At 32.7% G+C, this 72,089-nt stretch overlaps 3 protein-coding genes and 1 pseudogene across 4 annotated transcripts; all 4 read right to left on the reverse strand.

Annotated features, from left to right (window-relative positions):
- Positions 1 to 15,683: 15,683 nt before the first annotated feature.
- On the reverse strand, positions 15,684 to 22,110 carry LOC100796939 (probable hexokinase-like 2 protein). The gene is given in 10 exon segments (XM_041015415.1): positions 15,684 to 16,039; positions 16,173 to 16,214; positions 16,307 to 16,388; positions 17,106 to 17,236; positions 17,337 to 17,470; positions 18,252 to 18,411; positions 18,516 to 18,590; positions 20,688 to 20,861; positions 21,485 to 21,635; positions 21,839 to 22,110. Coding segments are annotated over 10 exon segments (1,509 nt in total). The 3' UTR covers positions 15,684 to 15,751.
- A 9,519-nt stretch (positions 22,111 to 31,629) lies between these two features.
- LOC102670247 (uncharacterized) lies at positions 31,630 to 32,478 on the reverse strand. Its single transcript, XM_006580744.1, has one exon. It carries the CDS (start codon positions 32,476 to 32,478, stop codon positions 31,630 to 31,632), a length of 849 nt encoding a protein of 282 aa, XP_006580807.1.
- Positions 32,479 to 48,126: 15,648 nt separating this feature from the next.
- LOC121174860 (uncharacterized) lies at positions 48,127 to 52,402 on the reverse strand (annotated as a pseudogene).
- Positions 52,403 to 62,164: 9,762 nt separating this feature from the next.
- On the reverse strand, positions 62,165 to 65,881 carry LOC100798011 (transcription factor bHLH18). Of its 2 annotated transcripts, XM_003525836.5 has the most exons (5): positions 65,525 to 65,881; positions 65,032 to 65,086; positions 64,336 to 64,950; positions 63,417 to 63,776; positions 62,165 to 62,795 (listed from the first exon to the last, which is right to left on the reverse strand). In XM_003525836.5, exons 2-5 carry the CDS (start codon positions 65,068 to 65,070, stop codon positions 62,724 to 62,726), a joined length of 1,086 nt encoding a protein of 361 aa, XP_003525884.2. In that variant the 5' UTR covers positions 65,071 to 65,086; positions 65,525 to 65,881; the 3' UTR covers positions 62,165 to 62,723. The 2 variants fall into 2 exon arrangements, with proteins under 2 accessions (XP_003525884.2, XP_040871350.1); XM_041015416.1 differs by lacking the exon at positions 65,525 to 65,881 and having other exon boundaries at positions 65,032 to 65,089.
- Between the last annotated feature and the right edge of the window lie 6,208 nt (positions 65,882 to 72,089).

Below are 72,089 nucleotides of genomic sequence, written 5' to 3' on the forward strand. Positions count from 1 at the left end.
TTAATAAACTAAGTGAGCTAAAAATTAAAGTATTTTGTATTTATTAATTAATTTATATATAATGATAAATTTAATTATATAGTATGAGTTGGATCAAGTTAAAAAAAAATAGAACCTATTACCCAACCCGTTTATGATAGGGTCTTAATTGGATTGATTTAGGTTCAACCTGAACACTTAAAAACCCAACCCAATATAAATTGGGTTGGATTGGATCACAAGTAGACACGAACTCGTGAGCACCCCTAGTCGTGGTGGTGGAGAGAAAAGCGATTTCAAGAGTTTCAGGAGCAAAGAATGAGGTGACAACGAGAAGGGAGTTATAGAACTAGTAAAGATAGAAAACAATTCAACATTGGTTCTAATTTGAATCAATGTTGAATTTTTTCTTCAACATTGATTATAATTTAAATCAACGTTAAAATATGTTTTCAACATTAGTTCATTCTAGAACCGCCATTAAAAATTGAAATAAGTTTACAAAATGATTCTTGTTGAACCGATGTTGGAAAGTTACACTAAATTTAAAAAATGTCAGTGTATCTCTTTCAACATTAACTTTTCAAAAATTAATGTAGAATTAACAACATAAAATATATTTCATGTACATAATAATAATAATAATAATAATAATAATAATAATAATAATAATAATAATAATGGATACGATAATTATTTTATTTATTATTTAATACTTCATTGTCTTCTCATAAGATATTGAGTAAATTATCCCAACACAAAACACACACACACATATAAATTTGCATGCCTTTATTTAATTTAGAATATATCATATTATTCAGTTTAAATTTTGAAAAAAAAAACTATTTCAAAGCAACAAGTAATTGATTTTATATTAGTGAGGGCATTCAGGTAACAATTTAACTAAGCACTTATTTTTATAAATTGTGGGTAGTTTGTTTAAAATATTCTTTTAAATAAGTGTTTTGTATATAAGTATTTTTTTTTAAGAAGCAAATATGATTTGCTTCTTAAAATAATTAAAAAAAAAATTTAAAAGTAAAAGTAGTTTAGATAAATATACTAAAAACAGACATTTGTTTGTTTTATTAAAATAATTGATTATTTTAACAAATAAGTTTAAATAAAACCACCTATGTTTGAATAAATTTCTCAATAAATATCTATACAAGAAGAAAATTATAATGGTAAAATGAATTAAATTTCTCACCTAAGTTAAAGTTAAATTATACATAAGTTACAATAAACTTTTGAGGAAGTCAAACTAGAGAAGTAAAAAAAAGAAGAAGTTAATTTTAACTTGTAGGGTATATTTGGTTTAAAGAATGAAAATAGATTTTTTTTTAAATTAAAATAAAAATAAAAAGTTTAAATTTAAAAAAAGTAAAAAATTTATTTCCAATATTATTTCTCTCCTCTTTATCCAACACACAGGTGGAGAACTTTAATTTATTATTTTGTACAAGTAGTTATTCAGACGTTTATTCAAATAGGAAAATAATTAAAGAAAAAAACGAGGTTAAATAGTATTATATAAACGAAAAACTATTTTCCTAATCTATCTTAGAAAACTTAATTATTAGTTAAAATAAATTGTAAAAAATAAGCAAGCCTATCATAAAGTATTTTTTTTTTATAAACTGACATAAATAATTATAAAAGTATTTATGTCAAAAAATATATTCAAATAAACTCTTGCGAATACAACTTAATTCTACTAATATTTTTTTTTGTGAATGACTTAATTCTACTAATATCTAGTTAATTCCCGGCTCTTTGGATTTTACTAGTTAAACAAGCTAAACATAAAATCGCTAAAAAAAAAAAAATTCAATCAAACCCATTGATTAAATCTTAGTTCTTAATCTATAAATAGTTAAGGTAAATTATATTGATATAATAAAATATCAATGAGAAGAGATAAATATTTTCGATAAAAGAATATATATATATATATATATATATATATATATATATATATAAATTATAAGTACATGCTTATATATTTACTTAACTTTCAATTGTAGTTTTTATTTTTAAAATTCAATTTAAATTATATGAAAATCCCAACTTATCTAAGGAAATTCATAATTTTCATTTTACATTATATACTCCAACCTACGCTATTTGTAAGAATATACAAATGGTGTGTAAATATCTTCCTATTGTATAAAATATATGCCTTTCAAAAATACTATTGAGTAAGATATATGGAATGATGCTTCACTTTTAAATAGTTGGTTAATATGCATGTGTCAGGCTTTTTAGGATCGAGTTTTATGTACTCAAAATTTGATGCATCATTTGGTAAAGTTAATAAAGTTGAACTATTTGATTTTCATCTACCAATTCTTATTCCGGTAAAAAAAATCTAACAATTCTCATTTAACCAAATGTACCACCATTATCCACATTGAATTCCAATTCCTATTTTTATCCGTGTATTTGGATAAATTAGACGTGTTTTTACATTTTTTTTTTCTGACAGTCATGTGATGCATCAATTGGACGAGTGGGACCCACAGCCAGTGTGTATGACCATCAAGATAAGAAAACTAGACATCATTACACAAAAAATGAGTTTACCACGCACACATGCAACAACAAGGAAGAAATTGAAGAAAAAAAATTAAATAAAAACAATATAATAGGTAATTATTAAACAGTAATAATTTTGTTGGATTGGATAAAGCTGGTCAAACGTTGCTGACTGACACAGGAAGGAAGAGAGAGTAACAAAACCCTATGTTCGTTGTCTTCTGTGCTACACGCATTATTACAAGAACAAGAGATAGTAGAGAGAGGTCCTTCCACTCACTCGGCATTGGCATTGAGTGCATGTTTGATTTTGCCATTTAATTACTTATGAGATAAAAAAACTCATTTCATCAACGAATCATGATTCTTGTTTTATATTCATTTTATTTTTATCTATTTGGATTTATATTAAAACATCCATCATAATATTTCAATGCAAACCAAATGTATATAATCTCTTTTTTTATCCTTTTCTTGCACTCATATTTCGAAGCCACAAATGTGGGTCATAGCACTTCCTAATGTAGATTGTGGAGTAGAACTGTAATAATAAAAGTTTGAGAAGAAAAGTATTGTTTAAAAAAATTACCAAAAAATACTGCCAGTATTTTCTAGAAATTAACCAAAAAAAAACTAATTATATTTTAGTGTCATCAATTAGCCTTTTAGGGATATAGTTAATGAATTAATATATATTATTCTATAAAAAACTTGTACTAGTACAATTTTGAATTAAAAAATTACTAGTACTATAAAGTATTGATAATAATTTATATTTATAAGAGCTTTTACTTTTAAATTTTAAATAGTATTCTCGGAACTCTGTTAACATTTTTACTTTTTTACGTCAAATTAAGTGTATATTTGAATTAATGTTGAAAAAATTGATTTTAAATAAAATTAATTTTACAGCATTAATTTTGATTAAACTTAATTTTAAAATTATGTGATTTATGTTGGGATATTTTTATTATAGAATTAAGTTAAGAATAATATTTAATATATATTTTTTATCCAATACAAAAATTACTTAAAATTATTTAACTCATAATTAATTATCAACCTATAATCAATCTTAAAATGTTTTTCAACCTAAACTCAAATTTGTAAAAATTAATTTAAAATTAATGTGGAACCAGAATCATTTGTCCAAGAAGCACAAACCAAACACACTGAATTAAATCAAGCTTGGCATGTTTCCCCGAATGAAGTGCTCGAAGCACTTTTACGTGAAAGTTCTTGTTGCTTTATTGTTCTCACCACCAAAAAAAAAAAAAAGTTCATGTTAAGGTCTCATTAGTTGTAAAGTTTAATAAAAGTAATTCAGCTAAAGTTGAGAAAATATTATGTTATAACATGATTTTTCAGTAAAAAAAAAAATTTAGGAAGAAAATAAACATGCCTAAAATATTTGTATACTTTAAATTTTCATAACTCTATTTTTTTTTTTTGCACTTTCACGAACATAAATTGACTTAATTATCAATTTAATTTTTAAATTACTTTAAAAAGATTTAATTTAATTCCATTTTTTTCAAAAATCAATTTAATCTTCAGTTTTTTTAAAAAAATATATCAATTTAATATTTTCCGTCCAATTAATCCGATGTCCTTACAATTCTTAATTTTAACAATTTTTATTTATGAATAGTGAGGATTTTTAATCGGCATTATATTTATTATTATTTTAAGAAAAAAAAAGACAACGTCGTTTCGTCGTCTGCTCGCGCGCGCGATCTCCAACCCAGACCCATCGCGCGGCAGCCCCAAACACCACCACCAAACCAGATCAGATCCGCAATGCCTCCGACCAGCCACCGCGCACGCGATCTCCGTTGCTTTCAATGTTGGTGTTTGGCTCAAATCTGAACTTGTGGGTGCTGTTTGGGAGGGTTAAGATGGTGGTAATGGAGTTGGTGTGGTAGGTCAAGGGTGGGGTTGGAGCGCCGGCGTTGGGGGCCTGGGTGGTGGCGTTGCTGAGTTTGAGTTCTGGAGGTGGTGTTGTTGCAGTGTTGGTGAGGGTTTGGGTGACTCGGGTAGGGAACGAGTTGACACAGTGAGTCCCAGCAGTGGTGAGAGGAGTTGTTGCGACCGAAACATAATTTAAGGCAAGTCGTTAAATTTTACTTTAAGAAATTTGATTTTCACCAACGATTTCTTTTTTGGGTAGGCAGTTTAAAGAATTTGATCTAAATAAGTTACAAGGTATTGATGAAAATAAGCGTTGGAGTTTCATCTACTATCTTTATCTTTGTATGGGCAGTGAAAGTGACGAGTGAAGCCATCAAACGTGGGTAGCAGCAACGAGCAAGAGAAGTACTGAGACCCCGGAAAATAACCATTATTATCCTATCTAATACAATGGTCCCCTCTCCATTGCGAACAGGAAATAGCACACTTTTCTGGAAGAAAATGACCAAACGCATACCATCAAATAATAGGACCAGAAATAACCAAGCAATCCTTTGCCCTCAAATTTCAATCAGGTTTGAATAAAGTGACAATTAACAACATATTATATATAGGTAACTACATCTGCAAATGGTAGCTATATGCCTATATGTGTTTACGGTGACCATAAGACCAAAACCAATAACGTTATTTATCACGGTAACCACTTTTTGCAAGTATCTTCTTCCGGAGAAATTATTGTTTGAAGCACCATATACTGTTTATTTATTGTATGAAGCAAGTCCACCTTTTGGCTAAGTTAATAAAACTTAACTACATGGTATATAGAGAATGAGAAAAATTATGAATACATGGTGTTACTGTGTAAGATATGGAGTGTGATTTAGCTTGAATAGCGTAAGAGAGGTTGAAAGAAATAAGCGAGAATGAAAGATAGATACGAGAGAGAACTTTCATAATACTCCTAGTATTGAATCGTATTGTGTGTGTTCAAAAGTTTGCATGTGGTGTCATTGTTCACATGATTTGTTACAAGTATTTTGTGTTAAATATCTTATTTGCAGACTATATTTGAAGTCAGTTTATTGCTAAGACATTTTATACTTAGGTTAATTTCTTGATCTTATGGTCGACTTGTAATCTTTAAGTTATCTTTCTTATGATTATGTTTTTATCATGTGTTCATGATATGTAAAATTTATATTTATTCCGAAATATACAGTGATTTTAGATTATATAATAAGTAGACAATGTCCTTTTAATAAATAAGTAAGAAGTTTGATAATCATTTTGATGTTCATCTTTAGTGGATTTTAGACAATGTTCTTTTTTGTCACATTGTTATTAGTATGATATATTTATTGGTTTTATTGATAATTATTTTTTTTTAGAAAATTTTTAAAGAAATTTGAATATAATTTTACTTGTACCTTTGATTTATACATATAAATAATTTTAAGGAACAATTTATAAATATTACTACTATAAATCGCTGCCCATCGGGCCCATTCTAGAATAATAATAAAAGAAAAACTACAATAAGTCACCACTCACCATTAAAGTTAGAATTGGCTTAAGATGATACAACTTTTCCGATCCGCTCCTTTACCATATTTTTTCTGCACCTATTAAAAAATTGATGTTCATACTTTCACTTCATGATCATTTATAATGTATGCACACGCACCCTTTTGATTCTGATTCCTAAAGCCAAGGTAAAAAGCCAATAATGTCGGAACTGCGTTCTCCTGAGGACCGCTAAACAGCTGAATATCCGCGAAATAATGTATGCACAGCCATTTCAATTGGCTTCAATTTCAACTGGTGGTTACCAAATTTGTGCACTGTGAACTTGTCCAATTCAAGAATGCATGAATCTTAATTGTTATGAACTGCATTACTTTTTTTTTTTTATCAATAAGTATTAATTGTTAATTTATTAATTTTGTTAATAAAAATCAAAATTATATATAAAAAATTTTAACCATTCAACTGATCTTATATATTTATGGACTGTACTACTTAGTAAGGCAGATTGATGCCCACGTTGATTAGGAACAGGATTAATTAAGAGATACCCTCCTAATCAATCACCATCACCTTTTGATTTTGGCCACTTAAATAGATATATTGTCATCATGATTATTCATTCTGGCATCCAAGAATTATATGCATCGGTGTATCTAGGTGTTCCACTTTATTGCAAGCTGAGAGGTCAAGTTTGTCCTTATATATAACCTTTTGATTAATCATTAAAGAATTGGAGCCTCGCTTCTACGTGCCTTACTTGACCGGATCGAATTAATCATCATGCAAAGTCAGATTAATCTTGTTGATGATAACTCCTATGCACAGAGCACGTGATTGGATGACTCTCACAATATTTCTAGGGTTAGCTAGCTGCTAGAGAAGGAATTTTAGGAATAAATTTAAAACTATTTTAAGCCTCCTTATCTACATCGATTAAAAAATTATTGAAAGAGGAGTAGATCTCCATGCTGGTTCTTAACTAGTTTTACTTTTTTATTGAAAAAAAAGTTTATGACTAGAACTTGGATATAGTAATATAGAGTATGTGTTTACAACTGGCTGATAGACTTAAAACTAGAGATTCTAGATTCAACAAAATCCTAAATTGTATTTGAATCTTATATGATAAAAGGAGAATTATTCTTATTTATGAGTGTTCCTGAGCCGAAGGTCTCAGGTCCAAATATTAGAGTCTCAACTATTTTATTATGATCTCCTTCATTATTCTCGATTGACCTATTTGGCCCAACCATTTATACTCGCTAAGTGCTGAACCTAAAAAACGTAGTGCTGAGCCTATAAAACGTAGGTACTTATTATACTTAGTGTTTGTTTGCATAGGAGTTCGACCAAACACAACTAACATTTTAGGGAAAACTCCCCTCACGTTGCTTTGAAGTTTTGTACCTTGAAAAACCAAAATTTTCCATTCAATGTTGTTTGGATGGATTTCCAAACAAGCTCTTAGTTAGCCTATCTAACCGGACAGTTTAATATGCGTACTATTTTGTCAAAAATTTTGATTTTACAAAGTAATAATTTGGTACTCCCTCCGTTTTAATATAATGGTCTTTTTAACATTTTGTTTTTATTTTAAATAATACTCCCTCAGACTGAAATATTAGAAGAAGAAAAATTCAATGTGTGTTTAACTAAAATATAAGAAAATTTTAAGTAACTTTCTCTTATTTAATGATAGTATTTTTAAAATATTTTTTATTTAGTTGAGTTTTATTTCAAATAACCTTTTTTTTCTATCTTATACAATTAATGTAAAGGATACTTTAAAAAGTGAATTAACTTTTTTCTATTGAAACTATCAAATTAAATAATATTAACTAATTTTTTTGACGAGTACTATAATTTAATTTTTTTTTCTTATACTTTAATCTAGGGGGAGTAGTCTGTTTAGTTTTTTTAAAATTATTTTTTCAATAATACCCCTAGACAATAGACATAATTAAGAAGTTGCAGTGAAAATAAACATTGGTCATAAAAATAAGATGGTGAGCATTAGAATGTATTATTACTGGTTGTTAGTGAGATAATTTGCAATGAAAGTAGTTAAAAAATTAAATATATTTTAATCTAAATTTGTATTCTTTATTAGTATGTCACAATCATCATACAAGATCATTATTTTAGAAGCGACGGAGTAGTTTGAATATTTGTAGTGGGTAATTCTAGTGCGGGATACACAAGATTCGCTAGCTGTAATTGCATTAGATTTCACTTGGAATAAGAAAGACATTGTGTTGAGTGGAACAAAATTTGGGAGCCCGAAGCTCTTGTATCCCATAAAACACGTTGTATCCTATGCATAGAATTATTTAAACTGTCTTGGTCTTGGAAGCTGTTCCTTTTGTCTGCTTTAACACCATTGGAACCCCAAACTATTCATGGGTCTGTCCCTCTAATTCTCTCGAAAATCATAACTGGTCCCTGCTCCCTCACTTGCTTTCCTTCCCTTTTTCTAACGTACAAGTAACATCTTGGAGTTGTGTGTGATGAATCATGAAAGATTGAAGCAGAGCAAGTGGGTTGATGCTCATTATTCAACTTTTGTATGTAGTATTGCTTGATATGTGAGGGAAATGACATAGCCAGTCTTTTCAATTTCACAAAAAGAGCAAGGCTACTGCACACTGATATATATCGTGATAATAAGTCCCTACCCAACAAACTAAGCAAAATATTTTACTTGCTATTTGCAAAGTTGCAATTTTATATACTAGTAATATATAGAGGTTAACGACAAAACTTTGAAAGAGATATTAATAACTACCACTGAAGATTGACGACAAAGAGGACACATTGAACTGATAAATGCGTGTTTTTGTTCTTTTCGATCTCATAAATTTTACTTAACCGACTGCTACATGATAATGTTTGCCAAATTCTACTATCATGCAACCACTTACATTTTCTTTTTTGGTTACATGCAACCACTTACATTTTGTGTCGCAAGTTTTAAACTCAAATTAACAAAAAATAAATGAGTGATGCTTGAGTTTAATGACTATATATACTATTAGTATAACTTTTTTATACTACCAATTAATCACGAATGATTATTGATATAATTTTTATAAACGTTAATAAATTTACTAATAATACTAATTTGTGATTAGATAATAATAATATAAAATTGTTATACATTATTAGTGTCTATTTTCTTTAAGTTTTAAAATTAATTGCTACATTCTATTGCTATAAAAACTATTACATCGTTAACTAATCTAATAAAAAATTTCCAAAAAAATTGATGAACCAACTTATGTGTTAAACTTTAATCTGTTCAAATTTTTACTTTTTTCTGCTTTCCTTTTGATATCATAATTAAAAAAAAACCAAAAAGGGTTTAATTGAAATTTATAAATAATTTTATTGGGGATTAGGGACAGCATTTGGGCCCACGAGGTCTAGACAGGACAAGATTGTGTTGAAAAGGATAATTTCTTGGGGTTTGAATACGATTTACAAGCCCAAGAGTACTACCCTCTACTTTGTCTGGTTGTGGGCTAAACCATAGTTGATGTGATAAGGATCAGTTTTAGATCGAAACAAAAAAAAAAAAAGAGAGAAGAAAATGGAGTAAATACACAATGCATGCATTTGCCATTGCTAACTCATTAATGTTGACTTTGGCATGTATCCCCCTATGGATGCACATACCCTTTCTTTGTCAAGTATCAACTCCCACTAACTTTGTCTAGGTTTGGAATTGGAAAGGAACCATTGCATGTCATTCTTTCTCGTATAAAGTATGAAATTAAATTTGTGAGATAACATCGACATAATGATGTGGTATCAAAGTGATTGGTGAGACGGTGTCTATCTTTCATTGGACTTTTTTATATTTGTTTTTGACGCTTGGTGGAAAATTAACAAAGTGATGTTTCCTGGACCAGGAACTCGTGTTTTGTCTGTCTAGGCATGTTCGGCTTGTAATTTGTAAATCGTAATTAAAAAATAGTTTGAGACAGAAAAATACCCTTAAATATAATATATTATAGTTATAATTATAATTTATTAAATAAACTATTTATGAATGAAAAATAGTTATTCAATTTAGGATGTGTGTATATTGTTGTTATATAGATATGTTACGTCATAGCGTAACTTTGAAGGCTTTTATTCGTGTTTTTCTGTTATAAATCCATTTGGGACGTTGACCATCATTGTGACATGCATATGTTAATTCATTAATTTTTTTTCGAAAGATCCTTTTTCATTGTATCTTTCTTCTTTTAGTTTTTCCCGGTAAGGAAAGAGACGTTTGATTATTGCAAATCAAATAGGCACTTTGCACGATATGCTTTCAATTTTTGCCAATGCTGATTTTTTTTCCATGAGATATTCTTACATATTTTTTTAATTGGATTCTGTTGGATTGAATCATCAGATTCACTTATTAAAAAAATCATTACATCTTTAACTCTAAAAAAAAATTAAAAATACCTCAAACTCAAAATCAATAAAGAATATTTTCAAAATTTGTTTTGCAACTTTTTTTTTTTTTTTGAAATGAGATAACAATTAGTTTATAATAATAAAACATAAACTTGTAAGGTTGTAACCTATTTATCAACTCACATTTTTAGGGAGAAACTTGTAAGGTTGTATTGGGTTGGTTGGGTCTAAACCCCTTACTTAATCTAATTTTAATTTGGTTCAGTAAAATAAATCCAACTCAACTTAATGATCTAATTCAACCCACACAAATATAATTGGATTGAGCGAATTCGTGCAACCTGCTTACACCACTACATCCCACTAATAAAAAATGACAAGTGATAAAAATATAAAAAAAAAGTATTCTTCATTTACTCGATTTAATTTGATTTCATCTAATAAGAAAATGATATAATTAATTCTCTTTAATAAAGATTTGATCAAATAAAGACATGATAAATATGTATAGTAGAAAAAATTTCAATTTTTGTTATTGTAAATAAATAAAATATGTAACCAACTAACTAAATGAAAAATTTTATAAATATATTATATATATATTTTTAATATATTTTAATGTGTATTTTGTAAATTATATTATACAAAATATATTGAATATATTATTTAAATAGATCAATATTCATATATTTTAAAATCTATTTATATATTCATTTTAATATATATATATATATGTATAATATTTATAAATTATATTATATAAATATATTGAAAAACATATAAAATATATCAATAAAATTATTAAAATAATTGAATGAGAATGTAAAAATATCTCAATTATGTTATCATCCTTTTACAAACCAACAAGAAATACACATAATATCATTAAGAAAAAAAAAAGGAGGAAAACAAGTAACAAAATGGGAGAACTGTACCAAAAATCCATTTACAAAATCAAGAGAATCTATAATAGATCAACTCTGATGCGAAAAGATGAGCTCCTAACAAAACTTGGAGCACCATCCCATTTATTAAAGGAAACTAATTGTATCATTTTTTCATTATCACTTGCCAATTATCTATTATTTGTGTGTAAGATTAAAATGTTGGATGTGTGCTATACATGAATATCTCATTTTCCATTGCTCACACTATTCTGCCCCAGCCCAATCTGGCAATCTCCATTCCCATCTTCGTGGTAAGCAACGAATTACTCATACGTCCAGTAAAAAAATATGCACGATATTGTGAAAGGGTAAGCAATCACGCTTTAAGAATAGAAATTTTAGTCCCTGTTTATGTTATACTACTATTTTATGTTACTATGTAAAACAAGACGAATTCTAGCTTGCAAGACCTCCTCAGGTCTTGTACCGTGCAAAAGTGGTTTTGGAACCCTTAGAAACAACAATTAGACAATTAACGGTGGAGAGGGTAACATATGATAAAATACTGGATAACAAATAGTAGTACTCTGAATGGTCATTCTTCCTACAGAGTCCAGAACGTCTTCAACTGAGCTTCTACCTCCACTCGTCTGGATCAACCAGAGTCTTATACATATTCACTTTAGCAGTTTAGCTAGCTGCGAGGAGGAGAAAACAATGGTGAAACTGAAGAAGGATCCTGTTATCCTGTAAAGAATATTGAGTTATTTACTTAACATGTTCTTCCATTAATTACCTTTGAGTTAGGTCAAATATTTTATAAAAAAATGGAAAGAATCTTTGGCTACGCACCAACCTACGTAAACCTATTAACTTTGCATATTACTAACACATGTCCATATGTATTTGGGCCAAAGAGATATAAGATTAATTGGATGTAAGAAAGAAGAGAAAGAGAGAAAAATTGTGGATTCAATTTTTGTTGTTAACAAAAATCTAATAAATTAATAATTAACATTTCTTGATCCTAATATATAATCCATTCGATCTCAATTATAAGCAAAAGAAAAGACATACTTCAGAATTATTAAGAAAATTAGTTAATTTTATTAAGTTATATCATTTTCAATCAAAAAATAAACTTTTTCCTAAACTATCATTTATTAGAATTTGATATCAAATATAAATGAATGATATTTTGGAGATAGTCTCATTAAATAAGTCATAAATAATTGATATTTATTTATATTTGAAATAAAAAATAAGAAATTTTTGTTATTTATATTTAAGAGCGGAGAAAGTATATGACAAAATGTCCTTAAAATATTAGTTAAGGAATTAGAAAAAAAATATTTATTAAAATGTGTAAAATTGTATTATTTATAATTTTTTATGTTCTCTTATTATTTTAAAATAAATATTTTTTAACTTCCTTGACTAATATTTTATTTAAAAAATTAAATGATTTTTTTTAATTGTGAATATATATCCACCATTTTTCTACAAAGCTTGTGGTGGTTACCCAATCAATGTCTAGGCTATCCTTTCCTACCCTCTTAGCTCAGCTTAGCTACAGATACTGAATTAGGGCTTCTACATGTGGCCCGCATATATATAATATAGCGCTACCATTGTGTTTAAGCACGCAAGTAATTATGCCATTGACATGCTAAAGTTTTGAAAAGGTGGTCCTTCAACATATTGATGGGATGGGATTAATGGCAAGTGCATTAATTAAGAGGGACTAAGCTTATTTATCCTTTGTCATACGCTTGTGTTTTCCCGTGGCAAATCCATCGACTTATTTCACATTTAAGTGTCAGCATATATCTGCAAAGGTTAATGGCTTTTCGCAGTTTAGAAGGCGCAAGTTCTGTTTTTCTGTTTCTATGAGTTGGATTTTGTTAAAACTAGTATTTTTGTTTTATATATATATATATATATATATATATATATATGTTTCACAAAATAAATATTTATTTTTATATAATTGCAATCTATAATAAAAAATTTATGTGTAATTTGAATTTAAGATTTATTATTAAAATTTTAAATTTCTAAAATGTTCATAATTTAAAACTAATCACAACCATGACATTCACTGCCTTAGTTTCTAAAAGATAAATTCTTCCCTAATTTAGTCGCCTATGATTAATGAAATGCTAAACGTAAAATTTATATATACCAATAATTAACAATCTCACCCACCCTTAATTTTGATAAACAAAACTCCATTATGTCAAATTTCAGGTCAAGATTAAGTCTTATCCAAGGTATAGTTTGCTTTACTTGTTTGCTAAATCAATCTTGATTGAATCAAATTAATGTAGTCTTATCCAATTTTAATTAGTTACTCGTTTACTTGATTAAATCATCTGATTTAATGCATGGAGTCTTATCCAGTCTCGCCTTATAATTTAAGAAAAAGTTTCATCCAACTTTTAATCTCCACCATGCGAAAATCATCCCATACATAGCTTCCGGTACTTAATTTGCACTAGTAGTTAAATATGGAGTAAAACTTATAAGATGTATTATTAATGAATGATATGACATGATTCTTCAACTACTTATTTTTGTTTTTTAATATATTTTATGTAGTTTTTAATTTAAAATATATTTCATATATGATTTATTTAAAAAAATATGGGTTGCAAAAGAAATAAAGGAATAATTAAGGGGCTTTTCTAATCCTTGAAAAGAATTATGAAAAATGTTTGCAACATTCTTTTCTTACACTTTTATTCTAACCCTTTTCCGTGATTGATATCATTAATTTTAGGGAATCTCATTTCTTATTTAATGATTTTCTCTTCTAGTCTAAAAGTAAAATTCATCAAAATTGGTGATTTGTAACCAATTTTAACCAATTATTGAGAAAGTGTTAAAAAGAAAGTGAGATAGAAAGTGGCTGGTATTTCTCAAGAATTATATTAAATATTACTTTTTCATCTATAATCAAAATTAAGAGTATATTTGTTCAAACATTCAAAAACCTCAAACGTGAATTGAATCCATGATATAAAACTTTCAAATTGATTTCAACATCCAAAGTGTATTTTTTAATTTAAAATTTCATATATGACACCTTTATATCTCAGAAGACTAACTCAAAATGTAATTTTATATTCCAACTTTCCAATTAGTCTTTTCCAGAATGTAAAGGAGAAGCCCAGGAAATTTATGAGAGACAGAAAGAAACACCCACAATCCCAATGTTGAAGCCCAGTTTCAAGCTCCTCTTAAATCCTAAAAGCAGAAAAGCCCAACGTCACCCTTGCCGATATCCAAACTCCATAAATCACCAGGCTTTTGCCATGTCCATTCCTTTTTTTTTTTTTTTCTTTCTCTAATACACTCCCTTTTTAGTTTGTTTTAAATTTTTACTATAATAAACACTCTTTATACCCAAAAGACCCTTATACATTAGATTGTTGTACTCTAGAAAGTACTTTTCAAAATACAAAATCTAAAATAGTATTCCGTAAATTACTTTCCAAAATATAATAATAAAGTATTGGAAAGTACTATACTCTTTTAGATTTTGTATTCCGGAAAGTTTTTGCAGAATTTAAAAGAAAAACAACATGTTATATGGGGTGGTGGCTTCTTTAATTTTTAATTTTCTTTCATTCACAGCTCTATTTCTTTTAATATTTTTTTTCCACTTCATGACAGTAAGATGCTTTTCTGCTTTTTGTTTATATGTTATCATTCATATATACTCGTATCTTGGGGAGCTTTATACACCACATACACTTGGTGTTCATATACTGGATGTGAAGGTAGTGGCGGGGTAGGTAGAGATTGTTATATGGTGTGGTGGCTTCTTTTCTTCCTATATACTTTTTCCCCCCTCCTTTCTTGTCTTTCCTTGTTACTTTTTTTGCGGGTTGCTCTATTGTTTTTTGTTGGTACCTATGGTTCCTCCCTGTTTCATTAATATATTCATATCTTTGGTTTGGTTTTTTTTTTATATATATATATATAAAAAAACAAAGAACTAATATGTTAAGTTGATTGATGTTTACTTAGAATGTGCTGGTTAAGGAGATATGGGATTTCTCTAGGAACAAAATTCAAACATATTGACTTTTTTGGAATTTGTCATCTTTTAGTTTAAATTTGAGAAGGGTATTGTTGCGCGGTGGGGCTGGGGCTGGGGGGAGGGGTTGTGTGCAACAGTGTGAGAGGGAAAAAAGGAGGTTTAAAATAAGAAGGTTATTTAAGTCACTTAACTTTAAAATAAGAGGAGAGAGTGTACTTAAAAAAAAAAGAGTGAATATAGCATTTGGCTATCACTCTTGCTTTCAATCACCAGCAACCCAATTTAAATAGCTGGTCCATTTTAATGAGTCCAAAATCCAAATCACTCACTATAAGATGAAAGAAAAAAAATGCATTGGAAGGCAAAACAAATTCCTTGAAGTTCAAGCATCACCATGAAGCCATAAAAACAAAACATGTCTTTAATTTGAAACACAAAAGGGTCAAGAATCCGCACGGTGTGCGTGAGTGTGAGCAGCAGCAAGGAACAAAGCACCAGTTCCAGAGCCACCATGCGAATGTTCAATGATGACATTGTCTGAGAGATCCTTGCCAAGCATTTCCCACACGCTGCTGTGAAGGTAGTTTCTGAAGATGCGGTAGTGCTCATAAAGCCCTCCTTCCACAGTCACCACACTCTTTCTATTCTCAACTCTGCCCAGCTTCTTTATTATCCCCACGATTCCGGCCCCGGCTAGGCGTGCACCGCGCTCGGTCACTATGTCACACACCTGAAGATATAAGGTGGGTTGGATGATTAAAAAAATAAATAATAAAGGTCTTGCATTTATTCCTCTCTATTAATAAAAATTAATATTCCAATAAATTAATATTTATCGGTAAAAAAAAAAAACTCTCACCCACCTCTGCCACCATTTTGCGTGCCATTGGACTGCAACTATCGATCTGCATGTGTTTCGTTGAATTTCAATTCACATTAATGTCTTGCCTCTTTTGTTACCATGCAATGTATCTTATAAAAAAGATGGAAATCTTACATCAAAAATCTCCCAGAGTTTCTCACTCACTATTTCACGATCCTCGGACGTATCTTGATGCATAGCTGCCATATCTGGAGACCTACACGAAGTCACAAATATTTAGTCTTCATTATTTGAAAGTTAAATGATTTATTTGGTTTTTTATTTTATTTTTTTATTTAGTTTGATTATTTATCTTTTAAAAAGTTTAATTTATTTTTTTATTTTATTTTATTTTTTAATTTAGTCTTATATCTTTTTAAAAACTTTATTGGATCATTTATCTTATTTTTTTTTCAGTTTGATTTTTTTATCTATTAGTTTATTTAAGATTGACATCATTAATCATTTGAAACTAAATTCTTTTGGTTTTAGGTTTTAACCCTTTTCCTTCACTTTATTTTAACAAAATGATTAACAATGTTAATCATAAATGGATCAAAAGATTAAATGGAACAATAAAATGAAATAAATGATCAAAATAATTTTTTTAAAAAATAAAAGACTAAATTAAATAAAAAAGATAAATGATTAAATTAAATTTTTTAAAAGATAAAAGATGAAGCCAAACCAAATCGTACCCTAAAGACAATAATTGAAGACAGCACCTTATTGAAAAAATTCTTCATATCATAGTGTCCTAAATATTATAATTAAATATGACATGTAACAAAATCTTATAAGTTCATATTCTAAATTATTTTTAACCAAAATTAATTTCATTAAAAAAATAAATTTTGATCTAAACACACTGAAAAACCGTGCAATAAAGTGATCGAGGCTTGCAATACGAGGAACTAATTATGGATTTAGATACCTTAGTAAGTATGGAGTCATTAACTTTGGAGGCACCCTACTTCCAAACAAGTCTGTTTCTTGGGCCAACTTCAACAAGACATGTCTCACAACTTCTCCCAAATACATTCCTGAAATAAGCTTTTCGAAAATCTGAGATGAGGTAAAAAAACAGAAGAGTCAGTGGCCAATTCTCGATGATTAATTGCGAATTACGATGGTAAATATACAACAGTGATTTTAGGAGCTATACCTCGCTACCAGGATTTGAGCTTTCAGCATCTACACTAGCATCAAATGTTGTTAAAGGAAGATGAGGAGAATTGAACTTTCCCCACTCCATGCTAATTACCTGCAATACTACACCCGAATTAATCATTTAAGTTGCTTAATTCACAGTTGACAAATCGTGTGTGTGCATGGAGATAATTATTTTAGTCCAGAATAATTATGGTCATAACTAATCTCATTCATTACATGTATATCAATGTTATTAATTTTTTTTAGCAAATTAAAAAACTCAACTATTCCATCCATTCCTTTTTATGTGTCATTTAAGGTTATGTAGAAATCAAGAAAAACAATAAGTTTTCTTGATTCTAAAAAATTAGTCATGAAACTTCTTTTTTTATCCATTTTTCTTCTTATTTCACAATAAATACATGTATAAAATAATTAAATATTAAAAAATAAGTAAGAGTATAATTAATAAAAGAATAATTAATGTGATCTTGAATTTTGTAAATATCATAAATAGAAATAAAAATTTCAAAAATTCGACACTTAAAAAAGAAACCAAAGAAGTATATATTGTCTAAGAATTATTTAAAACCATAGACATGTAATGATTCCAGACTGCTTAATAATTTTTCGTGCATGAGTGATCAGGGTAGGTGTTATAATAGTTACTCTCTCCGTTCTTTTTTATTTATCTTTTATGGTTATTATGCAAAAATTAATAAATGCAATAATTTTTTTATTTTAATAAAATAATTGTGAAATTTCTTTTCTTTCCACTTAATGATAAATACATATGTAAGTTAATTAAAAATTAGGACACAAGTAAAAATATAATTGATAAAAGAATAATTAATATGATTTTAAATTTTACAAATGAAAGATAAATAAAAAAAATTCAACAAATAAAAGGAACGGAGGTAATATTAACTAACCAGCTCGCTTGAATTGGGAGATTGTGTAAGGTCATTAGCAACTTCTTCTGTTGATTCTACATAAGCGGCATTTGTGCTCATGCCAAGGGTAATTGCTGCCACGCTCTCTCTGTTATAGTATCTTCCACCGGCCAAACCTCCGATAGTTTCATCAACCTATTCAGCATTAATGTTTTGAATCTGCTGTTGTTTCAGACATGGAAAGACAAAGACCCATGAAAATGTAACAATTACAAAATTAAATTGATAGGCCCACTAACCAGTGAAGAAACATGCATTTTCATTCCATGATTAGTCAACGCTTTATTAAGCTCTTTCACCATTCCTTTGTGAACCTGGTACAACAACATGAATGCTTTAGTTTTGCAACATTCAAAGGGTTCAATTATTCTATGATAAGTCTTGGCAAGGATTAGAATTCAATTGAACAACCAATTTAGGAAACCCAACTCAATAAAAAAGAAAATGAGTTGATTTTGTTTTGGGCACATGCAAACTTGTACATATTATGATACAACTTAATGAACTTGCATCGACTTTTAGTTTAATCAAATGTTTTAAGTTTAGTGACTTAAGCTCAAATTTGTCATTTAGTAAAATTCATTTTTTACATATATTTAACTAAAATAGTTTAGTCAAACTAAAAATACAATTAAATGTTAATATATATTAACTTTAAATTAGATTATTATTCTGATTAAAAGTATCTATATACTTATATACCAGGCTGAGGCTAGTGCATAATCTATAAGACAAGTAAGTCAACTATTCAAATTCATTAAATTGTTAAATAACTGAGTTGTTACCAAGCCAGCTCAACTCACTTCTAGTTCTAGTCTTGATCGACATTTTCTCCGTTGAGATTTTTTAACTTTACAAATCTATTTGTGAAATTGATTTTTTTAATTAAATTAATATAAGTAAATATTGATAATAAGAATAGATATATATTTATATTTGTTGGAAATCCCTCCATAATTATGGAGCACCAAATTCAACAAATATTGATAACATCAAATGCATGGAAAATAAAAGGGGAAGATTCCAAGTTTTTGGAATTTCATCTTTGACTCTTGATGATATTATATTCATCTTAGAGAAATAGAGATAAGATTTTCAAGGGTTCATGGAAGTATGAAAATTAACTTACATCCATTTATTATTCTTGGGAAAAGTCATATCCCTCCATTATATAAATGGAGACTTGTGAGAAGTTATTGCAAGCAACCAAGTGAGATCCTTCAAGCATGATAGAGTGAGAGATTTTTTTTGTAAATCTCTTCAAGAAAAGAGAGTTATATTTCCACCATACTTGGTAAGTGTTTGAGAAATATTGTAAATCATCCTATTAGGTGAGATTGAGATCATTGTAATCCTACTTCATAGTGGAGATATTTTTTCTGAACTTGGTCCCGTGATTTTTCCCTTTCATATTAAGGGGCTTTTCATGTTAAAAATTTCTTGGTGTTATTCTTCTTCTCTTACTCTCTTAATTTATTTTTTTTATTGTCCATCTTAATCATATAGAGAGAGAATAAAATTCTTGGTATTTCCCAATAATATTTAATTTAAAACCCAAGATTCCCGTAACAATAACAATATTACATAAACCTAATGGATATGTTGTGAAATTGAGAGGGTAAGCTAGAAAGATTTATCACCAATGGATCATGAGTAAATCATATAAGTGAAATTAACATCACACTTTAACCTAAGATCTTAAGACTCATGTTTATGGATCTTATTCTTACTTATTTGGTGCTCAATTATTTTTACTTATGCTCATTGTGAGACTTCACCTCATACTTGTACTTTAACATTTTTTCCCTCCATGTGAGTTTCTTCTACATGGTAGTCTCTTCCTCAAGCAGACATTATTTTCAATCCATGAGTATCCTATAGTGGCCTTTAAAGCTTAACTGTGACTACCCTAATTCGTCTAACCATTACCGCTAAAATGCTCTAGTACATTACACCGCCGCAACACCTGCAGGCCAATAAGACTTTCAATATAAGGGATCTCCATATCCATAGATCTGCTATCGCTATTTACTCGTTTATGCCAGTCACCAAGTTGAGTCATCGACTCTAATACCAATTGTTGTGAAATCGATGAGGATAAATACTAGGAAGATTTATCACCAGTGGACCATGAACAAATTATGTAAGTGAATTTGACACCACATTTTAACTAAAAACTTTAAGACTTAAGTTTATGGGTCTTATTCCCACTTATGTAATACTTAATATTTTCATTATTATTCGATGTAAGACTTCACCTCGAACTCTAATAGTATACATATAAGACTTTGCAATAAGTAAATTCGTGTCCAAACTACACTGAGACATATACAATTCATAAAAAAATGTAAGATGTATTTGTATGGATGAATGCACATTACAACAAAACAGGTGAAGCCACTCTACTCAACTGGATTGTTTGCGCTTTTCCGTTGAAATGTTGTGGCCGCGAAAGGCAAAATTTCATCCACTGGATATGATAGGGTGAAGCCCAATTTCTTCTTTTTCGCTGGTGCACCATCGTCAATCTCAGGATGGGATGAAACAAACTTAGCTATCTCTGTAGCTACGTAATCAATTATTTCCTGACAAAAAAAGTTTCAAGTGTGCCTTGGACATTATAGTGCATATATTCATATAAATCAAATTAAGAAAATAACATGTATACACAAAAGCAACATCATAACCAAATTATGTGCATGTTTGACTTGGTCGTGTGTTGAGATTATGAGACCTAAAGTTAAATTTATTTTAATTTTTAATAATCTCAATTAATAATTTAAATTAATCTGTATATCATAAATAAAATTTTAGTTAAAGGTGTGATTTTATAATCAACATTTTTGGTTAAAATATTTTTTTTTATTTATCAATCATAGACTTATTGGTTAAATTTATTTATTTATTTTTTACTAATTTTAATAGATTTTTAAGTAAAGGATAGGTTGAATCTAAAATAGATATAAAATAATTTTCTTTAACTTTTTGAAATAAAATTAAAATTTTTCTTAAATGATTTACAATAATCATTATATTCATAACTTGAGATTATGCAGTCTTATTAATAAAAAAAATAATTACAAATAATAGATCATGTTTTAACAAAACCTACAACTTAATAATTTAAATATTAAAAATATAAAAAAAATGAAACCGGAGAACGTGAAATTTGGAGAAGGTGAAAAAAATCAAGGTAAAAGTACCGTACCTCAGAAGCACCAGCCAACACAGCATCAGGGATGGAAATCTCTTCTCTTTGTAACGCAGAGATAGGCTTATTCTTTCCTCCTAGCCGTGCACACAACATCAACAAATGCTTTCCTTGCAAATTAACCCCATAAAAAAATCCTTCCTCATCTCTGCCACATGCCAATGCGTGTTATTATTATTTTCAAAATAAGCATCATATTCACTACTATAAATACTAAGTTAGTGATTATAATTAATCTTTTGTTTTTAGTTAAATAAAAAAGTAATATCTGAGGAGAGGAAAAATCACTAAAAATACACAGCCAGGTTTCCTAGCGCATTAATGTCATTGTCACAAAAAAATGTTAATTACCCAAGTGGGAGTGATGTAACGTTGGAAATGACCATGTTGAGAGTGGTGGTTTCATGGGAAGACACAAGAGAGATTTTCATGCTTGAGACCAAATCATCAGCAACCTGCCAAAGCTTTGTTACTGGGGTGGCGCATTCACTAGCGAATTTTCGAATAATTTGGTTTGTTTTCCTCAACTGTTGCTCTTTCCACTGCTTCCACCTTCTGATCAATGCTCCTACTACTACCACCGCAAGAGTTGTGCTCACCGCCACCACCACATTCTTCCTCATCCTTCACCAATGATAGCCAAATCAAGATCAGAGAAATTGATAAATTCATGTGTATCAATTTGTCCGAAAAAAACAAAAGTGCTTGGGGGTATGAAAAAAAATCAAAATAACTGAAATCCGTTAATGTAGTATACATGAAGGAACGAGTATCAAGGGTTGAATGTGTTTGCCAGTTGTATGGGTTGAGACTTGAGAGCTCGTTCTCATAAATGGGCTAGCCACCTTAGGAGTAAGCCTAGCCCGTTACTTCAGTAACTCGGGCTTGGGCTTATGGAACAATAATAAAAATGGTCCATAATCTAGTGAGACTAATGTTTATTTTTAAATATTTAATTTTATCTGAAAGATAAACTTATAAAAAGGAATAAAATATGTTTTCAGTCTTTCTACTATCAGTAAAATTTATTTTTTATCACTGTACTTTTAAATTGATAATTTTAATACTTAAACATTGAAAATCATATAGATTTAAGTTCTCTTCTTTAACACAAATGGTTGATTTTAAAGATTAAATTTACATGTTTTATAAAATTTGAAAATCAAAATAATTTATTTAAAATATATATACTAAAATTAAATTTTATTAAAAATATAAGAAGTAAAATGTAAAAGTTGTTTAACTAAATCTAATGTTTGTATGTTGTCTGCGTCTCAAGTAAAAATTGTGGGTGTCTAAAAGTCGTGTTGCCGTCAATTATGTTAACATGTGGATTGCTAGTTTTATTTGTTTGTAGCACTACAAAAGCTACTTTTTGAGTCATGGAGCAAAATTCCTTTCACATAAAGATTTGGAATTTGGAAAATACCTTCACCATACAGATTATGGATATGTAAAGTTTGAAATGTGGCTTACAGAAAGTTGACAGGTGTTGGGCATGGACCAACGTGTCAAATCTGTGGTGCTGAAGTCTTTTGTAAAATTCAGGAAAAAATATACTCTTTTTATTCGTAACAATAAAAACATTATCATTATAAAATTAAAATAATTCACATATTCTTTTCAACTTACTAAATGTGGACGAAAAAAGATATACTTTGGATACACACGAATTTACTCAGGAGAAAATTATTTTCTTTAGCGGAGCCAATATTAATATAGCAACCTTCTTCCCAGTTGATTACCCTTGTGCAGGTAGGTAGACAAAAACATTTAACCCTTGTGTGCTTTAAACCCTCTCAAGTCGATATATATGTCCTTGCCATACAGCTACAGTTCTAGCACTAGCAACATGAAGATTTGTTTACTGTATTGCATAAAACGAAAAGAAAACGATGTGCACAAGAAATTAAATTAAAAATATATAGTTGCATTATATCAACTAAAGAAAATTTTGATTAGATCACTAAACCATTATATTTATTTAAAATGTTTGGATTCCAATGCTTCAAGTTCCTCCTTTTATAATTTATCTTGCTTTCAATTTTTGGATAAGCTAGCTAAGTGGTTTAGATATTGACCGCACATCATTCCATTATTTGATGACTTCAGAAAATAAATTTTTATTTTATCATTTCATACTATTTTTAAATGATAATAAAATACATATTTCGAATGATATAAAGTATAAAAGTGATTTATCAATATTTTTTTTTTGAATCGGCCAAAAGAATATTATTAAAGTCTGTACAAGGAGTAATAATATAAGCAAAACACATACACACCAAGCACTGGATAGTCCCTATTTATAGCACCATAGGAACAAATATGAAATAACCAAAGCTATATCAATATCAATACATAAGTTACATTTTCCTTATAAAATAGACAACCACGTTGAAGTCTGGATTTGGAGGCATAATGTATATTATTTAAAGAGGTAACAATTTTTTTTTCTTTTGTTTTTAGGTAACCACACCTAAAAAAAAATAAATTTTATATATGTATATATACCCATTTTTTTTTATCTAACTTCCATTTCATTTTTCTCTCTCTTTATTTCCCATCAAAATTGATTTGGATAAGTATTGAAAAAATTGATTTTAATTAAAATTAATTTTTAAATGATATAATTTATATTTGAATTTTTTAATTATAAAACCAAATTATTAAATATAATTTAGTATAACTTTTTTTTTATCTAATATAACGTAAAGACAAAAGTTGTTTCAATTTAAAATTAATTCTTAACTCAGAATTAATTTCTCAATAAAATTAAATATGTAAAATTGATCTAATATCATATTAATCAGTATATTTCAACGTGATTATAAAAAATCCAACGTGAAATCCAACATAAGCATTACAATATCTATTTTTTTATATCACTTTCTTTCTTCACAAATTCCAAAATAGAGTATACACTGTTTTTTTTTATTTCTTTTTAAAAAACTCTTTCTAAAGTCAAGCTTTTTTTTTCGATTATTGCAATTTGTCGTCAACAAAAGATGTCGCATTCCTTGAACAGGTGTTCTCTTATAAAAATACACACATTGGATTTTGAGAGATATACACCCAGAGTTGGTTGAGCGTTGTTGTCGTAAAGTTGGAGTAATTGATGAGGAAGAAAACGCTAGCACAAAACGACGAAAACAAAAGATTAGTCAATAAGGAGACAGAGAATATATACCCACGTGCACGTCATTAATTTTATATTGAGTTTATTAATACTATTTTCTAGTCCTTAAATTTTTAAAATTTCCTTATCTTTAATTTTTAATTTTTTGAGTTCAATAATAAACATAAATAATAAAAAATAATTTTATATCATCCTTTAATTAAAAATTAATTTTTATAAGACTTTTAAAATAATTATTTTAAAAATTAATAAACTTATCATATATGATAAATTATAATAAGATGATAATATATAATTATTTACAATATCAATGCATGACTAAAAATAAAAATAATAAAATTTAGAGTCTAAAAGAAATTTACTAATTAGTATTTCTTAATTTTTTCTATTCTTATTTTAGAGACAACAAATAAGGATAAAACAAAAATTAAAGACTAAAAAGTTGAGAGAGTAAAAATTAAAATTCTGAAAAGTTTACGAATTAAAAAAAGAATAAAGTCTTTCTATATTTATATCATATTATTTTATTATTTTTAATCAAGAATTGGTCCCGATTTAACAGTTAAATGTGTGAATCACTTATTCTAGTTTGTAAGTAGTTTTAACTTTAAGTTTCAAAGTTAAACATTTAGTTGTGTTAGATATTTAATGGATGAATTTCGTCATTGATAATTTACTTTTAGCAAAATTGACTTTCGTAATAATACTTATGATTTTTAAGAAAAAAAACTGATCTGAATAAATATTTTTCTTTTTTATTTTTTACATCTTATATATGTTTGGATTAAATTGTTTATAATCTCTTTTGATTGTACTATTATTAGGAAAGATCATATTATACTCTTAAATTATTTTTCTCATATTTTTTTTTTCAAATTTTCATCAAAGAGATGCAAATGTAAAACTTTCATAAAAATTCTAGTAAAATTAAGAATGAACTATGATATTATATATCATATATTATGATTTTGGTATAGTTGGTAAGGAGAAAATTCATATCATATATAAAAGGGAGTTTGATGTTCACTATTGGTGTGTAAGAACCTTGTTGGTGGGTGATATATAAATATTTCTACAAGTTCTCATTGAACTTTAAATATGCTATAACCCTGATGAGTACCTCATATCCATGTTATTGAAACTTATTTTATATAAAAAATTAATGAATTCATTTCTTGTTAACTTATTTATAATTATTAACAAATTGACAAGTGTACCAATTTTATTACAAGTAGTAAAGATTAGACAGAAGATCGAGTGTTGAGTTCACAAAGATATTGTTTGTACTCGCGTTGGTAAATACCTAATTTGTAAGTAATAGAAGATGGAGTAGAATAAAAATAAAGAGAATGAAATAAATTAAATTTAAAAAGACAATAATAATAAAATAAACAAGAAGAGAACAAAGATGAATGAAAAAGATGATTTTAGAATACAAATATGTTGGGGCCTAGCATGTCTAACTATTCTTAATGCAATATTAATGTTTTTCTCTATTAAATGATTTCTCAATTTCCACCCACATCTACTAATATGCTCAATCCTGATCCCTCACGATGAAGAGCCTAATTTATGTATTATCTCTCCCAAATCCCCTTGCAAAGATCGAATCATAAACAACAAATAACAATAAGTATAAAGATGTATGCAGAGGCACAACAAAGTCACTCTATCCCTAGCAATGCAATGTTGATATGTCATTTCCCAGTTCTTTAGACATTATCATTTCCCAATGAATAACCCCTAGAAACAAATGCATGGATGACCAAACCATACAATAGAGATGAAGAGCAGAGATGAGACAATAGAAATTGAAATTGCATTAATAGATAAGAAGAGTAGTTACATTACAAGGGCTTTGGCTGCTAGGCTCCAACAGAGGGGGGTTTAGCTTCTCATAGCCATGAAAGACTTTACACTTTAGAGGGTTTCTCCTAAGGGGTAGGCCCAGGCTTTGGATAGCCCTGAGCTCGGTGTATTTTTCCCTTCTGCTTTCTCCTTCTTATATAGGCACTAGGTAGCTTAATTTTCATGTTGACTTCGCGCTAAGCGCGCGCCTTTGGGCTTCGTTGTGGCTTTTTCCGCACGCTAAACCTGAACTGTGCACTAAGCGCGGGCACGTGCTAAGCGAGCTGTCCACTTCTTCAAATTTTCTTAAAGGCTTTTTCCTCCACTTCTTGCCTTAATTTTCCTTGAAAGCAGTTGAATTCTTCTTCTCTTGACTTATGCTAATCAAAAATAGCAAAAATGTTAATTTCTTCATTATTTCATTAAAAATAATAATAAAGTAAAAAAATTACACTTATTTATTAGTCAAAATTGAATATTAAATTAGTTCATATTTCACAGTTATCAACAACAATTGATTAATTTAAATAAAAACCACCATGAGTGCATAGATCAATTGCCGCCTGATTATTCTAGCTTAATCAAATGCTTCAAGTTCAAATCAATCCTGAGATGCAGCTTTGTTAAATGGCTTTGCTGTCCATTGTGATATTATCCGACTTAAATAAAATTACCTCATGTGAATTATGATCTATATAAATAAATAAATATAAAACCAATTACCATTAATAACCTCATATTCTTAATTGTTTGTAATTTTATTATAAAATGATTTTTTAGGCAATTCAAATAAAATACATTATTATAATTGCTTTTCTCCAAATAATTAAATATAAAATCGATTTCATAAATCCAATTTAAAGACACCTAATGAGCTTGCATTTGTCTTGATATTGTAATGGAAGCATGAAGGAATACACATGGAGATGAAAAAAGGTTAGTAAGTAGAAACTTCATCAAAATTAGGTTCTAAGAGAGCACCTTCTTGATAACCCATGACTTATATTTAAGAGCCCCAACTTTATTGCCTTTTATTCCTAACAACACACAAAATTTATTTAGCACTTAGTTGCTATCAGCTATTTATTTGAAACAATTTTTTTTTTTACAATAGAAATTGAACTGGTACTGTAGCAACTTATCACACTTTACATTTGAGTGTGTGTTGTTGGTGATGTTCTTGAAACACAATTTTTCACCTAACCAAAATTCCAACTCCCCCAAATTAAGGGTAAATTTGCCTTGACCCGTTCTCTCCTACAAACTAAGATAAGGTGGTTATTAATTTCATTAGGCTCAGGTTTCAAACACAATTTACTGCATTAGGCTCAACAGGGTGCAAGGGATTCATTCAAATAACAGGTTGACTATTTGGCTAGGTGGCTGAAACAATTTAATACAAACAAGGCCTTGATCCTTGCCACATTCTGTGTATACTCAAACAATCTAAGAATCATGCAAAATCAGGAAGTTTAAAGACAATTGTGCTCTCACAATCAAAGGTTCGCACAACTCACCAGACATTTATGAAGTACTTAGCTTACCATACCATGATTTCCGTTCAAACATGCTAACATCTTCACTCTTGTGCTTTTGATTCATACTTCATCACTCACAATAACACCTTCTCACACAAGAATAAGATTTTTCACAATTATCTGATCAACACACAGTATCTCATGCATCAATTTATCCAGAATAAGTCACAACCCATTACTAATTTTTTGTCTCTATCATGCAATTATTTATTTATTTATTTATTCAATGACTAAAATTAAACTAGTGGAATTAAACCGTTGAAATTAAAATAAAGAAGAATAAAGAAAAGGAAACTAAAGGCAAGAAAAATAAAGAAAAGAGAAAAAAAATCCAGGTAAAAAAATTGGGCCTCAATCTTGTGTGGGCCCTGGATCCCAAGCTCTATGATCATTATTGATGTCTGCAACATAATGATCACCAGCTTCAACATCTGCGACATCATCATCTGATGAGAATCCTGAAACTAGCCAAATACAAGTTAAAGGCCCAAGTGGAAAAGGACAAAATCCTCGAGTGGAGAAGGATGAAGGCCCAAGTGGAGAAAGATGAAAACCCAGAGGCAGAGACACTATCAAGATTATTAATTGTTGCTGAAGGCTCAAATTAATTTGAAGGCCCATAATAAATATGTTCTAATTTTTTATTTATAATTTTTTTTGGCCCAAACTGTTTAGAAGGCCCATGTCTATTTTTATCTTTTTGTTCAGATACACTAAAGTATTGGTTTTTGTTTTCAATAAAGGAACTTTTGGCATTTGATAAAATTTGGTGAGAGCTTCTCTCTGGGTTCCTTGTTGAACCAATCTCAAACTTATCAAGGTAATCCTTGTGGCGTCTATCCTAACTTATCTTTCTTCACTGGAAGTGGCGTCATCCAAAACTCCGTAGCCTGTATCAAACGTTCTGCCCCGTAAGGTTCACATCATCATTCCCTCCTTCTTGGAAAACATTTGCCCTCAAATGTCCAGGATCATCACCGGGTTCAAGTACCACTTCCTTCCTTTTCTTGTTGGCTTGCTTGGCATAGCTTTCGTTCTTCTTTGCAATTTGCACCTTCACTTGGTCATACAATCTTTTCACATACTCAACTTTGGCCTGTGCATCCTTATGCTGAGTCTCTTGGGGCTTGCTGTTGTAAGTTGGCCTGTTAGGCAATGAAGCTTCTGGAAGGAGATCAACTTGATGTTCTATGCTTCTTAAAGGTGGCAGTCCGTGAGGAATCTCCTTGGGAAAGACATCTTTAAATTTCTGCAATAAGGGTTGAACACTAGGAGAAACATAAATAGTTAACCGATTAGAATTATCACTTTCTCTCTCTTGTGTATCACTCCATCTCTCAAGTGTATCACTCTTCCTTTTTCTATTCCTCTGTGGTGCCTCACTATTGTCTCTCTCTTGTTCTCTCTTTTCTCTCCTTATGATTTGGTCATCACACACTTCTCTGAGGGATAGAGGTTTAAGAATAATTTTCTGGTCATGGTGCTGGAAAGAAATCTTGTTGGTGAAGCCATCATGCACTACTTTGGTGTCCTCTTCAATGTTGGCCCACACTAGTGTCATCTCCATCTCCTTGTCCTCAACAATCAAACTTCCCTCGGATAACCTCTAGAGTTTTTGTCGCATGGTTCTATTGTAACTAGTTGGAACATACCTCTTTCGCATAACCCTTCTCATCTCAGTACATGTATCTATCTCCCACCCTTCTTCTTTCTTCATCTCTCTTTGATTTTTCTTCCATCAAACAAGGGCATAGTCTGAGAATGTAGCGGCTGCTAACTTCACCTTCTGCTCTTCAGGATAATCATTGTAGGAGAATGCATGCTGAATCTTCATCTCCCAGTCAAGGTAGGCGTCTAGGTCATTCCTGCCTTCAAAAAAGGATACATTGAGTTTTACTCCCTCAATTCTGTCTTGCCCCTCTATTCGGTTCGATCCATCATTGATCCTTCTGTTGCCACCATAAGGTCTCCCAGCATTTGGATTCATTGGTGCTCTAGTCCTTCTATTCGCCTGTAGAGCTCTTCATTGTTACGGTTCAACAAACGTTGCATTTGTGTAGTCATCGCGTCTAGTAATAAGCGCTGAGATCCGTCTAGTTGATGATATACACCACCATTGTCACCAGCTCCTGCCATGATTAAGGAACAAAGAATTTTGCAGTAATTTTAAAAAAAAGATTCAGGACTTCACTACACTCTACTCATGCGTTTTTTCTCTCTTTGATGGTAGTTCACTCGTGTTTGATGCTCTCAATATAGGCTTTTGTGTGATATTTTCACTCTTGCCTTTTACCACTCACTCCCTCTTAAGTTCCTGGATGAATCAAATTAGACACACAATATATATATAACAGGAAAGACAGTTTAATTATCACATACCGTGTAGCAAATTTAATTTGGATAACAAATCAAATTTGATTTTGGTTAACAGATTAGACTTGATTTAGATTTAGATTTGATTTGAATAACAGATCTGATTTGGATAACAAATTTTGATTTGATTTGATTTGGATAACAAATAGAATAAACAAGGAAGTTAACAAATAAGATAATAGATAAGATAACAGATAGAATAAAAAAGATTTGAATAACAGACTTGCCAAACAAAAAAAAACGCCTCTAACTGCCTCAATTTCATGTTCAAAGATCAAACACCCACCTTTTTTTTCTTCTCTTTTTTTTGTCAAAATTTCTGCAACTTTTTTTTTTTTAACTTGAAACAGAACTCAAACTGATTTTTTTTACACAAAGTCTGAAAGAAACAAGAAACAAGAACAAGAACAAAAACGTGACAAGAACAAGAACAAGAATGAAACAAAGACACAAACAAGAACGCAACAAGAAAACAAATAACAGAACAAGGACAAAAAACCAGAACGCAACAAGACCCAAACAAGAACGAAACAAGAACGCAAATAACAGAACAAGGACAAAACACGAACCTGGACAAATTACAAAGAAAAAAAATAGGATAGGATAGAACTTGTATCAAGAGCCAAAGCTCTGATACCAGAGTGATCCTGACTAGGAGCGGATCGCTTGATACAGGCTACGGAGATTTGGATGACGCCACTTCCAGTGAAGGAAGATAAGCCATAGTAGACGCCACAAGGATTACCTTGATAAGTTTGAGATTGGTTCAACAAGGAATCCATAGAGAAGCTCTCACCAAATTTTATGAAAATGCCAAAAGTTCCTTTATTGAAAACAAAAACCAATACTTTAGTGTATCTGAACAAAAAGATAAAAATAGACATGGGCCTTCTAAACAGTTTGGGCCAAAAAAATTATAAATAAAAAAATTAGAACATATTTATTATGGGCCTTCAAATTAATCTGGGTCTTCAGCAACAATTAATAGTTTTGATAGTGTCTCTGCCTCTGGGCCTTCATCTTTCTCCACTTGGGCCTTCATCCTTCTCCACTTGGGGGCTTTGTCCTTCTCCACTTGAGTCTGTAGCCTGTATTTGGCCAGTTTCAGGATTCTCATCATCATCAGCTACACCAAAGGTGTCACCCCCTTTACTAGAAGGAAGTTGGACTCTTGGCCAAGCAACCTGGGCTAGGAATGCCTCTAGTGTCATCACCGGCTGCTAGAGTGAGAGATGGTGGAGGCTCTACATAAGTAGGTACTGGCTGTGGTAGAGGCTATACAACACAGGGAGAAGTTGCTCCGGATGAGAAAAAGGTATAGAAGTTTGGCCGATAGGTGGAGGAGAGACATCTGGCGGAGGGACCGCTGATGGAGGAGTTGGTGGAATGTCTGGAGTGGTTCGGGTCTTGGCCTGCTTTGGCCCCAAAAAGATACTAGAAGAGTTTGTAGGATTCACAACTGGCTTGGCTTCATCTTCTTCTAGAAACACAGAATTCAGGTGCCCCCAAGTAAGGTTAGCTTTTTGCTCAATTTCCTCCACCTTAAAACAAGTCTTGCTATCACTAGGGTGCTTACTTGCCTCAAACAAGTTGAAGGTGGCTTTCTGGTCTTCCACACTCATCTCCAAGTTGCCTTTTCCCATGTCCATAACACATTTTGCAGTCACCATGAACGATCGACCCAGAATCAAGGGGATCTCAACATCTTCTTCAATGTCCATGATTAAAAAGTCCACTGGAAAAGGGAGTTGGTGGACTTTGATCAAGAAGTCTTCTACCACTCCAACTGGTCTTGTGATGGAGTGGTCTGCCAGTTGGAGCGTTATCCTTGTAGGTTTAATCTTCAGGTTTCCTATTCTCTTGCACATAGAAAGCGACATCAAATTGATACTTGCTCCTAAGTCAATAAGAGCCTTACCTACGGATACACTCCTAATAGAGCATGGGATGGTGACGCTTCTTGAATCTTTGAACTTGGGAGGTAGCTTCTGGATTACTGCACTGCAATTTTCTCCTACCATAATGGTTTCGCTGTTGATGTACTTTCCCTTTTTTATGAGGAGGTCCTTTAAGCACTTTTTGTACAACGACATCTGTTGTAGGGTATCTCCAAAAGGGATAGTAATCTCCAGCTTTTGAAATATGTCAAGGAACTACTTGAAGTAGCATTCCTTGTCCTTCTTTGATGGCACCAGAGGGTACGGTGCCTCCTTTGAATGAACCTGGTGGTATCTCTCTTCTGGCCTCCCGAGCTAATTGGCTCTTGGTCTTAGTCTTAGTGGTTGAGACCTTATCACCACTCTCCTTACTCTTATTTTTTTCTCCTTTTTTTTTTCTTCTTCCTCATTATGCACATCCTCCTCAATTCTTTTTTCCTTCTCAGCACTTTCCCTCGTAGTGAAAATTACCTTGCATTCCTATTTGGGATTCATCTCAGTATTAGTCCCAAAGGTTCTAGTGGGCCTTTCAACAATTTGTTTAGCTAGCTGGACCATCTGTACCTCCAAATTCCTGATTGCTGCATTAGTACTCTTCTTATGTGACTCGTTCCTCTGCATAAATTGTACCAATAATTCCTCCATCTTAGTAGGTGTCTCTTGTTGAATGGGCTCTTGGCTGGGAGGCTGATGAAATGAACCTCCTTGGTTGAAATTATTCCCTGGATGGGATCTGCAACCATGGCCCTGCGAAAAATTACCTCTCTGATAGAATCCTAGTGGTCCTCCTTGATGGAATCCTTGATGATTATGACTGCCCATGTAGTTAACTTTGTTGGATGCGTCGTCTTGGACCATGCATGAGCCTAACTAGTAAGTGCCACCACAAATATTGTATCTCCCAATGTGCATGATTGAAGATGGAGAAGGTTGCACTACATGCAGCTGGTGAGGGAGATTACTCAGAGTTGCTATGAGTATCTCTAAGGTCATGGACAAGAGCTTGTTTTGAGCCAACATAGCATCTTGAGAAGTGAGCTCAAGAAGGTTTTTCTTTGAAGGTATGTATGCTCAATCACGGAGGATGGCATGATCACTGACTGCTATATTCTCTATCAGCTCCATGGATTCTTCTAGAGTCTTCAGCTTGATCTTCCCACTGGCTGAGGCATCTAGGAGTTGCTTAGAATGGGGTCACAAGCCATCAATGAAGATGTTGAGCTGAACTGGCTCGCTGAACCCATGTGTAAGAGTATTCTGGTGTAACCAATGGACACGGTCAAGGGCTTCACTCAACGATTCGTCAGGGTGTTGGTGGAAGGATGAGATTTCCACCTTTCCCTTAGCGGCCATGGACTCTGGAAAGTACTTTTTCAGGAACTTCTCCACCACCTCTTCCCATGTCCGCAAGTTATTCCCCTTGAACGAGTGAAGCCATCTTTTTGCTTCACCGACCAAAGAGAAAGAAAATAGGTTGAGGCGGATGACATCTTTTGGCATTCTTGCTATCTTCACCGTGTTGCAAATCTTGATGTATGTGGCCAGATGTGCGTACGGATCTTCACTCGGTAGGCTGTGAAACAGATTTCCTGGATCAGATGGATGAGGGAATGTGGATATGAGATGTTGGCCACTTGCACGTCCGATTTAGCTATGCTGGTGAAGTACTGAGGTGTAGCAGAGCTAAAGTAGTCCTCTAGCGCCATCCTCTGTAAATGGTCTTCTACAATGATGCGTTCTTCAAGGAAAGGATGTGGACTAGTCACAAAAGAAACAACTACCATGTAGGTTATCACCGAATAAAAATTAAAACTAAAATAAATTTTTATTTTTAATTTTTTTAATTTTTAATTTTTATTTATTTATTTATTTATAAAAAAAATAGAATAAAATAAGAGTGAATAAAGAAAAAATAATTTTTTTTGAAGAATAAAATAAAGAAACTAAAAAAATCAATAGATAAAACAAAATTTAAATAAAATAATAAAAAAATTATTGCTCTCAAATTGGGATATGTAAACAACCAATACGAAGAACAAAGTCCCCAACAACGGTGCCAAAAACTTGTTAACAGATTGACAAGTGTCGAGTCTACATGAATTTTGTTTGTACTTGTGTTGGTCAATACCTAATTTGTAAGCAATAGAAGAGGGAGTAGAATAGAAATAAAGAGAATGAAAGAAATTAAATTTAAATAGACAATAATAATAAAATAAACAAGAAGAGAACAAAGATGAATGCAAAAGATGATTTCAGAATGCAAATATATTGGGGCCTAGCATACCTAACTACCCTTGATGCAATATTATTGTTTTTCTCTATTAAATGGTTTTCAAATTTCCACCTACATCTACTAATATGCTCAACCCTGATCCCTCACGATAAAAAGCCCAATTTATGTATTCTCTCTCCCAAATCCCTTTGCAAAGATGGAATCATAAACAACATTAAGTATAAAGATGTATGCAGAGGCACAACAAAGTCATTCTATCCCTAACAATGCAATATTGAGATACCCTTTTCTCAGTTCTTTAGACATTATCATTTCCCAATGAATAACCCCTAAAAACAAATGCATGGATGACGAAATCACACAATAGAGATGAAGAGCAAAAAAAAGGCAATAGAAATTGAAATTGCATTAATAGATAAGAAGAGAGAGGATTTAGCCTCTCATAACCATGAGAGACTTTACACTTCAGAGGGTAATAGAAGAAGGGGATGGATGACTAATATCAAGAAAAGGGGGAATGACTAAGAAAGTGGGTTTCCCCTAAGGGATAGGCCTAGGCTTTGGATAGTTCTGAGACTCGGTGTGTTTTTCCCTTCTGCTACCTCCTCCTTATATATGCATTAGGTAGCTTAATTTTTACGCTGACTTTGCATTTAGCGCGAGTTTTCAAGCTAAGCATGCCTTTGGGCTTTGTTGTGGACTTTTCCGCGCGCTAAGCTTGAGCTGTGCGTTAAGCGCACGCACTAAGCTTGGGTGGCGCGCTAAGCGAGCTGTCCACTTTTTCCATTTTTCTTCAAGGCTTTTTCTTCCACTTTTTGCCTCAATTTTCCTTCAAAACACTTAAATTTTTCTTCTCTTGACTTCTACTGATCAAAAATAACAAAAATATTAATTTCTTCATTATTTCATTAAAAATAATAATAAAGTAAAGAAATTATACTCATTTATTAGTCAAAATAGACTATTAAATTAACTCATATTTCACAGTTATCAACAACAATTGATTAATTTAAATAAAAGCCACCATTGAGTGCATAGATCAATTGCCGCCTGATTATTCTAGCTTAATCAAATGTTTCAAGTTCAAATCAATCAAGAGATGCAGCTTTGTTAAATGACTTTGCTGTCCGTTGTGATATTATCTGACTTGAATAAAATTACATCAAGTGAATTATGATCTATATAAATAAATAAATATAAAACCAGTTACCATGAATAACTTCATATTCTTAATTGTTTGTAATTTTATTATAAATTGATTTTTAGGCAATTCAAATAAAATACATTATTATAATTGCTTTTCTCCAAATAATTAAATATAAAATCTATTTCATAAATCCAATTTAAAGACACCTAATGATACGTTTTTGAAGATGTGCTTGAGTGCTTCTATCATTTTTCAAAAGAAATGAGATCGATGGGTTCAAAAAGAGAAGAAAAAAAAGTGAAAAAAGAATATAAAATTTGAGAAAAGTTAGAGATTGGTAATTGGTTGTTGGGGACATTATCTATATTTAAAAATAGTTTTCAGACCCTCCAAAAATCCGTTCAACCCAAAAATGCAGAGAAATTCCTTTCAGCACGATATTAATAGGTTCACCACCCACCAACACTAGATTTTCAAACACACGCTTATACGTTGGCTGAAGAACAACAAAGGCCAAAAATAGTGGGAGGCACAGTTGAGTAGGCTGAGATTGAGTTTGTTGCTATCTATACCAAACTGTAATAAGACAAATCACAACTTACAATAAACAATATTAATTGTGGTTCCGATATTGCTGTCATTCCATTATCATATATAGAATTTTGTTCAAATATATTTTATATTAATCACAGCCTAAAACTATTTCGCGAACTATATATACATAGAGATTTAGAAAATAAAACTTGGAAATTTCATTGCATGCTATGAAGCACGACGTCTCTAACACGGATATTTCGATACCACTATGTCTAAAATATAGGACATAAAGACATCATATGCACAGAAATAAAAAAATTCTAATTAAATAAAATGTGTAATATATAATAAAACATCTAAAAGAATGATATATATATATATATATCATTTTAAACCAATATTTTATATTTTTTTAAATGTATTAGTTGTATGAAGATGATAATTTAAATGTTTAAGTCATAAAAAATAATTTTTAAATTAGACATCTAGTAAGAAGTATCAAATAAGTGTTGAACAACTATTTGTATGACAACATTTCAAATAAAAGAAGTGTGGGTGGTTCATAATGCATGAAAACAGTGAATGCATAGTACCGGTGGAATTTTCACACCGAAGTCTTTCGGATCGATTCATCTTCAAAGTTGGTGTGTACTAAAGTCTTCTGTATAAAGATAGTGGGAAAAGAGAAGGTGACTATATAATCAATTAAATCGAAATCAATATCAATATGATGTTGGTTTTTCTATTTCTGGAATTCTGGAGGAACCAATAAGATCACCAACCATAGTACATGAGCCAGTTGATGTGTCAAGGGTCTCATAATGTCCATAGAGAAATGACTGGAAATCAATAAGACAACAGATGCTGATAATTTCAGAATTTCAGAAGCCAAGCCCATATGTTTTGGTCAGTTTTGGGGTGGTCGGTTTGGTGTGTTCCCATTCATTTTCTTTGTCCATGGTTAGTAGGTATATATGGTGAATTTGATCTTATTTGGAGAAGCTAAAGAAACAAATTCAAGTGGGAAATTTGGAAAAATAATGTGTGAAAGGAACAAATTATTAATCAGGATAATTGTTCTTAAAAGAAAAGGAGACTTTGCATTTATTATATGGGCTCACTTGTGTACCAAGAAAAGGACACGTACGTTTAGTAAAATAAGTTGCCTCAATTTTTCGGAGAATATATAGGAGGGGATTCGGATCCTTGATGTTCATATCTCAAATCAAGATAGGGAAATTTAATAGTTCAACTTTGTGGCTAATTTAATTACTTATTTGGAGTGATCATATTCTTCATCACTTTCATCTGCATCTTCTACTTACTTGTACAAAACCCATATCATTTTTTAAATAATCATAAGTAAATGTAAAAGTGTATAAATGGAAATATTTTTTCACCTGATTCTGTTTTATAGATTTTAAAACAGTTATTTTAGAAATAATTTTTAAAACTTGGTAAATTATAAAGAGTTTAAGTGTAAAACAGTTTTATAAAATTAGAAATTAGCTACCTGTGAGCAATATAGAATTGTTTTGCAAAATAATTTTTAAAATAAAAAACTGAAAAGAGAAACAAACTTACCCTAACTATTCTTTTGTACGTAGCTTAGTAGTAAAAAAAGTTTGTATATCTATATTCAGTGTAATTTTTAATTAATTAAAAGTATAGAAAAGTTTACATTAATAATATATCAAAATTAAGCTTAATATTTTTAATTGTACACTAATTACCCAAATTAAGTTTTATCGGAAAAATTAAACTGAAATGAAACCGTTGTAAACTTGTGGCAACTGTTTTGGAGTTGTACTTGTCATTATGACCACGTTCGAGTGTTTTTCTCACCTTAATTCAATTTATAGCCTTTTTTTTTCTTTTGATGTCCCCCCGCCCTGTCTAATGTGATGCAAAAACTATAAAAAAAATGATAAATGATTCTTGCATGTAACCTACCATTATATGAAATTTTTGTGCAGAAATTTGATATAAATATATGTTTTTCTCTTCCTGAGTCGATATACATATATGCAATATCAATATATTTGTATATGTAAATATCTCTTATATAGGAATTTAAAAGTTTATGTATAAAATAATAATAATATAAACAAGATAGAAAAAATAAGTTATGTATTGTTTTACAATGTTGTACTTATCAAAATTTGGAGTTGACCGACATTAGGGTTGACATGGTCAAGATGAGCTCCATGATCTCGTGCGTTGGATTTGAGGTACCCTTTGTTAGGAGAACATGAGTGGAGATCTATAAAACAAAGGACTTTAACACTCAAGTAAGTATGTGAGTTAGGTGAGAATTGAATGAAAATGGTGAGATAGAACCTAATATTTATAAAGTCGAATAGGAACTTCAGGTCCTTGTTTGTAGAGGTCGTTACGGTGGTGTAACGACTTTTGTAGATAATTCTTAGCTTGTAGATAAATCATAGCTTGTAGATAATAGCTATTAGATAATCTATAGCTTGTAGATAATTCAATGGATTATAGATAATTCATTGCTTATCGATAATTTATTACTAGTAGACTAGTAGATAAGTAAATACTTGCAACTTGATAAAGAAATAATAACATTATCATTAAGATTCAAATATATAGATAATTGTTAATAACCAAACTGCTGAGGGAGCTGTGTCTGTGCTCTGGTGTTAGGATTGACTATAAGGGTTGATGTGCACATTCTAGTGTCGCGTCAATTTTGTGGACCCCAGACAGTACATAATCCCTCCAAGCTCTGAGTCTATCTTGTTGGTGAAAGAGGTTGTTCGGTGTCGGGGTGGTAGCCCCGACAAGTTCGAGAGTTACAGGTTTGTCAAGCCCCCCAGTCTGGACTAGTGTTGTCCAAGTTTCTTTGTTTGGGGTGCTCATGCTTGTTGTTATGCAGGAAAAGTCAAGTGTGTCATATAAAAAGCCTTTGTTTTTGACAATTTTGCCTTTTATGACCATTAGAGTGCACATTAAAGAGTGGCGTTTCATTTTTCTTCATAGTGGGTCATATAAAAAGCCCTTGTTTTTGACACGCGCGTTGCTTTTGCACACGTGCTACTCTGTGAATGGGCACGTCTTAGAGACGTGTTATATGGGTTGGTCGGATCGCATTGTGGCATACATTCATTAGGCATCATTTCAACTCTCACCAGTTACTGGAGGGTCGCATCTTCACTTAAATGGGGGTGTACGTTAAGTTTCGGTAATCGACATTCTTGAGTTTTGGTTCTTCTTCTGTAATCTCTTTGCATCTTATGCACAACTTTTGCGATTTCTTTCTCTCCTTCGATCGTCTTCCTCACTTCAAGGTACATCTTTCTTCCATCAGGTCCTTTGTTTCTGATTCCGCTATCGGTATGGACATAAGTGATTTCAAGGGTTCTATTCAGCAACCTCTTGTGGATCGTGAAGTTGTTCTAAACGGTGACTTTTCCTCGGAGGAGATACACCATGAAGCTTTTGACGACGAGTCTTCTTCCTATAAGAGATTGGTGGACCCGCACTATGTCAGCAGGGGTACCTCTCGTCCTCACAGAAGGGTAAGGCCTTCAACTGCTCCTTTAGACAAAGAGCTTGGCCCTATTACCACAATCCTTCCCTGTTACCCAAGACGGGGTGTTTAGATGTTGTAAAGACTTGTTCAAACAGAGGAATGATTTGGCAAGTAGGGTGGAGCGTATTACTGAAGAGAAACAAGATCTTACAGCGATAGTGGCTGAATTCACTAAGGTGATTGCTGACCTTTAGGACTGACTAAGGGAATCAAAGCCTATTGTGTTCGACCTCCAGTCTAGGTTGAAAGAGTCTAAACTCGAGGTGGCGAAGTAGAAGGAAACCAACAAGGAGCTGGAGGAGGAGCTGTTGATGTTCAAGAAGGATGCCATGGAGTAGCACGAGAAGGGCTTTTACAAAACTATTAGGAAGGCTAGGTTCTTCATCAAAGGGCCTTGACTTGGGTCTTTTTGACCTATTTAAGGACGTGAAGGACAATGAACTACTTGATGAAGAAGAAATAACTATCACAGAGGAGGAGCAGGATGCTGGGGCCAATGTTTAGGCCACCCTTTCTTTATTTTCGCTTTACTGGATTTTGGGCCATAATGACTTTGTAACCTTGACAATATTTTTTCTTGTTATAATGCACCTATTTTACTTTTCTGTTGGAATTTTACCTTGTCTTGTATGTTTTTATGCCTTGTTTATACAATGCTTTGTTGCGTATGGTAGTGGGGATAGGCAACCTGGTTGAAGGTCTTGCTAACTAGTCTAGTGGTATCTCTTTTTGCCTTGTGGAATCACTTATTCAAGGACAATGTTGGATCAAGTGGCCTCGGAATAATTAAGAAGGGGGTTGAATTAATTATTACTAGACCTTTACTAATTAAAAATTACCCTTCTTAGGCTTTTACTATGTTGTTAAGAAAGTAAAGAACAAAAATATAAACTTAACCAAAAGTAAAAGCGGTAATTAAAGTGCACAACAGAAATTAAAGAGTGTAGGGAAGAAGAAGACAAACACAAGAGTTTTATACTGGTTCCGCAACAATCCGTGCCTACATCCAGTCCCCAAGCGACCTGTGATCCTTGAGATTTCTTTTCAACCTTGTAAAATCCTTTACAAGCAAAGATCCACAAGGGATGTACCCTCCCTTGTTCTCTTTGAACAACCTAGTGGATGTACCTTCCACAAGAGATGTACCCTCTCTTGTTCTCAGTCACAACAATCCAAGTAGATGTACCCTCTACTTGTACCACAAAGGATGTACCCTCCAATGTCTTAAGACAAAGTTCTCAGATGGTTAGTCCTTTGAAATCTTTTGTTTGTGGGAAAGGGAAGAATCAAAAGAATTCTCAGACTGTGTCTTTTTGAATTCTTTGACAAGGGAGAAGGGAGACACAAAAGAATTCAGGCGGTTAGTCCTTCGTTCTTTTGGAAAAGGGAGAAGAGAGACACAAAAAGAATTCAGACGGTTAGTCCTTAGCGAATTCTTTTTGGCAAAGGGAGAAGAGAAAGAAAAATGAATAGCACACTTTAGTTTTCAAGGTTTGGAAAAACCAGAAAACTTTAGAAAGCTTTTTGTAAAGGAAGAAGAAGAAAAAGAAGAAGAAGTTCAAAGAGATTCAAAGGTTGTAAAAGAATATGTGGAAAAGTTTTTTGTAAAGGTTGTAAGTATTGTAAGTAAGTTGTCTCTAATGCAAATCAAGGTATTGCTTTTATAGACTCTTTAAGTCTGGTCAAGAAAACCATTGGAAGAGTTATAACCTTTAGAAAAACCTAAAAACCATTGGAAGAGTTACATCTTTTGATTTTTGTTCAAAACTTGTCACTGGTAATCGATTATCAAATCCTTGTAATCGATTACACAAAGCTTTTTTATGAAAGGATGTGACTCTTCACAATTGAATTTGAATTCCAACGTTCAGATGCACTGGTAATCGATTAACAATATCTTGTAATCGATTACACCATTTTGAAATCAATTAGAACGTTGCAAATTCTGTTAAAAAATTTTGAAATCAAACTTTGCCACTGGTAATCGATTACAGGAAACTGGTAATCGATTACCAGAGAGTAAAAACTCGGGTAACTTAGAAAATTTTGTGAAAACTCTTTTGAAAAACAAAACTGTGCTATGTTGTTTTTTGAAAAATCTTTTCAATACTTCCCTTGTGAAGTCTTCTTGATTTCTTCTCTTGAATCTTGAAATCAAACTTCTCTTGATTCTTGAATTGTTGACTCAATCTTGAAATCATTCTCTTGGGCTTTTTGTCATCATCTTTTGTTATCATCAAAACATCTTGAATCAACTTGACTCATCATCATGAAGCTTGCTTCTATAGACAAGTGCTTTAATCTGGACCTTTGGCTATGCTCGTTGTAATTCCAAAGGAGTAAGCTTAACAAGGATGTGCCTTGGATTTTTGTAGGAGTGCTTACCAATGGCGGACCTTGGGTTTCTTGTGTTCTTGCAAAGATAAAACTTGGTAACAAAGAGGCTCACCAAGGGTGGACCTTGCATACCTTAGGTTGCTGTAAAGATAAAACTTGGCAACAAAGAGGCTCACCAAGGGAAGACTTTGGGTTTGTCTAGCCTATTAGAGATTTGACCAGAGATGCGTTTACCCTGGGTTTGGCGAGACTCACCAAGGGCAGACCATGGGTTTGACGAACCTTTGGAGATTCGACCAGGGATGTGTCTGTCTTGGATTTTGGCGAGGCTCAGTGAGGGTAGACCTTGGGTTTGACAAGCCTTTGGAAAGTCGACCAAGGACACATTTGTCTTGGATTTTGGCCAGGCTCACCAATGGAAGACCTTGGGTTTGATAAGCCTTTAGAGATGCGAGACTCACCAAGGGCGGACCTTGGGTTTGATAAGCCTTTGGAGATGCGAGACTCACCAAAGGCGAACCTTGGGTTTGATAAGCCTTTGGAGATGCGAGACTCACCAAAGGCGGACCTTAGGTTTGATGAGCCTTTGGAGAATCGACCAAGGAGGCATCCGTCCTGGGTTTTGGCCAGACTCGCCAAGGGTGGACCTTGGGTTTGACAAGCCTTTGGAGATTCATCAAGGCTCACCAATGGTGGACCTTGGGTTTGACAAGCCTTTGGAGAATCGTCATCTGTTTGCCGCAAACTGGCTAGGGGCCACGAAAGTCATGCAGTGTCACTAGCTGGTTGCATACTGAGAGCTGAAATGTTCGACAAGGGTATTGAAGCTGTCGATGGACCATGGAGGGAGTCCTCCGTACCATATCAATGTGGCCCCTTTGATGGACGTTGGGAAAACTTGACACAAGATTACATTGTCGTTGGTGTGGAGATTAACCTGGGTGGGGAATGCATCCAGATGTTCGTCCAAATTTGTAGTTCCATCATAGCACTCTAGATTGAGAGGTGTCTAACCTAAAGGCAAATCTACCTTAATGATATGGTTGAAAAAAGGATGTCGACGAGTCGTCCGCCCTTCATGGCGGTGTATGTGTAAGAGTTTGGGATCATCTTGGGTGCTGATGGTTTGTTGGGGGTGGGATTCCTCTTTAGTACATTCGTGAGTTGTGAGGGCGGAGTGCTAGTCGCCCTGGGGCGTCTCACACAAGCCTCCAACTGGTCGTGGTCAGCCTTCAGCTTTTTGAGTTCCTCTTTATGGCATCACTCCATCTTTGCAATACATGTTTGGAGTTGTTGGAGAGTGTCGTTGTTTGTCATGGTTGTTAGGGGAGGATTGGAGCTCTATAGAGGTGTCTCGTGTCTAAGGTCAAACCGTGTGCTAACCATTGGTGAAAAGAGGCCGCGGGGAAAATTTTACCATAGCTCCACGGTAGGCGCCAAATGTACTTACCAAAATCTAGAGCTGATTGACGTTAGGGTCGACGTAGCCAAGATGGACTCCACGATCTCACACGTCGAACTACATGTACCCTTCACTGGGAGAACTAAGGGGGGACTTGCAAAACAAAGGACTACAATGCTCAAGTAAGTACGTGAGTGAGTTAAAAATGGAATTGAAAAGGGTGAGATAAAACTTTGTATTCATAAAGTCGGATAGGAGCTTCGGGTCCTTGTTTGTAAGGGCTGTTATGGTAATCTAACAACTCTTGTAGATAATTCCTAGCTTATAGATAATAGCTAGTAGATAATCCATCGCTTATAGATTATTCATTGCTAGAAAATAAGCAGGTACCTGCAACTTGATAAAGAAATAATAACATTATCATTAAGATACAAATACATAGATATTTGTTAATAACCTGTCGATCGAATAGCCCGACTTCTAAGGGAGCTTCGTCTATGCTCTGGTGTCAGGGCTGACTAGGAGAGTTGACGTGCACATTCTAGTGCCACGTCAATTTTGTGGACCCCGGATAGTACAAATGTCATTTAATTAAATTTATGATGTATGATAAGTTTGTTGACTTTTATGATAATTGTATTTTTGGCAGTTGAAGTCTTCTGCCAATTTTTCTTACACACCATGAATGAGTAATTAGACTTCAAATCCCAATCTATATCATCAATCCATTTTCAGTTGCTACAGCTAGCATGGTTTCAAGACTTTATGTAAGTTAGGTACTTAATTATCAAAATAGAGATGAGAAGCCAACTACAAGTGTCGAAAGATGATAGGAGAGACATCAGAGACATAAAAAACCTTTACTTCACCAAATTTCCAACTCAGTTTATATTCCAACATCTATAAGAAATCTTTGAGAGATGGGGTATCGTGATGTAAGTCTTTATTGCACCTAGAAGGAATAAGGGAGGGAAGAGGTATGGGTTTGTGCAGTTTAAAGGGGTCAATGATGTTGAAAGATTGGTTCGGGAATTAGATAATCTTTGGATTGAGAGCATGAAACTTCATGTGAACATTTCAAGGTTGAATAAGGACAATCAACATAGTAGGAGAGAAGTGGAGAGCAACTCAAGGAGAGGAGGTAACGTTCAACCTAGATGGAGGAGAAAATAAGTCTCGTATGCACAAGCGACAATGTCAAAAAGGGGAAATAGAACGAGAAACTGGGTGAAACTAACACAACAAGACTGGAGCGGACCATCGATGATAGTTTCAAAGACAAACACTTAGTGGCTTCAAAGGTCACTTATTAGGAGGTTGAAAGATCCAGGGAGGTTCTTGGAGATGAGAGATGCCCTTATGCTGGAAGGATGTAGCATAGTGAGTGTCAGATACTTGGGAGACGATAGAGTGCTATTTTCAGGGATAAACTGTGATTGTTTGGAAGCCTTATTGCAAGCTAGAGCTGATGGCTGGTGTGAAATATTAGGGGAGGATATAAAGTCGTGGACACCGGAGAGCCTCCTAGGGAATAGGATGGCATGGGATAGGATATAGGGATTTCTGCTGCATGTATGGAACAAACATGGATTTTCTGCTATAGTGATTAAGTCTGGTCAGGTGGTAAAGGTAGCAGAAAAGACGAAGAACATGCAGATACTAGATTTCGCTTAGGTGCTTCTAAGGGTGGCGTCCTTTAAGCCTATTGCCATTCATGAGAGGATTTGCATTAATGGGGCAATATATGATGTCTTAGTAAAGGAAGAGATGGTCTATAATCAAACTAAAGACAAATATTGTTGTCATTTGCGTAGTCGATCAATCAAGAATGGTGGATCTGAAGCGGGCAAAATTGATGGCTTTGTAAGGGAAATTAATGACATTATGAGCTATCCTGGTTCAGTGGATAGAGGTGATGGTGAAGATTATCTTCAGTTGTCGGAGGAAGAGGAAAAGGAGGTGGTGCCAGAAGCACAAAGGAGTAGAGAGGGAGTGTCTCATAGCCCAATGCGTGACTCAGTGCGTGAATAAACATTATCTCAGGAAAGTCATGATGTGCTAGCAGCTATGTCAGAAAAAAAGGGTATGGGAAGAGCAATTGGGAAACAACCAGGCAACGGAGTAGTGCAAGAATGGGAAGGAGTTGGTAGTTTTTTAAAAAATAAGGGTCAAAATCCAAGGAACTAACCGTTACAACAGTCAGGGACAAAGGAAGGAGGACTAGAAAAGGAGGTGAGGAGTCCAAGAATGAGCAAAATGATGAGCCTAGAATGGGAGATGTATTGGTTGAGGAAGAGGACATGATGTGTAGGGTGCACCTTGAAAGAGAAAGGGACGTAGAGGCTACGACAAAAGGAAAAAAAAGTGATGGGAGAAAGAGTTGGAGCAATGATGGGGCATAATGCAAAAAAGACGAATATGCCTATAGAAGAGTCATGTGCAATTCAGCAGGGGTACAAGGGGGTACAAATAGAAGTGCTACAAATATAAGGGATAAGGAGAAAAACCAAGAAAAAGAAGAAGGGGGGGGGGGGGTACAATTAGACGACAATGTAGCATGTCTTCCTCAAACACAACTAATTGGATCGAATCATAATATTTCGACAAGAACTAGCAAGGAAGGGCCTCTTGCTGTATCTAGAGCAACATCAAGTAAAGGGTGTTACCTTAGAAGGAAACTACTAAAGTCACTTCTAAGAAAAAATATATCATGGTGGTGCTTGGTGAGTATGGATCCAACAAAAAGGCTTAGGAAGACGATCAACAAATTGAAAGGACAAGGTAGGCAGAGGATGAAGTCAGTAAGAACTAATGAATTGGAAGGTCTGAGAGAGGTTCCAATTTTAGCTGAATAGGAACTGACCAGTGAAAGTACAAGCACTTACGAGGAAGGAAGGTGTAGCAAGCCTGCTGCTGAACATCAATATGGATTTCCTTTGAGAAGATGGCGATCTCCAGCCAGGAATAATTCTCAATCTCTTTCTCAACAAGGATGTCCCAACGGCATAACCCAGCTGAGGGACAGAAAACGGGAGGCGGCATCGATGCTGAAAATTGCAAAAGATGTGGGTGTGTCATTCCAAGGGAGTGATGATGCGGTTATACGAAGGTTCTTGGAGCCAGAGCAGAAGGACAAGGAATTACTATAGAAACAACAACTGAAGGAAGATGGTGGGCACCTTGACAATGTCCAATAAAGGTAATCTCATTTAATATTAAGGGTTTGCGTTCGACCGCTAAACGCAGATACTTAAGGAAAACGATGATGGGGAATGCTGTGGACTTTATATGTTTGCATGAAACAAAAATTTAGGGGGTGGGTTTTTGATTATGCTCATCAATGTGGGGAGATTCCATGTCTGGGTGGAAGTGTGATATGAACCCTCTTGGCACAAGGGCTGACTTAGGATCGTCTAGGATTAAACCTTGATGGAAAATGTGGAAATTGATTAAGGAAAGGATGACGAATAAGGTGGTTAATTTCGTGGGTCTTAATAAGGTGGTTCTTGGCATAAAATGGAATAATGAGATGAGAAAACGTAGGTTAAGTGGTGGTTGGACAGAAATATAGAAATGGCAATAACTCAAGCTATAGGGCTCCAAATGAGGTGATTCCAAAACGAGGTGAAAGGTCACGTCTTGAAATTCAATTTAAGCTCAGGAATCACTTAATTTGAGTGCGTAAAATGGGAGTTATGGCCACGAGATAATTCTGGGCAGAAGTGGATTTTCGGGAATTGTGGTTTGAAAGAATAAGGTTGAAGATGAAAGGAAGGAAAAAATCACTCTTTCCGGCGAGGGCAACACACAAAGGTTGTGAAAGTCCTTTGATACAGTCAGGGTGTTCTTGAATCACTCAAGAATTTAGGAGAATCACTCTCACTAAGATAAAAGAGATAAACTCTAATTTTCTGAATAAAACTCAACTTGTGTTTATTGATAAAATGGTTCAGCTTATATAGAAGCTTTACAGCAGATTTTAGTAATGTCCCACTAACCTAAAATTAAAATAACTTAATGCCATTAACCTAGGGAATTAAAAAAAACTTAATGGCTGAGTGTAACTGTAATTGTGGCAACCAAAAGTCACCCCCAACAGCCAACAAGTCAGTCACCATTTGGTCTCCTAAAAGGCTGATGCCTAGATTGCCAATTGGGCCCTTATTACAACTTGAACTAAACCTACTAAAGCCCTTTTAGTTGATTAACCCAAAACATATTTTTGGTCAGCCAACTTTACAAGGATTGGGCCATTATTTAGACAAACTAAACACTCTAAAATTGAGACAAAGTGGTGCCATTTAGTCCTCCTCCATTTGGGCCATGATACAACTCACAACCTTGGACTTTTCTCCTTCAAACTTGGGCTTGTATTCAAATAGTATGGACAACACTTGTTGAAGAGCTTCCTTGGCTTTCCTTGCTCTAGCCCTTGTCATAGGCCCTCCAAGTCCTTCAAGTGGATCCTTGCCCTTACTCTTGGTCATGTCTTCATCATTCTCTCCCTCTTGAGAAGGATTTATCCTCAAATCGGATTCTCCATCTGCATCAAAAAGAGATAAATCAGAGACATTAAAGGTGGAACTAACATTATACTCACCGGGGAGCTCAACTTTGTAAGCATTGTCATTGATTCTTTCAAGCCCTTGAAATGGTCCATCTCCCCTTGGTTGAAGCTTTGATTTCCATTGTTCCGGAAACCTTTCTTTTCTCATGTGCACCCAAACCCAATCTTCGGGTTCGAAGACACCTTCTTTCTCCCTTTGTTGGCTTGTTTAGCATAGCTTTTATTTTTCCTCTCAATTTGATCTTTGACTCTCTCATGAAGCTTCTTCACATAGTCCGCCTTTGCTTGACCTTCTTTATGCTTAAAAACAGAAACATTAGGCATAGGCAAAAGATCAAGAGGAGTTAGTGGGTTAAAACCATAAACAACTTCAAAAGGAGAACAATTAGTGGTGCTATGAACAGCTCTATTGTAAGCAAATTCAACATGGGGTAAACAAGTTTTCCAAGTTTTTAAGTTCTTCCTCAAAACTGTCCTAAGCAAAGTTCCCAAAGTCCTATTAACAACTTCCATTTGCCCATCGGTTTGTGGGTGACAAGTGGTTGAAAATAACAATTTAGTGCCCAACTTGCTCCACAAAGTCCTCCAAAAATGACTTAGGAACTTAGAGTCCCTATCACTAACAATGCTCCTTGGCAAACCATGGAGTCTTACAATCTCCTTGAAAAACAAATCAGCCACATGGGAAGCATCATCAATTTTTTTACATGGAATAAAATGAGCCATTTTAGAAAACCTATCAACAACCACAAAAATGGAATCTCTACCGTTGCTTGTTTTTGGCAGCCCCAAAACAAAATCCCTGGATAAATCAATCCAAGGATACTCCGGAATTGGCAATGGAGTATACAATCCAAGAGGCTTTACCTTAGACTTTGCCTTTTTACATACAATGTTCACAAAATTTCTGCACATCCTTTTTCATATGAGGCCAATAAAAATGTTCTTGTAATGTTTCTAGAGTCTTTTGGACCCCAAAATGCCCCATTAAACCTCCTTCATATGCTTCACAAACAAGCAAATTTCTAGTAGAACATTTAGGCACACACAATTTGTTTTCTTTGAAAAGAAAGCCTTCATGTCTAAAGAAACCATTTTCTGAAAAATTTTCACAATTTTTAAAAATTTCTCCAAAAGTTTCATCATTTTCATACATGCTTTTTAAACATTCAAGACCAATCAATTTTGTTTCAAGCATAGAAAGTAATGCATGACGCCGAGAAAGAGCATCGGCTACAATATTACCTTTTCCCTTTTTATGTTTGATAACATAAGGGAATTGCTCTAGGAATTTCACCCACTTCGCATGCCTTTTGTTAAGCTTTCCTTGCCCCTTGATATATTTGAGGGACTCATGGTCACTATGAATGACAAATTCCTTGGGATAAAGGTAGTGTTGCCATGTTTTCAAAGACCGTACTAAGGCATACAACTCCTTATCATAAGTTGAATAGTTAAGGGTAGGACCACTTAACTTTTCACTAAAATAAGCAATTGGATGGCCTTCTTGCATCAACACAGCCCCAATCCCAACATTTGAAGCATCACACTCAATTTCAAAAGATTTTTGAAAGTTTGGCAACGCAAGTATGGGGGCATTAGTTAGCTTTTGCTTAAGAACATTGAAAGCTTCTTCTTGTTTCTCTCCCCATTTGAAACCAACATTTTTCTTGAGCACTTCATTGAGAGGTGCTGCCAATGTGCTAAAATCCTTCACAAATCGTCTATAAAAACTTGCTAAGCCATGAAACTCCTCACCTCGGTCACGGACTTAGGTGTAGGCCATTCTTGAATAGCTCTAATCTTCTCCTCATCAACTTGCACTCCTTTTGAACTCACAACGAAACCAAGAAACACAACATGGTTAGTACAAAAGATGCATTTTTCAAGATTGGCATACAATTTTTCTTCTCTAAGCACAGTCAAGCCAGATTTTAAATGATCAATATGCAAATCAAGTGAAGTGCTATAGATAAGAATATCATCAAAGTACACCACAACGAACTTTCCTATGAACTCTCTCAAGATATGGTTCATTAGTCTCATGAAAGTGCTAGGAGCGTTAGTTAGGCCAAAAGGCATAACCAACCATTCATACAAACCATATTTTGTTTTAAAAGCAGTTTTCCATTCATCCCATTCTCTAATCCTAATTTGATTGTATCCACTTTTTAAATCGATTTTAGAGAAGTAACATGCACCATGCAATTCATCAAGCAAATCATCAAGCCTAGGTATAGGATGCCTATATTTAATGGTGATGTTATTTAGGGCTCTACAATCGGAACACATGCGCCATGTCCCATCCTTTTTAGGGACCAAAATCACTGGGACAGCACAAGGACTCATACTATTTCTTACCCAACCTTTGCTAATGAGTTCATCCACTTGTCTTTGAATCTCTTTGGTTTCTTGTGGATTACTTCTATAGGCTGGCCTATTGGGCAAAGAAGCTCCCGGAATGAGATCAATTTGATGCTCAATTCCCCTCAAAGGTGGTAGTCCACTTGGCACATTTGGTGGAAACATGTCTTGAAAATCCTGCAAAAGAGTTTTAACACTAGAAGACACTTCAAAATCATCAAAAGTGTTAGTGGTCAAAATCTGATTTTTGAAAAACAAGATATATAGTGACTGTTTAGCACGAAACAACCTCTTGACCTCACTTTTTGTGGCTAAATAGCTCTCCCTCACTTCAAGTGTTTCACTCTTCTTTTGTTCACTCTTTTTCCTCTCAAGTGTTTCCCTCTTTTTCTCACTCTCAAGTGTTTTGCTCACTTTTTCTTTTTCTCTTGAAGAAGTTTTTCTCTCATTTTCTTTTGATCCTCACACACTTCTTGTGGACTCAATGGCTTGAGCACAATCTTTTTGTCTTGGTGCATGAAAGAGATCTTGTTGGTGTAACCGTCATGATTGGCTCTTTTATCAAATTACCATGGTCTCCCCAAAAGTAAGTGACTGGCCTCCATAGGAACAACATCACAAAGTACCTTATCATTGTATTTCCCAATGGAAACATCCACTTCTACTTGCTGCCTCACTTGCACCTCCCCATCCTTACTAAGCCATTGAAGTTTGTATGGCCTAGGATGTGGTTTAGTAGCTAAATTTAGTTTGACACTAATCTAGCACTAGCCACATTGGTGCAACTACCTCCATCAATGATCACCATGCACACCTTGCCATTGATTAAACATCTAGTGTGAAAGATGTTTTCTCTTTGGCTCTCCTCATCATGCTTCAATTGACCACCAAGTAACCGCCTAATCATCAACAAATCTCCCTTCGGAGTCTCCTCTTCCTCTGCGTACTCACTCTCCTCTTCCTCTTCATCATCAGATTCACTTATATATTCTCCATCTCTAAGAACCATGGACCTTTTGTTAGGGCACTCATAAGCATAGTGTCCTAGGCCTTGGCACTTGAAACACTTCACATCTCTACTCCTTTTAGAGGGTTCCTCTTGGGACTTTGAGCGAGTTTTTGATGGGATAGGTGTGGAACTACTAGAAGTAGCAGCCCCATCTTTCTTACTTTGTCTTTCCAACTAGAAGAACCAAAGTTGGTAAAACTCCTCTTAGCCACTCCCTTCCTTTTTAATTGTTGCTCTACTTGGATTGCTTTGTGAAGCAAATAATCCATTTCAACAAACTCCTGCAGCTCAACAATATCACAGATATCATTAGTCAAACCATTAAGAAATCGAGCCATAGTTACCTCCTTATCTTCTTCAATCTTTGCTTGAATCATGAGCACATCCATTTCCTTGAGATACTCCTCAACCCCCTTGTTGCCTTGGGTTAGTTTTTGGAGCTTGAATTTCAAGTCCCTTGAGTAACTAGCCGGCACATACCGCTTCCTCGTGATCTTTTTCATCTCCGTCCATGTATCAACCATTGGCTCTTCATTTCTTGCTCTCTCCTTTTGTAGCTTGTTCCACCACACAAGAGCATAGTTGGAAAACTTAGTGGCGGCAAGCTTCACCTTTTGGTCCTCCTCATAGTTGTTGCATGAGAAAACATGCTCTATTTTCATCTTCCACTCCAAGTAGGCCTCCGGATCATTCTTTCCTTTAAAGGGAGGAATGTTGAGTTTAATACCATCAATTCGGTTTTGTCTAGGAACACCATCATTCCCTCTTCTCCTCCTTTCTTCTTCATTATGATCTCTATTCTCCATTTGATCCAACCTCTCATGGAGTGCATCATCTCGTTGTTTCATTAACCTCTCCATATGTTGCATCAAAGCTTGCATTTGGAATTGCGAAAGCCCCCTCCATCATTAGGATTTGTTACTGCCATCTCAAAAAAACAAATCAAACGTAACAAGACAATTATAGTTGCTGTTTGAATACCTCACCCACTCAAGTGTATCACACAATTATGGCTTTTCTCTAATGAAACACTCTTGCCTTTTACCACTCTAATTCCCCTTGAGTTCTTAGGCAATTCAAGAGATTATGGCCACAACAAAGAACAATTCACCAATATGTGTAAGGTAAGGCTAGAGAGACCAGGAAAAGGTTAACCAAGAAAAAGGCTAACAATGTTTTTAGGCCCAAATGAAGGAAATAAAATTCAGAATTTAGGAATTCAAGTAACAATCCTTCATGCAACCAATATATTACCTTAAAGAGATTTTTTTTTAAAGTTCTTCAAGCATGAACCATTCAGCCCAATTTTATTTTTTTTAATTTTGCTTATACGAAATTCTGCTTCTTTTTTTTTTTATAACAAAGAGATCAAAAGGCTTAACTTTTGCAATGGTTTAGCCTAAAAGAAAATATATGAATAAGAAGTTAATATAAATGGCAAAGAGAATAAAGAAGGATGTTACCCAATATTTCCAGCAAAGGAAGTGTTGATCCTAGAACCGGAGCTATGATTACCAAATGATATGAACCCTCATGGCACAAGGGCTGACTTAGGATCGTCTAGGATTAAACCTTGATGGAAAATGCAGAAATTGATTAAGGAAAGGATGACAAATAAGGTGATTAATTTCGTGGGTCTTAATAAGGTGGTTCTTGGCATAAAATGGAATAATGAGATGAGAAAACGTAGGTTAAGTGGTGGCTGGACAGAAATATAGAAATGGCAATAACTCAAGCTATAGGGCTCCAAATGAGATGATTCCAAAACGAGGTGAAAGGTCTTGTCTTGAAATTCAATTTAAGCTCAGGAATCACTTAATTTGAGTGCGTAAAACGGGAGTTATGGCCACGAGATAATTCTGGGCAGAAGTGGATTTTCTGGAATTGTGGTTTGAAAGAACAAGGTTGAAGATGAAAGGAAGGAAATAATCACTCTTTCCGGCGAGGGCAACACACAAAGGTTGTGAAAGTCCTTTGATACAGCCAGGGTGTTCTTGAATCACTCAAGAATTTAGGAGAATCACTCTCACTAAGATAAAAGAGATAAACTCTAATTTTCTGAATAAAACTCAACTTGTGTTTATTGATAAAATGGTTCAGCTTATGTAGAAGCTTTACAGCAGATTTTAGTAATGGCCCACTAACCTAAAATTAAAATAACTTATTGCCATTAACCTAGGGAATTAAAAAAAACTTAATGGTTGAGTGTAACTGTAATTGTGGCAACCAAAAGTCACCCCCAACAGCCAACAAGTCAGCCACCATTTGGTCTCCCAAAAGGCTGATGCTTAGATTGCCAATTGGGCCCTTATTACAACTTGAACTAAACCTACTAAATCCCTTTTAGTTGATTAACCCAAATCATATTTTTGGTCAGCCAACTTTACAAGGATTGGGCCATTATTTAGACAAACTAAACACTCTAAAATTGAGACAAAGTGGTGTCATTTAGTCCTCCTCCATTTGGGCCATGATACAACTCACAACCTTGGACTTTTCTCCTTCAAACTTGGGCTTGTATTCAAATAGTATGGACAACACTTGTTGAAGAGCTTCCTTGGCTTTCCTTGCTCTAGCCCTTGTCATAGGCCCTCCAAGTCCTTCAAGTGGATCCTTGCCCTTGCACTTGGTCATGTCTTCATCAAAGTGTGAGCTTGCAGTGAATTTAGATAGCGGGTTACTTTCTATATGAGGAAGCAATGACTTTCTGGTTGTGGAAGAATTATGGGATGTCAGTTTTATAGGTGTAAGGGGGAAGTGGAAGTCTGAGACAGGATTCAGGGTGTTGGTTAATGTGTACGCACCTTGTTCGCTTGAAGGGAAAAATTTGTTGTGGCAAACCTATTGGGGTACAAAGATAGATGGAAGGAGGATAAGTGGTGTATTTGTGGAGATTTTAATGTTGTTAGAACCATGGAGGGAAAAAAAGGTGAGGATGGATCCTTCTTGGCTACTAGGGTGGAAATGTATGAATTTAATTACTTTATTGATACGATGATGTTATTTGAAGCACCAACGGTGGGATGCCAGTTCACATGGTTTCAAAGTAATGGTAGAACATGCAGCAAACTTGACAGATTCCTTTTGTCAAGTGAATGGATTCACAGAGACCAAAATTATGCATAATTTGTACTAAAGAGGGAGCTTTCAGATCACTGTCCTATAATCCTAAATTCAGCTTGTGTTGAATAGGGACCAGAACCATTTAAATTCATAAATGACTGGTTGGAGCTAAAAGGAGTTGATGATTTTGCCAAGCATACATATGAAGCATTGCAAGTTGAAGGGTGGGTTGCCTTTAAGTTGGAGGAGAAGTTAAAGAAGTTGAAGTTTCCTTTGAAGGAATGGAGCAAATATAACTATGGGGAATTGCAGAAGAAGTGGGATGATATTAAGAAGGAAATAGCACTTTCCGATAGGAAAGTTGAACATGGGGTGTTAACGGTTGAAGAGGTGCAAGCGAAAGCAGATCTAGTGGGTAACCTAAAACAAACCTCAACTTTGTTGGAATCGCAAGTTTACCAAAATGCAAGGCTGTCATGCATGAAGGAAGGTGACTCTAATACTAGGTTTTTCAATACTATAGTGAATTGGCGGAGAAGGAAGAGTGGAATTATGGGCGTTTTATATTCAGGGAATGTGGACTAAGGATCCTGGTGCGGTTAAAGAGCATGTGAAGAATTTTTTTCCTTCAACGTTTCATTCAGTAGGTGGAGATACCAGCGCTACTAAATGTTATACAAGTCAGTTACTTAGAGGAATCTGATAATTTGATGTTGACTAAGAGGTTCTCTGAAGAAGAAGTGAGGTTTGCTATTTGGAGTTGTTTTGGGGACAAAAGCCTCGGACTTGATGGTTTTAACTTTAGGTTTGTTAAGAGGTTTTGGAATCTGTTGAAGGCTGATGTTATACAGGTAACAGAACAATTCCACTCGCATGGGAAGTTCCCTAAGGGAGCCAATGCGTCCTTTTTGGCTTTTATACCTAAAAAAGAGGTTATTGGTGGCTTAGGGGACTATAGACCAATCTCCTTGATTGGTTCCCTTTATAAGATCTTGTCCAAGGTCCTAGCAATGAGATTAAGCAAGGTGGTTGGCAAACTGGTAAATGAAAGTCAGTTAACATTTGTGGGAGGACGAAATGTGCTAGATTCGATGGTAGTAGTAAACGAATGCATGCATGAGGTGAAGCGACGGAAGAGATCAACACTAATATTCAAGGAAAACTTTGAAAAGGTATACGATGTCGTGAGGTGGGATTTCCTCTATCACATGATGAGGAGAATGGAATTCAGTGAGAGGTGGATTGGATGAATTCAAGGGTGTCTAGAATCAACTATTGTGTCAGTATTAGTTAACGACAATGCAACATCTAAATTTAGCATGCAATGAGGGTTACGATAGGGTGACCCCCTTGCACCTTTCTTTTTTTACTAGTGGTTGAAGGGTTAATTAGGAGGAATAGTTAGAGAAGTGAACAAGAAAAATTTGATGGAAGGGGTGGAGATAGGAGAAGAGAACTTGGAGATCTATTTACAAAAATTCGAAGATGACCCCATTGTATTTCTAAAACCAGATTTAAAGAGTGTTTTGACACTGAAGGCAATCTTGATAAGTTATGAAGTGACAGTGGGGTTGCGTGTTAATTTCCATAAGAGTACCATTGGAGGGATAGGAGTTTGTGAAAGAGATGTACAGAGATTTGCAGTTCTACTAAATTGCTTTACCTTGGAAATGCCCTTTGTTTACTTGGGGATTCCACTAGGGGCTTCTCAGAAAAGGATTCGAACTCGGGAACCAGTGCTGCAAAAAACTAAAGAGGAAAATGACGCCATGGAAGCCAAAATTACTCTCAATTGGGGGGCAAGTTTGTCTTATTAATTCCTACCTAAACTGATGGTGGACAATATCAAGGCAATGCAGTTCAATTTTCTATGGGAAGGAAATTTGGAACAAAGGACACTAGCATGGGTTAATTGGGACAATATCTGCCAACCAAAGGTGAATGAAGGCCTAGGTATAAAAAATGTGGAGTTTTTTAATAAGACATTAATTGCAAAATGGAAGTGGTTGCTACTTGAAAATGAAATGGCATTGTGGGCTAAAATACTAATAGCTAAATATGGTCCAGTAAGGGATATGGGAACAATTTTAAGCTCAATATTTGTTTCCACGTGGTGGCAGGATGTGCTAAGCGTGACATAGCCAAATAATGTGAATGGCTGGTTTGAACGAGTATGGAAAAAGGTGGGAAAAAGTGGATCTACCTTATTTTGGAGGGATATATGGTTGGCTAAGGTTCTTTTAATGAGGCTATTCCTTAGATTATTCTCACTCTCCCTAGATCAGGATTTAACAGTGCTTCAAATGGGATTTTGGGAGGAAGGTCGATCGAATTAGAAACCATGGTGGAGGAAAATTTGAGGGAATGAGAGCTAGAGTCAGAAGTGCAATTGATGGTCATGCTAGAGAGACCCAATTTGAAGGTGAATGTAAGTGACTCATGGATGTGGAGAAGCCTTGAAGGAGGCGAATTCTCTGTCAAAAATATGTATTTTTTGCTGTAGAACTTCCCTCAAAGTGAACAACAAAATTTTTTAGATATCTTATGGAAAGCTAGGTCCCTTCCAAAGTGAAGGTTTTGGCTTGGAGGGTGTTGTTGAATCGTATTTAGACGAGGGACCAATTGGAAAAAAAAGGAATAGGTGGTACAAATTTCATTAATTTATGTCCAATGTCCAGGGAGCAGTAGGAATCAACTACTTACCTTTTATTTAATTGCAATTTTGCATATGCATGTTGGCAGCAGTGCTACACTACAAAAAAAAAAAATGTTTTTCCGATGACAATAATCCGTCGATAACACTTAAAATTCGTTGCTAATTGGATGTTTTCGACGGACAAAAATCCGTTGAAAAAATGGTCATCGGAAATATTAACCGACGGATTTTTGTAGTCCGTTGGAAATTTTCAACACAATTTCCGTCAGAAAGGATTCGTGGAAAATTTATGATGGCCACAGTTCGGAAATTTCATACTGATATTTTCTGTCGAAAACTTCCCAAGGATCCTTTCTGACGGAAATTCTGTCACAAAATTCCCATGGCTTATTACAGACGGATTTTGCGTCACAAATTTCCCACGATCATTTCCGACGGCATTTCCGTCAAAAATCTCCCATGGGTCATTTCCGATGGACATGGCGGTCGCAAATTTCTCATAGACCATTTCTGACGGATTATTTTGTCGCAAATTATTTTTTTTTGTTATAAAATTTATTATTTGCAGTTTTTTTTATCATTAATAATTTAGAAATTATTTTATGCATTTATATTATTTACCATGAATATTTGAATTAGGCATACTTATAAATTTGGAAATAGTGAACTTGATAAATCCAAAACATTGAGTAAAAAAAGTCATTAAGTTAAATTAAAAACAAATGTAAGAAAAATAAAACACAATGTCAGATGTCAATGTCGATTGTCAATAGTAACTTTGTGCTGCTAAGTCAGTAGTCAAAATAGTCATTAAGAAAGTGTCTCTGTTGGTCATCTGCCTGCTGGCCATCTGTATGCTGGTCATCTGCCTGGTCCTGCTGTTGGTCCTAATGCTGCTGGTGAGGTTGTTGTTGTTGATTAATAATGTTCTGCGCCTCTAGAGGTAGGAACTGAAGGACTAATGACTGAAAAACGCGTATCTCCTTTTTTGATTGACACAGCTCCTCCCTCAGGCAGTTAATCTCTGCAACATCTTCAACACGACTGGAAGATCCTTGCGTATGCTACATGAAGTTGTCACTTCCACATTTATTAGTATGAACAAGGTCTCTAGTACCATAAAGGTGTCCCTTACGCTTTGTTTTTGCAGAAAGTGGCAATACAACACTAATTGTCATTGCCATAGTTGGGCCTACTGTTGTTCTTGTTTGCTCATTTGTCTCTGCCTATATTTAAGAAGGAGGAAGGCAAGGAAAAATCTTGTAGGCAAGTCCAACTACCAATTTACCATGACCTTTCTATTTTCAACTTAGTCCTCCATTGTTTCAACGAAGTATAAATATAGAGAAAAATCTATGTAGAAAGGCATATATGATCTATCATAATTTAGAGTAATTATTTCCTATGAATAAAAAGTGTAATTTAGAGTAATTCTTTTGTTGTAGGCTGAATTTTCTTTCCATCAATCGCTTTGAAAGGAAGAAGAATATACAATTAGCTATTTCAACCTTTTCTATGCTTAACTCACCCGAAGGAGTTCTTAAGCATAAAGATATTACTAATTGTCATGGGACTGGAGTATCTGTTCTGACTTCTGATGCTTGTGCCTCATATTGGAGTTGGTATGGTGGTGTCTTCATTTTCAAGATATAAGATATTACTTTAAATGAAAGTTATGTTTGGTTTGTAGTTAAGTTTCAAAACTCTTCTATTCTTTGTATCATTTCAAGGGACTTTGTTGTTCTGCAGAATTTGCTCAATCTTGCAGTTTATGTGTAAATTATCTAGTGTGTCTTTGTGATGCAATCATTTCTATTATAATTACTTAACTAGATTGGTGTGTATTAACCATTATTTGGTGACAGAAAGTTCTTTTATAAAATTTTTAAGTTCTTTGCCATCAAATGAGAGGTGAAATGCATAGTTATAACAAGGTTACAAACCTTATCTGTTTAAGAATTAGATTTTCATATTGTTTTAAACAAGGAAATTTAGATCATGTGAAAATAATTTCATTTGGTTTGTTTATCACTATAAGTCATCAACGCTTCTCTAGGATAGTGAATCAGAATAACATAATATTATAGAGAAAATATTGATTTTTTTATATGATATAACATTTAACATAGAATAGCACCTATTTATTTATCTGAGACTCACAATGAAGTGTATTTGTACAAATTTGAGCAGATAACGATGAGCAAATCTTGTTGAAAGGCATTTAGTATATGTTAATAACACGATTAAAACACCTTTTGCTAAGCTATTTGGATGTGATCCATTAGTATATGTTGATAAAAATTGGCCATCAAGTGTAAGGAACCTAGCACTTTGTTGTGCAAGCTTGGAGGATCAATATATAGGAACATCTTCCTTGTATTTAAGCAAATAATTTTTTTATTAAAGATCTTTGAATGTTGTCAGAAATTTTATGACTATGAGTGTAAGTTTTTGGTACTTGTCAATTCATTAGTCTTCGAGTTAGAAATTTATTGATTTCCACCCCTTGCAAACTCAACATTTGTTACAAAAAGTTTAAAATTCAAAGAGAAAGCATTTGTTTTTATTTATTATTAAATTCGCTTCACAACCCCTTGCAAACTCAGCACGTTGCAAGCCAAAATGCATTCATGTGATATAGTGCCATCCAACAACAACAACATCCCATAAAGTTCAAAAAGCTAGGCACAACCGTTCAACTTTCAAACTCAAAACCACAACACGAACAGAAAAACGCGAAACATAGCAAAATGGTTTGCACTAATAGCAGGAAGCAACTAAGAAAATAGTAAACTAAAAAGTGTTATATTAAGCAGACCTGAAGCTTGAGCACGGTGGTTTTATCAGCAGCAGTGAGCACACTAAGATGAGAAAGAAACTTGAGTCAGCACCCACTCTAACCCCCACGGCGAGGAACTCGAACTCGAAGTCCTCGGCACTTGAGCCAGCACCCACTCCAATATGAGAAAGTTCCCATTCCTCGTAAGTTTGATTGAAGCCAATGGTGAGTGTTTACAATGGTGAGGTGAGAAGCAGCGAGAGAAAGGGATGGGCTGACAGCAGAGGCTTTTTATTTGGGGGTTAGGGTTCCCTTATCAAATCACAAATGAGAGTGACATAACGCTAGGGTTCTAGTCTTTTTATTTGGGGGTAATTTTTAATTTCGACGGATTTGATTCCTTTAGTAAAATCCGTCGGAAATTTATACTTTCCGACAAAATACATCCTTCAAAAATATCCATAGGAAAATACAATATTTCCAACGGAATAAATTCTGTGGGAAATATTTCGTCGAAAATATCTATTTTTTTGTAGTGCTACTTATGGATAGATAAGCAAGAAATGATGCCAAGTACCCCTTAGCAACATTTGTTGGCCTTTAGAAGAGCGGGGGCCACAACGAAAGGGAAATGCTGGATGTTGTCTATTTGGATGGCTTGGATATGGATCATTTGGAATACAATAAATGAGGTTGTCTTCACAGATAAGCAGGTATCAGTGGAGGAATTGCATGACAAATCTATGTTTAAGTTGTGAAGTTGGGTTAAGGCAAAGAAAAAAATAACAACATTTTCATCTTATGATTGATAATGAATCCAATGTTGTGTATAGCATCTATTTCCTAATTCAAGTAACATTCTTATCTCAAGTGGAGTTGGGTGGACTCCCCCTTTAATGAGAATGTTTATTTTTTTTACATTAACTTATACAATACTATGTTGATGTTTATAGGGGAATAATACTTGTAGATGCTTATAGAGAGTCTATCAAAAAGTTAGATACAACTTCTCTCATTACTTGTGAACATTGTAATCATATATATGTTATAATTACTATAATCATTAATATAATACACTCTTTTTTGGCCTTCCAAAAAAAAAATCTCAATCCATATTTATTTTTTTAAAATAAAATCATGAAGCATTCTTACGCCATTTGAAGATGGATTAATCTCACTCTGACATCGACGTGGCAACATACAAGTTGATAATTAATTTATATTAATGATAATAATGAAGATAGCTAAGTTTATGTCCAGGTGGCATTAGACATTGTTATATTAGTTTTAACTATACTAAATTAATAATGTATAGGACATGATATCGTTTAATTAATTCATATTTATGTATAAATTAATAAATACTAGTACTATTTTCTCAAGAATATGTGTATATAGAATAATTTATATTAAGAGCGAAATATCTTTTTTCATATTTTATGTTTTAAAAAAGTGTGATTCTTTTCTCATTATTAAGCATTCATGTTAACTCTCTCTTAAAGTCTGATACATATTTTTTAAATTTTACAAATTTAATTTCTCATGAATAATAATAATAATAATAATAATAATAATAATAATAATAATAATAATAATAATAATAATAATAATAATAATAATAGAGAGAGATGTATTTTTCATAATTTTTTAATATATTTCCATTAGTTTTTTTAAAACTCACCTAAATTAAGCATACATATTTTTTTATAATTTTAAATATTTTTTCTTAAATATTTTTATTTATACTTTTAGATTTTATTTGATTTTAAAAATATTGGGCGCAACAGAGCATAATACAAACTTTGCTCTACATGGAAGAAATTAAAGCGTGTGAATAAGTGTATTTAAATGATCACAACTCACAAGATTAGCAAGCAGATCTCAAAATTTGGCGTAGGATTAAGTGGTTTCCCATATTAAATTTCAATAATTATGATAATGTCATGTGGACCTATGATCCAATGACAATCATGAAATTAATCAACTTCTTCTCCAAATAGTAGTTGATACTCGTTTAAGATTTTGCACGGCCTATTTATTCTTAATTTATCTTAAAAAATATTAAAACACAAAATTAATTTAAGTTAATTACATTACTTTAAATGAATCAAATGGCGAGAATCTCGTTTAAACTAAAAAAAATAAAAAAATCTTAGTAGTGGAAGATATGCACCCACGGGTACCCAAAATACTTGAAACAAAGAATAAATTGTCATTAGTAACAATAATAATTTTATACATAAGTGATCATCACAATCCGACAAGGAGAACAATATAAAATAAATGCTGCCAGCATTTTTTTCCAATCAAACTAGCTAGACCCTGTTCACAACGCGGAAGAAGGAAGAAAGAGGTCTATTTGAATATAGTCAAATCCTCTCAAAAACCCCTCTTTATATATATATATATATAAACAACGACAACAGCTGTGGAAATTACAAAAATGCCATTATGGGGTATATTAACGTAGTTAACGAATCAACTACGCAAAAACTATATGGAGAAAAGGGAAAACACTTGGCATTATCTTGAACTCTACGGCATAACAGACTCAAGACAGTTGCAGTAGTTGCAGGCCATTGATATTTTACTCCAAAATCCATGATGATGGACTAGGGAAAAAGAAAGCACTGCGATAAAAAAAAAGTCTTATTATAAGTATTTTTCCTATAGTTATCTCATGCATGCACACCAACAAATCAATGTAGCTAGATCAGTGAATTTCTTGAACTGGTTAAATACTATTCACTATCAAAGCTGCCTCAAACACCGACTTAAGCTTCTTATGAGATCCTTTGCTGTGAAGCAGTAGTCCATGTTCATCTGCAAGAAAACACAAACCATATGATCAATGTGAAAATGCAAGAAACTTATGATGGTCATCATTTGAAAATTTCTGACTAATTTATAACTTTTTTTATTTGACTAAATCAACACGATAATTATTTTACGACGGAAAAAGTATTTTGTTAGGACATATATAGTGTGTTGGTGTCAGGACCGGCTTAAGGCCCAAGCAAGGGCTTTAGGTCTAAAAAAAAAATATCAAATTTTTTTTAATATTAATATACCTCAACAAAATTTATTGTGAAATTATATTTAAAAATAAATTTTAAATAAAATAATAATAATTTTAATAAATTATTTTATGAGTAAATAAAAGACTTTATTTTTAAATTTATTAAAGATCTCTCAAATTCTTGAGTCGTCTCTGGTGCCTAGTGTATTAGAAATTATTACATGATATCAATTAATTTTTACGTAATACACAACTGAATTTTTCAATTTATAAAGAAGAGTTCATAAAAATTTATTTCGTGTCAAGTTAAGATTAACCGGGAACATGATTATTTGAGACTACTTAATAATTTGTACTAATTTCAATAACTTAACGAAATTACAGAAGGTGATTGCTTAAAAATTGGAAGTTAATAAAATATTTACCTTGGCAACAATAGTAATGTCAAAAGTGTTATTCCCAAAGGGCAAGAAGCTGCTACTCTGAACTGTGAGATGATGCTTCTCTAATTCCCTTAGTATAGCAGCAGCTCCTCCACTGTGTTTGTCGGAGTGGATTCTGATTAGTACCTCTTTACCAGAAATTCTTGCTTCGATTTTGGGGAGCGACTGGTCGGAGTTTTCGTCGTTGTCGGAGCTATCATCACCGGCAAACACAACAGATCTCTTCACAAATACTGCTGATTCAACTGTTTTATCCACAGCTTGTTCCTCCAGAGTCTTTACCCTTTCTTGTAGTTGTTTCACGTACTTTATAGCATCTTCCAAGACGGTAGCCTTGTCCATCTGCATGCAAACATTCATGCACAAACATATGATACAAATTATATAGCTAGTTAAACTCAAATTGCCTCAGCATTCATAATTAAAATTCAAATTAGTAACAACTTGTATATATATGATAAAAAAATATGTCAGTAAAATTTAGATATCCCAGTATTATAGTGGGAAAAAATATAATTTGTCATTAGTTCAATTCATTGATTTTTAGTAGCTGACTGCACCCAATTAAAGTAGAAGATATGTATTACATGTGTTCAAGGTTTCAAATCACAGCCACAATATTACAGTTTTGGAGGTTATAGTAACCATAATTATAACTGCTTGTTCATAATTTTCTATGATTACATTAATTGCAAAATCATTTACTGTGTCCGCGAATACAATTTAAAACTGTGTTTGACATTGATGCATAACATGCATGAAATTTAACTTACTAGCTAGGGTCGACCTAATGTTAGGTGAGAGATTTAGATAGTTTGTATAAGGTTCTAGATTAAAACCTTGCTGCTATTGAATAAAAGAAAGAAAGAAAATCATGCATGAAATTTAATACAAATGATACCTTCTTGAGTCCAGGAATTATAGCCGAAAGAGCAATGAACCTCTGACTGAGCTTTTCCCTTCGTTTTCTCTCGGATATTACATGATCTTGAGCTTGGGTAGGGTTTCTAGTCAATGAAGCTGCAGCCTTTTTCTCTCGAGTATCATAGTGATCTAGAAAACTGTTGTTGTCATAGACACTTTGAGAAGCCGCAGCTGCTGCAAAATCCAAGTTTTCACCATACCCAGTTTCACTCTTGGGCTTCTTCACTTTGGAAGCAGCATCCACGTTGTATAGTTGTTGGGAAGTAACCGAAGATGCATTGGAGTTCTCAAAGGAGATGATCTTGGAGGATGAAGAAGAAGAAGCTTTCGGAGCCATCATGTCATGAGTGTTGTAAGCACTCCAAGTAGTGCTCACAGTCTTATTTTGCTTGGTTGGTCTTGGAGGGGTAACAGAATATTGTTCAGGATTTTGAGTGAGGGAAGAGTTTTGTGTGCTTTCGGAGTTGAATCGCTTGGGAGAGGAAGAGTTCTTTGGGGACGCGGAGAAGGACTCAAAGTCAAGATCTTCGAGCTGGAATAATACAGAATTATCCATAGGGTATTGGTGAAACAAAGTGGGGTCCTCCATTCCCTGTGTCATGTGAAGAAAAATGGGTAAGTAATTATATATTTTGTGATTAGTTTGCTAGAAATTAAGGTTGTGTATGCTTACAAATTCAGGCATGTACATGGTTGACGAAATTTGCATCATCCTTAATTCACCTCGCCTGCTTAGTATATGAGACACACAGAAAAAGGAGACAATCAAAACCTTAATCCAAATTGAAGGATAAAAAAAACTCTTCGATTTCCCTAAAATTGAAATAGAACCTTAAACTAAATCAAATGATTTAATCGTTCCAATTTTGAGATATTGTTTTGATTTTAGCAAAAAATTGATCCTAGGCATATATATATATATATATATATATATATATATATATATATATATATATATATATATATATATATACACACACACCCAGAAGGTGAACTGAAGTTGAAGCTGAGAACAAAAACTAAAATAAAACATAGAAGGTATGATGTACTTTTTGAAACGTAGAATTATCAGTTATAATCAGAATTAGTTAAGGGATGTGAAACATTTGAAGAATTCGTTGATGATGGAGACATGTTTGAGAAATTAAGGAGACTGAGAAGTTTACCTTAATTGATTGAAGAAAGAAAGAAAGGTAGAAGGCTCAGAAGATGAAGTGTTTGTTGTTGTGACAGTTGAGTGATGGGAGCAACGTTGGAACAAATTGGTGAAACTAAGAGAGTGTTTTATAAAGGGGCCGGGCACGTACACGCTTCGTTTATTTGGTGAAACTAAGAGTCTCTTTCTCTACCGATAACCATGGCCAGTGTGAATATGTTAATCTCATTTTCTTGGGTTAGTTCATAGTGCTGTTTGAAAAGTGGGCACTCCCTGTCTTCACTAACACCTTTCGTTTATTTGGTCAAATTGTGGGTTCTTTAATCTTTATTCGTGCCTTTGTTTGTTATGTCAGGTTTGCGACGACGTCAATAATTCGTCCATAGACAACGCAATAAATAACGCCAAAACACTTAATTGAACCCCCAATGACGTGATTTTATATATATATATATATATATATATATATATATATATATATATATATATATATATATATATATCATTATCATGTTATTAAACGTGTCATTCCAAATAAACAATTTATCTATCATAGTAATTATTTCAGAGGCCAAACTCTTCCATAATATCTTCTTCTTCTTTTTTTCATTGTGAGAGAATGGAAAGACAACCATAATAATATGAGAAAGGATGTCAATGATATATTGAGATCTTCAATATTTTTTTATTAATAAATATTAATTATTAATTTCTAAATGAAAAAATCTCAAGATGTAATTTTTATTTTTCTATTCCCTTTCATTATTAAATTAATCTTATAAATTATAACTTTTCTTAAGATTGCATCGAGTGAGTTCACAAATCTAAAATACAAACACACAATTACAGTTATTCAATTAGTATTAGGAGATCCAACTAAAGAGAGCTGCTAAACAAAAATTTTGAGCCATCACAAGGAACCAGAACCATGTCCATAGCTTTACCAAAAGAAAAAAGAACCCTGTCCAATTCATAGAAAGGATAAGATTCGACAATATTCCAATACCAGGGAGAATAACTCATTTCAAATATGATTCTATATCTTTATATAATATTTTCAATTGGAAAAATATTAGACAATGGGTAAATATATGTCAATACCAGGGAGTATTATTTACTATTTCATTAGTAATTGTTTTTTTTAACGTAATTGTTACCACAAGAAATTTTATGATTATTGTTGCATGCTTAACTTATATATCACTATAAGAATTAAATTTATAATGTCACAAGAAAATTTTACGATTCTTGTCACATGTTCAACTTATTTATCACCGGAAGAAATTTTAGTTATTGGAGGCTTTGGTAGTTAATAATCACAAAAATCGTTGGTATAGAATCTATTTCTTTCCTTTTTCTTTGTCACCACCCTAAAGAAAGAAACCCTTGGAGTGATGGTGGTCAATATTGGAAAACGAATTGGAATGTAGTTCTCCAATGTAAAAAATATGATAAATTACTTCTTCTATTAATCCTTATCTATTATTTCTAACTTGCACACCTATGTAACACCTCTAGTGATAATATAATAATTGACTGTTGTCACGTAATTGTTACATATCATTTATGTTATTTTCATGTGTCTAAAAGTTTATTTTTCAATTTAGTCTCTAAATTTAACAACTTATTATTATTTTAGTTATTAAATTTAACCACTTATTGATATTTTAGTTCTTAAACTTATTGTTGTGTGCCATCTATGTGGTTGGCATGTATTGTCATTATGGTCCCTTAAAGTACTTTTAAAAATTTAATTAAGTTATATGTTAGATGTAAATTATTGGCATAAACATTATCATATTTTCTAACTTCTATTTTTTACCCCTTCACATTTTGGCCCCTATTTTTTTGGTATTTATAGTTTTTACATCATTGTTTATGAGTTGGGTATTAGAGGACATGACTCATTGGTGATACGAAAAACACATCATTTTCATTCCTTTGATCACGTTTGGAGTGTAGAGAGTGAACAATTTAAAGGATGAAAGAAGTGTAAGCCAGAGGGGTGAAATATGATCCATGCGATTGATATGGACACATGATCGATGATCAAAGTGAAAGGATCAAGCATATAAAAAAAATTAAACAACAAAAGTTGTCTTCATGAACTACAAACCACAAGGTATATATAGACATCAAAGAAATTTAAACGTAATGGTTACTTGAGAATGTTAGAAGAAACTATGCAAAAAAAATTTAATTGAATAGGATATAACTTCTTAAATAAGCTAGACAATGTTTATTAAGAAAAAAATTAAATAATTTTTTAAGATATTTTTGTGTTATTTTCCCATTAAAATTGACATTTAATTTGAATAAATGACGAATTTAGCATGTAAGTGGTAGATGCAAAAGTCAAGATGAACTAGAAAGTGTGAAAGAGGAAGGTGAAAAGTATGAGAGATATGGAATGGAAGTAAGATAATATGGTGATGACTATATATGTTAATAATTTACATACAACATGTGAGCTAATTAAAAATTTAAAAGTACTTTCAAGGACAAAAATGTAGTGCGTAGTTCATTATATAGATCAAAATGTCACTAAATGATTAAATTTAGAAACTAAAATAACAATAAGTTCTAAGTTTAGAGACTAAATTAAAAAGTTAACTTTTAAACTTATTACAACCATGTCAATGATAATGGGTGAGAGTTAAAGGTATGGCCAATTTATTGTAATTTTTGTATATTTAGAAACTAAATTCAAATCTTCTATATTTTAGGGATCAATCTTTCGGCTCCTTACACTTTTAGGGACTCAAATGAATATTTATGTAACAAAATTTCAATTTAGTATTTAAATGTGTAAAAAGTGTGACAATTACATCTTGTATACAACTAAATCATAATTTGGTGTCTAAATTTTACAACTTAATTAATATCAAATTGATTCTTAAAAATACAAGTTAAATTGAAATTAATCCTTAAATATTATAGTTTAATGATAAAATAGTCTCACAAATAGGACATACAATTGTCACACTTTTTACAAATGCATATAGTAAATCAAGTAATTAAATTTAATAATTATTGGTTCTCTAGCTGGAGAATTCAAAACTAAGTATGAAGAGTTTATAATAACTCAGGCATCTTAGTTAACTAACATTAGTTAATAAAATTGGTATATTATTATTGTTTAATTTTTTACAAATATAAAATTTCATTAATTAATCATTTTTATTAAGTAAACACAAGAATGAATTTTTTTATTAATTAAAAATTGTTCAACATTTTATCCCTTAACTTTATTTTATATAATATATTTTTGAAATATAAATCGATTTTAGTTACAAAATTATATATTTGTAAATATCTATTTTTAAAATTTGATATATATATATATATATATATATATATATATTATAAAATGATATCGCATAATTTAATAATTAAATTTATCAAAATATTATTTTAAAATAAATATTACACTGAGGACGTGTATATGTGGTCTATCTTTATTTTTTCTTTTGAAGGAATACGATGTATCCTTATAAAGAAAACAAAAAATGAGATTTGGCGTAGCTAGCTTCGTATTAAAATTACACGTGAATAACATGCATTTGACTCCCGGTTCCAGTTGACCGGCGAATATCCTGACAAAATCTTACAGGCTAGTTCCTTTACTTTCGTGTTTCAACCATCTCTCATAAAATAATTTTCGTTTTGTTTGTTGTTTGATGATTGATGTTATCCGGTAAAATAATATACTTTATTAAATTTTCCTTTATAGTGAACATTTAATTTTAAATAATGTCCGGTCCTTTATATAAAAAAAATTAAAATTTGTTTTCCTAAGTATGAGAAACATAAACTAATTAATATATTAAATTTTCTTTTATATTTTTATTTAGTCTGAAGTTTATTAATAAGACATCTACTCATTTTACATTAAAGTTGATGTATTAATTGGTCGATTAACAATATAAGTCACACTTATTAGCTTATAATATCATTAGATATAATCACTACTTTAATCATCTAATTCTATGAACTTTTTGAAATAAAATTTAAAATTTGGATATTATTAATTAAAAATATATTTTTTTATCTCTATATTTTCAGTCAATCTTGAGTTTATTTCTTGTGCTTTCAAATCGATGTTTTAATCCCTATACATGAAAAAAAATAAGTGAATTTAGTTCCTGCATATTAATGGCATTAGCTCTGTTTATGATGTCGTGATTTATGGTGGATTTAGTGTTAATCTTTTTGTGACAAACATATTTTTGTCACTGTTAATAAAATTATAGAGATAATTTATTTTGTTATTATTATGAATAATATTAGTGACAGAATAAAATTTAGTCACTAGTAATTTAGTATCAAGCTTTATTTTCATTATTATTTTTAATTCACTAAAAATCACATTGTTTCTGGTTAAATACTCTAAAAATTAAATTTTAAAACTTTTTCTAATTTAATAATTATTGATGGATTTATCCCAAATGCATTCCTACAACCCTATGCTACAAAGCACAAAGAAAGGAGACAAATTTTAAAACCAGTAGCTGCACTAAAAGCCACCATAGGATCGTGAACAAGTAGCTTCTCCCCAATCTCAAATTTTCGTAACACTATAATATTTGCAACACTTTGCATTGCCCTCTACTACATAATCTCTTCAACGCCACCCAGTATATTTTGTGCTTCTTCATTTTCTTCATTCCCACCCCATCAAAACAAAAATTAAACAAAAGTTTATAAATAATACCTTTTAGAATCTGAAAAAATGGAAAAAAAATAAATGGGAAGGAACGACAAGACTGATTTATTAATTAGGATAAATTAATCAATAGGTGTCCTTAATCTTGTATTTTTTTTATGGTTTCAAGCCACCTCGAATTAACTTCAATGACTCAAAATTACAAAAAAAAAAAATTACAAGATTAAAGAACTGGTTACTTTTTTTATTTAGAAATGTATTAATTAAAAATTGTTAAATAATTCATAAACCTACTAATTTATTTAACCTAGTATTTAAAAACCCACCTATCCCTAATTGAAATAACTTCTAAAGTGAAGAACATAATATAATAAATAAATAGAATAAATGTACCTTATTTATTGACTCACCACATAATGAATAAAAATATGATATTATATATTTTTTTCTTAATTGTGTTTTTGATCCCTAGATATTGAAATTATGTGATTTTAATATTCAAGTTTTCAAGTGTGTCAATTGAATATTTTTGGTATCATAAATGTATAATTTTAATCCTCTAAGTTTTGATTGCACCAAGTGGATCCCTCGGATATCACAATTATATGATTTTAATTCATTTGTCAATTAAAATTTATTAATGTGACAATTTTTAATGATTTATAACCTGATGTAAAATTTACATGATGATATCTGATTGATATGGTGGTTAATTTGACATGTTTATGTGGTTGTTAATTTGACATGTGCGAATTTAGTCTTTCGAGTTTCATAATGGTATATGATTTTAGTTTTCAAAATTTATAATTATACAATTATAATATATCTCAAATACTAATTTGGTGTGTTAATATTATATTCAAATTGTAATTTAAAAGACTAAAATCACAAAATTATAAAATTAAAAGATTAAAATCATACAATTATAATATTCAAAATGTCAAAAACACGATTTGAAATTATGAACCACTTAAAATATTGAATCAATTAAAGTGTCATTATCATATCATATTGATGTCATCATGTAAGTGATATGCCATCAATTAATACCACATTTGCAATATTTAAGATACTTAAGATACCCAGTGGACACAATTAAAATCTGAAGAGTAATTTCTCACATTTGCAATACCTGAAACTTGTGAAATTAAAAGTTTAATTAAGTGTATCTTATATTATTTGATTTTTTTTTTTTACCGTAATCTCGAAAGGGACCCAAAGGATTTGTGAAAAAGAGAAGAAATAAAATATGAAGTCGTGTTAAATTCTTTCGTTCTAGAAGTTTTTTACAGAGATTAGACAGCAATGATAAACAGTAAGATTCGAGACACGTAGGAAAGAAACTGTAGATGCTTGAGTTGACACAAAGTAACCGCCGTTGCAAACGGATCATCGATCACGATTTACGAACAACAATGTGGATGCCAGACCCTTGCTCCGATCAAACGGGAATGGCAAATACTGCCTGTACCTCACCAACATGTTTCTCAACAATTATTTTCTACTACGTAGCTTTTCAAACATTACCTAGTATTCCTCATTCCCAAGCCTCGACACTGTGTTTACACGTTGTGACATTGCAATTTCAAAGAAGAAAAGGTCCAAACATATGATAAAATAAAATTAAAAAAAAACAAAGAAGATCATTGCGGGATTTTAATTAAGCTTTTCAACGAATCAGGAAATGCTGATTTTTCGCTCCTAATGAGCGCTATAAATATTTTAATTATAACCTTCACAATACCGTGCCGGTTGACAATGTAATGTGTGTAACCAGAATAATAAGCTAAAGCTCCTTTTTTACCTCTTTCTCTCCGAATTTTCAGTTGTTCGCAAACACGTTTGTGATTTGTCGCTTTTGTTTCTTTTCTTGTCCCGCTTAATTTTCCTTTCTGTATTTTGTTGGCAG

Source organism: Glycine max, chromosome 5 (assembly GCF_000004515.6).
Source record: "Glycine max cultivar Williams 82 chromosome 5, Glycine_max_v4.0, whole genome shotgun sequence".
Classification (NCBI taxonomy): domain Eukaryota; kingdom Viridiplantae; phylum Streptophyta; class Magnoliopsida; order Fabales; family Fabaceae; genus Glycine; species Glycine max.

What these genes read in the sequence shown, in the direction of transcription:
- LOC102670247 (XM_006580744.1), bottom strand. Translation starts at nt 32,478, where the DNA reads ATGTCGTTGTACAAAAAGTGCTTAAAGGACCTCCTCATAAAAAAGGGA.
- LOC100798011 (XM_003525836.5), bottom strand. Translation starts at nt 65,070, where the DNA reads ATGATGCAAATTTCGTCAACCATGTACATGCCTGAATTT. An exon ending in TAATTCCTGGACTCAAGAAG is followed by an intron (nt 63,777 to 64,335) that starts GTATCATTTGTA and finishes GTTTGCATGCAG; the next exon opens with ATGGACAAGGCTACCGTCTT. An exon ending in ACATTACTATTGTTGCCAAG is followed by an intron (nt 62,796 to 63,416) that starts GTAAATATTTTA and finishes GTTTTCTTGCAG; the next exon opens with ATGAACATGGACTACTGCTT.